The sequence below is a fragment of the Zea mays genome, chromosome 6 (genome assembly GCF_902167145.1).
Source record: "Zea mays cultivar B73 chromosome 6, Zm-B73-REFERENCE-NAM-5.0, whole genome shotgun sequence".
NCBI lineage: Eukaryota > Viridiplantae > Streptophyta > Magnoliopsida > Poales > Poaceae > Zea > Zea mays.
In genome coordinates, this window is record NC_050101.1 from 169896915 (window position 1) to 169964585 (window position 67671).

General features: G+C 47.9%; 9 protein-coding genes and 1 long non-coding RNA gene across 18 annotated transcripts in view; 6 read left to right on the forward strand and 4 right to left on the reverse strand.

The window, feature by feature from the left end:
- The first annotated feature begins 10704 nt into the window (after positions 1-10704).
- LOC100283702 (50S ribosomal protein L33) lies at positions 10705-13703 on the forward strand. Of its 4 annotated transcripts, XM_020538989.3 has the most exons (3): positions 11913-12039; positions 12249-12354; positions 13299-13703. In XM_020538989.3, the coding sequence occupies exon 3, from the start codon at positions 13328-13330 to the stop codon at positions 13499-13501; it is 174 nt and encodes a 57-aa protein (XP_020394578.1). In that variant the 5' UTR covers positions 11913-12039; positions 12249-12354; positions 13299-13327; the 3' UTR covers positions 13502-13703. The 4 variants fall into 4 exon arrangements, with proteins under 4 accessions (NP_001335905.1, NP_001150073.1, XP_020394577.1 ...); NM_001348976.1 differs by lacking the exons at positions 11913-12039; positions 12249-12354 and adding an exon at positions 10705-10854; NM_001156601.1 differs by lacking the exon at positions 12249-12354 and having other exon boundaries at positions 11482-11977; positions 13299-13633.
- Positions 13704-13929: 226 nt separating this feature from the next.
- Positions 13930-17444, reverse strand: LOC103630599 (Beta-arabinofuranosyltransferase RAY1). 2 transcript variants are annotated; one of them, XM_008651647.4, is made up of 5 exons: positions 16162-17444; positions 15799-16054; positions 14976-15704; positions 14643-14889; positions 13930-14469 (listed from the first exon to the last, which is right to left on the reverse strand). In XM_008651647.4, exons 1-5 carry the CDS (start codon positions 16575-16577, stop codon positions 14018-14020), a joined length of 2100 nt encoding a protein of 699 aa, XP_008649869.1. In that variant the 5' UTR covers positions 16578-17444; the 3' UTR covers positions 13930-14017. The 2 variants fall into 2 exon arrangements, with proteins under 2 accessions (XP_008649869.1, XP_008649865.1); XM_008651643.4 differs by having other exon boundaries at positions 14976-15710; positions 16162-17442.
- A 1297-nt stretch (positions 17445-18741) lies between these two features.
- LOC542017 (rop6 protein) lies at positions 18742-20765 on the forward strand. The gene is made up of 8 exons (NM_001111664.1): positions 18742-18876; positions 19135-19222; positions 19319-19428; positions 19515-19578; positions 19712-19776; positions 19870-19935; positions 20068-20180; positions 20462-20765. The coding sequence occupies exons 1-8, from the start codon at positions 18778-18780 to the stop codon at positions 20493-20495; spliced, it is 639 nt and encodes a 212-aa protein (NP_001105134.1). The 5' UTR covers positions 18742-18777; the 3' UTR covers positions 20496-20765.
- Positions 20766-20907: 142 nt separating this feature from the next.
- Positions 20908-26495, reverse strand: LOC100272740 (Proline iminopeptidase). Of its 4 annotated transcripts, XM_035959420.1 has the most exons (12): positions 26266-26463; positions 25936-26135; positions 25648-25746; positions 25285-25395; positions 25147-25209; positions 24945-25038; positions 24572-24669; positions 24351-24452; positions 23288-23401; positions 22918-22992; positions 22107-22156; positions 20946-21303 (listed from the first exon to the last, which is right to left on the reverse strand). In XM_035959420.1, the coding sequence occupies exons 2-12, from the start codon at positions 26050-26052 to the stop codon at positions 21297-21299; spliced, it is 930 nt and encodes a 309-aa protein (XP_035815313.1). In that variant the 5' UTR covers positions 26053-26135; positions 26266-26463; the 3' UTR covers positions 20946-21296. The 4 variants fall into 4 exon arrangements, with proteins under 4 accessions (NP_001140665.2, XP_035815313.1, XP_035815312.1 ...); NM_001147193.2 differs by lacking the exon at positions 22107-22156 and having other exon boundaries at positions 20908-21303; positions 26266-26335; XM_035959419.1 differs by lacking the exon at positions 26266-26463 and having other exon boundaries at positions 25936-26248.
- A 3252-nt stretch (positions 26496-29747) lies between these two features.
- LOC103630600 (glutathione S-transferase T3-like) lies at positions 29748-31809 on the forward strand. Its single transcript, XM_020539613.3, has 2 exons — positions 29748-30177; positions 30268-31809. The coding sequence occupies exons 1-2, from the start codon at positions 29767-29769 to the stop codon at positions 30859-30861; spliced, it is 1005 nt and encodes a 334-aa protein (XP_020395202.1). The 5' UTR covers positions 29748-29766; the 3' UTR covers positions 30862-31809.
- A 2244-nt stretch (positions 31810-34053) lies between these two features.
- On the forward strand, positions 34054-36041 carry LOC100280653 (CBL-interacting serine/threonine-protein kinase 11). The gene has a single exon (NM_001153571.1). The coding sequence runs from the start codon at positions 34213-34215 to the stop codon at positions 35722-35724; it is 1512 nt and encodes a 503-aa protein (NP_001147043.1). The 5' UTR covers positions 34054-34212; the 3' UTR covers positions 35725-36041.
- A 3804-nt stretch (positions 36042-39845) lies between these two features.
- Positions 39846-44177, forward strand: LOC100273081 (Tubby-like F-box protein 7). Its single transcript, NM_001147530.1, has 4 exons — positions 39846-40251; positions 41075-41162; positions 42505-42634; positions 43428-44177. The coding sequence occupies exons 1-4, from the start codon at positions 39922-39924 to the stop codon at positions 43981-43983; spliced, it is 1104 nt and encodes a 367-aa protein (NP_001141002.1). The 5' UTR covers positions 39846-39921; the 3' UTR covers positions 43984-44177.
- Positions 44178-44373: 196 nt separating this feature from the next.
- LOC103630602 (uncharacterized) lies at positions 44374-46494 on the reverse strand. Of its 2 annotated transcripts, none has more exons than XM_008651650.4 (2): positions 45409-46494; positions 44374-45270 (listed from the first exon to the last, which is right to left on the reverse strand). In XM_008651650.4, the coding sequence occupies exons 1-2, from the start codon at positions 46279-46281 to the stop codon at positions 44596-44598; spliced, it is 1548 nt and encodes a 515-aa protein (XP_008649872.1). In that variant the 5' UTR covers positions 46282-46494; the 3' UTR covers positions 44374-44595. The 2 variants fall into 2 exon arrangements, with proteins under 2 accessions (XP_008649872.1, XP_008649873.1); XM_008651651.4 differs by having other exon boundaries at positions 45415-46476.
- Positions 46495-48739: 2245 nt separating this feature from the next.
- LOC100275252 (uncharacterized) lies at positions 48740-49869 on the forward strand. Its single transcript, NM_001149386.1, is given in 1 exon segment — positions 48740-49869. A coding segment is annotated over 1 exon segment (696 nt). The 5' UTR covers positions 48740-48819; the 3' UTR covers positions 49516-49869.
- A 13081-nt stretch (positions 49870-62950) lies between these two features.
- The window catches only part of LOC103630604 (uncharacterized), a 5231-nt gene continuing 510 nt past the window's right edge, over positions 62951-67671 (reverse strand). Inside the window, exons 3-7 of the long non-coding RNA XR_002748558.1 lie at positions 67551-67648; positions 67355-67464; positions 65018-65107; positions 63695-63825; positions 62951-63586 (exon numbers count right to left, since the gene is read on the reverse strand). This is a non-coding gene — a long non-coding RNA (uncharacterized lncRNA). The remainder of the gene's footprint in view (positions 63587-63694; positions 63826-65017; positions 65108-67354; positions 67465-67550; positions 67649-67671) is intronic.

Sequence of the window (67671 nt, forward strand, 5' to 3'; positions counted from 1 at the left end):
AGCTGGTCCAGCGATTCCTCTCGGCTAGCCTGGTTGCTTTGTTCGGTGTAGGCCCTCGCCCTCGGGGAGCCGTATTCCAGGTCAGTGGGCAAGATAGCTTCAGCCCCGTAGACCAGGAAAAACGGCGTGAAGCCCGTGGCACGACTCGGCGTCGTCCTTAGGCTCCAGACTACCGAGGGGAGTTCCCTCATCCATCGCTTGCCGAACTTGTTGAGGTCGTTGTAGATCCGAGGCTTGAGCCCTTATAGAATCATGCCATTGGCACGCTCTACTTGCCCATTCGACATGGGATGAGCCACGGCGGCCCAGTCCACCCGGATATGGTGATCCTCGCAAAAATCCAAGAATTTTTTGCCGGTGAACTGGGTGCCGTTGTCGGTGATGATGGAGTTCGGGACCCCGAAGCGATGGATGATGTTGGTGAAGAATGCCACCGCCTGCTCGGACCTGATGCTGTTCAGAGGTCGGACCTCGATCCACTTGGAGAATTTGTCGATGGCGACCAGCAGGTGCGTGTAGCCCCCGGGCGCCTTCTGCAAGGGACCGACGAGGTCCAGACCCCATACAGCGAAGGGCCAGGTGATGGGTATTGTCTGCAGAGCCTGAGCGGGCAGGTGTGTCCACTTCGCATAGAATTGGCACCCTTCGCAGGTGCGGACAATTCTAGTGGCGTCAGCCACCGCCGTTGGCCAGTAGAAGCCTTGCCGGAAAGCATTTCCGACAAGGGCTCGGGGCGCTGCGTGGTGGCCGCAAGCCCCCGAGTGTACTTCTTGCAGCAGTTCCCGACCTTCGGCGATGGAGATGCATCGCTGGAGGATGCCCGAGGGGCTGCGATGGTAGAGCTCCTCTTCGTCGCCCAGCAAGACGAATGACTTGGCGCGTCGTGCTACCCGCCGAGCCTCGACTTGGTCGAGGGGTAGCTCTCCTCGACGGAGATATTGCAGGTACGGGGCCTGCCAATCTTGGTCTGGCGTGGCCCCGCTCTGCCCTTCCTCGACGTTCAGTGCCCCGCCCTCGGGGGCCGAGGGTACCTCGGGCTCGGGCGCGTCGTCGAGCTTGACGGAGGGTTGATGCAGATCCCGGGAGAAGACGTCCGGGGGGACTGTCGTTCGCCCCGAGGCTATCTTAGCTAGCTCGTCTGCGGTTTCGTTGTAGCGCCGAGCGATGTGGTTGAGCTCGAGCCCGAAGAACTTGTCTTCCAGGCGCCGAACCTCGTCGCAGTAGGCCTCCATCTTCGGGTCGCGGCAGTGGGAGTTCTTCATGACTTGGTCGATGACGAGCTGCGAATCACCGCGAGCGTCGAGGCGTCTGACCCCTAGCTCGATGGCGATCCGCAATCCGTTGACCAGAGCTTCGTACTCGGCCACATTGTTGGACGCCGGGAAGTGGAGGCGCAGCACGTAGCGCAAGTGCTTTCCGAGGGGCGAGATGAAGAGCAGGCCCGCGCCGGCCCCCGTCTTCATCAGCGACCCGTCGAAAAACATGGTCCAGAGCTCCGGTTGGATCGGAGTCGTTGGCAGTTGGGTGTCGACCCATTCGGCCACGAAATCCGCCAACACTTGGGACTTGATGGCCTTCCGAGGGGCGAACGAGATCGTTTCGCCCATGATCTCCACCGCCCACTTTGCGATCCTGCCCGAGGCCTCTCGGCACTGGATGATCTCCCCCAGGGGGAAGGATGACACCACAGTTACCGGATGGGATTCGAAGTAGAGTCGCAGCTTCCGCCTTGTCAGGATCACAACATACAGCAGCTTTTGAACTTGTGGGTAGCGGATCTTAGTCTCGGACAACACTTCGCTGATGAAGTAGACCGGCCTCTGAACGGGCAATGTATGCCCTTCCTCCTGCCTTTCGACCACAATCGCGGCGCTGACCACCTGAGTGGTCGCGGCGACGTAGACCAAGAGGGCTTCTCCGTCCGCCGGCGGCACCAAGACAGGCGCCTTTGCAAGGAGCGCCTTCAGGTTGCCGAGGGCTTCCTCGGCCTCAGGGGTCCAAGCAAAACATTCGGCCTTCCTTAAGAGGCGGTACAGAGGCAGACCTCTTTCGCCGAGGCGTGAGATGAAGCGGCTCAGGGCCGCGAGGCATCCCATGACCCTCTGTACCCCCTTTAAGTCCTTGATGGGTCCCATGCTGGTGATGGCCGCAATCTTCTCCGGGTTGGCTTCGATGCCTCGCTCGGAGACGATGAACCCTAGGAGCATGCCTCGGGGCACCCCGAAGACACACTTCTCAGGATTAAGCTTGACTCCTTTCGCCTTGAGACACCGGAATGTCACTTCAAGGTCGGAGAGGAGGTCGGAAGCCTTCCGTGTCTTGACTACGATGTCATCGACGTAGGCCTCGACTGTGCGACCGATGTGTTCGCCGAACACATGGTTCATGCACCGCTGGTACGTCGCGCCTGCATTCCTCAAGCCGAACGGCATGGTGACATAGCAGTACATGCCGAACGGCGTGATGAAAGAAGTCGCGAGCTGGTCGGACTCTTTCATCCGGATCTGGTGATACCCCGAGTAGGCATCGAGGAAGGACAGGGTTTCGCACCCAGCAGTGGAATCCACGATTTGGTCGATGCGAGGCAGAGGGTAGGGAACCTTCGGACATGCTTTGTTGAGACCAGTGTAGTCTACACACATCCGCCATTTCCCCCCTTTCTTCCTCACAAGCACAGGGTTGGCAAGCCATTCGGGATGGAATACCTCTTTAATGAATCCTGCTGCCATTAGCTTGTGGATCTCTTCGCCAATCGCTCTGCGCTTCTCCTCGTCGAATCGGCGCAGAGGCTGCCTGACGGGTCGGGCTCCGGCCCGAATATCCAGCGAGTGCTCGGCGACATCCCTCGGTATGCCGGGCATGTCCGAGGGACTCCACGCAAAGACGTCGGCGTTGGCGCGGAGAAAGTCGACGAGCACTGCTTCCTATTTGGGGTCGAGCCCGGAACCGATCCGGATCTGCTTGGTGGTGTCGCCACTGGGGTCGAGGGGGACGGCCTTGACCGTCTCCGCTGGCTCGAAGTTGCCGGCATGGCGCTTCACGTCTGGAACCTCCTTGGAGAGGTTCTCCAGGTCGGCGATGAGGGCCTCGGACTCGGCGAGGGCCTCGGCGTACTCCACGCACTCCACGTCGCATTCGAACGCGTGTTTGTACGTGGGGCCGACGGTGATGACCCCGTTGGGGCCCGGCATCTTGAGCTTCAGGTAGGTGTAGTTGGGGACGGCCATGAACTTCGTGTAGCATGGCCTCCCTAGCACGGCGTGGTAGGTTCCTCGGAACCCGACCACTTCGAACGTCAGGGTCTCCCTTCGGAAGTTGGAGGGTGTCCCGAAGCAGACTGGGAGGTCGAGTCGCCCGAGGGGCTGGACGCGCTTCCCAGGGATGATCCCGTGGAAGGGCGCAGCGCCTGCTCGGACGGAGGACGGATCGACGCGCAGGAGCTTGAGGGTCTCGGCGTAGATGATGTTGAGGCAGCTGCCCCCGTCCATCAGGACCTTGGTGAGCCTGACATCGCCGACAACGGGGTCGACGACGAGCGGGTATTTCCCCGGGCTCGGCACATGGTCGGGGTGGTCGGCCCGGTCGAAAGTGATGGGCTTGTCGGACCAGTCTAGGTAGACTGGCGCCGCCACCTTCACCGAGCAGACCTCCCGGCGCTCTTGCTTGCGGTGCCGAGCCGAGGTATTCGCCGCATGCCCTCCATAGATCATGAAGCAGTCGCGGACCTCGGGGAACTCCCCTGCTGGGTGATCTTCGTTCTTGTCGTCGTTGTGGGCCCTGCCACCCTCGGCGGGTGGCCCGGCCCTGTGGAAATGACGCCGAAGCATAACGCACTCCTCGAGGGTGTGCTTGACGGGCCCCTGATGGTAGGGGCACGGCTCCTTGAGCATCTTGTCGAAGAGGTTTGCACCTCCGGGGGGCTTCCGAGGGTTCTTATACTCGGCGGCGGCGACAAGATTCGCGTCGGCGGCGTCGCGTTTCGATTGCGACTTCTTCTTGCCTTTCTTCTTAGCGCCGCGCGGAGCTGACGCCTCGGGAGCTTCTTCCGATGGGCGGCCCTGGGGCTGCTTGTCCTTTCGGAAGATAGCCTCGACCGCCTCCTGGCCAGAGGCGAACTTGGTGGCGATGTCCATCAGCTCGCTCGCCCTGGTGGGGGTTTTGCGACCCAGCTTGCTCACCAGGTCGCGGCAAGTGGTGCCGGCGAGGAACGCGCCGATGACATCCGAGTCGGTGATGTTGGGCAGCTCGGTGCGCTGCTTCGAGAATCGCCGGATGTAGTCCCGGAGCGACTCCCCCGGCTGTTGCCGGCAGCTTCGAAGGTCCCAGGAATTCCCGGGGCGCACGTATGTGCCCTGGAAATTGCCAGCGAAGGCTTGGACAAGTCGTCCCAGTTGGAAATCTGCCCCGGAGGCAGGTGCTCCAACCAGGCGCGAGCAGTGTCGGAGAGGAACAAGGGGAGGTTGCGGATGATGAGGTTGTCGTCGTCCGTTCCACCCAGTTGGCAGGCAAGGCGGTAGTCCGCGAGCCACAGTTCCGGTCTCGTTTCCCCCGAGTACTTTGTGATAGTAGTCGGGGGTCGGAACCGGGTCGGGAATGGCGCCCGTCGGATGGCCCGACTGAAGGCCTGCGGACCGGGTGGTTCGGGCGAGGGACTCTGATCCTCCCCGCTGTCGTAGCGCCCCCCACGCCTGGGGTGGTAGCCTCGGCGCACCCTTTCGTCGAGGTGAGCCCGACGGTCGCGTCGATGGTGCTCGTTGTCGAGGTGGCCCGGGGCCGCAGGCGCGGTGTTGCGCGTGCGCCCGATGTAGACCGAGGCTTCCCGCATGAATCGGGAAGTCGCGGCATGAGGTTCCGAGGGATATCCTTGCCTCCGGGATGCAGTGCTCTCGGCCCGCCGGGCCGCAGCGCCTTCCAGGAGATTCTTGAGTTCTCCCTGGATTCGCCGACCCTCGGTGGTTGACGGCTCCGGCATCGCGCGGATGAGCATTGCTGCGGTTGCCAGGTTCTGACCGACCCCGCTGGATGCGGGCGGCGGCCTGATCCTGACATCGTTGGCGACGCGGTGCTGGAGACCTTGGGGCAGATGACGTATTTCTCCGGCCAGGGGTTGGCCCACCCATGCCTGTCCGACGTCCCGACGGACCGGCTCAAGCGCTCCTGTTCCCTCGTTGAGCCTGACCTGCGCCTCGCGGACTTGCTCGAGTTGTGGGTCGTAACCCCCCGCCGGAGCGGGGACCACAGCTAGCTCCCGTGGGATGTCGGCGCGAGGCACCGGCCTAGGGAGATCACCATCCTCCGGCATGCCAAGATGGTTGCCTTCGGTGGGATCCCCTAGCTCGATGTGGAAACATTCGCGGCTTGGGCCGCAGCTCTCGTCGCCAAGGCTGCGACTTCCGTCGGAACAGTCGGATAGGCAGTAGTCACATGCGGTCATGAAGTCCCGCACGGCACTGGGGTTGCCAAGTCCGGAGAAATCCCAACCGATGCTGGGATCGTCATCTTCCTCGGACCCAGAGGGCCCGTAGGTCGAGACGTCCGTCAGTCGGTCCCAAGGTGACCGCATACGGAACCTCAGTGGGGTTGCACTCGCCTCAATGAGAGCGCCCGCCAAAACGAGGTCGTTTGGCGGGTTGAGGCCGAGTCGAAATGACGCAAGATGGGAGTTAGTCGTTACCTTTTGGTCGACGAGGAGCGACGTAGTCACATCGGGGACTGGTTGCGCCGTCATCTCTGGTTCGAGGGCGACGTCCTGCAGGCTTTCCGCGAGCGCGCCGGCATCGTCTTCTTGCTCGGGGTCAGCGTGCCGCGGGGGGACGGCGCTTGCCTCCGTCTCGAACGCGAGGTCAACGTCCGGCGTGCCTTCCGTCGGGGCATCGGGGTCGTCGATTCGCTCGACGGCCGACGAAGCGCGGCCTCCCGTCTGGCCTTGACGGCCCCGCCTCCTCCTCCGTTGGCGGGGGAGAGAACGGAGCGAGCCCGAATGTTGCTCTTCCACCACGCGGGGTAGACGTCGTCGATTCCGCCGCCGGCGGGCGGGTTGTCGGCCGCCATTGTCGTAGTCGCGCGGCGGTGGAAGAAGTGTCACGTCGTAGCTGCCGTCGAAGGACATGAACTCAAGAGTCCCGAAACGAAGCACCGTCCCGGGCCGGAGAGGTTGCTGGAGACTGCCCATCTGGAGCTTGACGGGGAGCTGTTCGTCAGCACGCAGCAGGCCCCTACCTGGCGTGCCAACTGTCGGCGTTTCGAGACAGGGGGGTCCCTAAGCCGACGAGTGAGTGTGCTGCGTGCCCCAGCCCAGATGGGTCGAGCGCGTGGGCGAGCGCGAAGGGGGGAGAGGCGAGGTGGCCGGAGTCGAGCGTGAGAGAGGTGGAAGTCCCGCGGCCTTCGTGTTCGTCCCGCGCCCAGGTCAGGTGCGCTTGCAGTAGGGGGGTTACAAGCGTCCACGCGGGTGAGGGAAGCGAGCGGCCCCAAGAGAGCGCCTGTCCCGTCCTCGGTCCCGCGCGGCCAACCTCCTCTGAGAAGGCCCTGGTCCTCCCTTTTATAGTCGTAAGGAGAGGATCCAGGTGTACAATGGGGATGTAGCAGAGTGCTACGTGTCTAGCGGAGGGAGAGCTAGCGCCCTAGGTACATGCCAATGTGGCGGCCGGAGAGATCTGGGCACCCTGCTGGCGTGATGTCGTGGCTGTCGGAGGTGCGGCGGAGCCTGATGGAGGGACAGCTGTTGGAGCGGTCGAGTCCCTGCTGACGTTGTCCTGCTTCCGTAAGAGAGCTGGGGGCCGCCGTCGTCATAGAGCTTGTGGAGCGCCATCATTGCCCCTCTGGCGGAGCTGGCCGGATGAGACGCCGGTCCTGTTCTCCGTGACCCGAGTCGATTCGGGGTGGGATGATGATGGCGCCTCCTGTTGACGTGGCGGTCTGTGCCCTAGGCAGGGCGACGTGGGGGTTCCTCCGAAGCCGAGGTTGAGTCTGCCTTCTGTTGCCGTGGCCGAGCCCGAGCCAAGGGGTCGGGCGAGGCGGAAGTCGTTCGGCCGAGGCCAGGGCGGAGTCCGAGCCCTGGGGTCGGGCGAGGCGGAGTTTTGTCGTCTTCCGGGTCTTAGCCCGAGTCCGAGCCCTGGGGTCGGGCGGAGCGGAGTTCGCCGTCTTCCGGGTCTTAGCCCGAGTCCGAGCCCTGGGGTCGGGCGGAGCGGAGTTCGCCGTCTTCCGGGTCTTAGCCCGAGTCCGAGCCCTGGGGTCGGGCGGAGCGGAGTTCGCCGTCTTCCGGGTCTTAGCCCGAGTCCGAGCCCTGGGGTCGGGCGGAGCGGAGTTCGCCGTCTTCCGGGTCTTAGCCCGAGTCCGAGCCCTGGGGTCGGGCGGAGCGGAGTTCGCCGTCTTCCGGGTCTTAGCCCGAGTCCGAGCCCTGGGGTCGGGCGGAGCGGAGTTCGCCGTCTTCCGGGTCTTAGCCCGAGTCCGAGCCCTGGGGTCGGGCGGAGCGGAGTTCGCCGTCTTCCGGGTCTTAGCCCGAGTCCGAGCCCTGGGGTCGGGCGGAGCGGAGTTCGTCGTGGCGCTTTTGGCAAGGCCTGACTGCCTGTCAGACTCACTCTGTCGAGTGGCACTGCAGTCGGAGTGGCGCAGGCGGCGCTGTCCTTCTGTCAGACTGGCCAGTGGAGCGGTGGAGTGACGGCGGTCACTTCGGCTCTGCCGGGGGCGCGTGTCAGGATAGAGGTGTCAGGCCACCTTTGCGTTAAATGCCCCTGCAATTTGGTCAGTCGGTGTGGTGATTTAGTCAAGGTTGCTTCTGAGCGAAGCCAAGGCCTTGGGCGAGCCGGTGATGTGTCCGCCATAAAAAGGGGGCCTCGGGCGAGACGGAAGTCTCTCGAGGTCGGCTGCCTTTGGCCGAGGCTAGGCTCGGGTGAAGCGTGATCGAGTCACTCGTGTGGACTGATCCCTGACTTAATCGTACCCATCAGGCCTTTGCAGCTTTATGCTGATGGGGGTTACCAGCTGAGAATTAGGCGTCTTGAGGGTACCCCTAATTATGGTCCCCGACAACTACAATCCACCTTAGGTTGTCTCTAGCAACGTCCTCTAAATTTCATTCTATAAAAGAATATTCTCTGTCTTTTACACCACTCTCTAAAAGATTATGTACTCTATATCTTTTTCATTTCCAGCAATATCCTCTAAATTTCATCATCTATATCAACAGTGTTACCAGATTTGGCATTCTATATTATTTCTTACCGCTCGTCAGCACGTGAACTCACAAACACAGGAATCAGCACAGTGTATAGAGGACCACCGTACACCCTCTATATATAGCGCACACATGCCATCCTCTAAATTTTAGAGGACCTTTTAGAGTCTCTTGTTGGAGGGATAAAGGATCTGACAAACCTCTATATTTAGATGACATGAGCTTTTACATGTTACTACTGGAGCTAGTTGATAGTCGCCTAGATGGGGTGAATAGGCAAAACCTAAAATTTATAAACTTAAACTTGCACTAAGGCCGGAGTTAACGTTAGAATTAAATTGGAGTATGGAAGATAGTTCTCCTTGCTTAGAGTTGCTCGATCAATGTGGATGACCTTTGTGAGCAAATTCAAATCAATATGATCAAAGGAACTTTTAGAGAGGGAAAAACAAATCAAGTGAAGATCTACAATTGAACACGGTGATTTATTTTACCGAGGTTCAGTTTCAAAGAACCTAGTCCCCGTTGAGGAGGCCACAAAGGCCGGGTCTATTTCAACCCTTTCCCTCTCTCAAACGGTCACTTATACCGGATGAGCTTTCTCCTTAATCACATGGGTCACTAAGACCCTGCAAGGATCACCACGCACTTAGGTGTCTCTTGCTAGCTTTACAAAGCACTTATGAGAATAAGAATAAAGGAGGAGAAAGCAATCTAAGCAACAAGAGCAACAAAAGAACACAAATAATCCTCTCATAAGTCTCTAAGCACTAGAGTTGATTTTGGGAGCTTGGAGTAAATTTAATGCTTTGAATGTGTCTTGAAGTGTTTGGTTTTTCTCTTGCAATGAATGTGGAGTTCAGAAAACTTAGATGCCATTGACGGAGGTGGTTGGGGGTATTTATAGCCTCCAACCACATCCTAGTTGTTGGCTGTTTTTGCTGGCAATGGGCACACCGGATAGTCCGGTGGCGCACCGACATGTGCTGTTCACTGTCCGGTGCGCGCCACGTCAGCACGCCCGTTGGGGTTTGGAGCAGTCGTCCATTGAAGTTGTTTGTCATGTAGTTGTACCGGACAGTCCGGTGAATTATAGCGGAACATCCCTTGGAAATTCTCGAGAGTGAGCTGTTCGAGTGGAGCTCGGTCTGGTGCACCGGACACTGTCCGGTACGCCACTTGTCAGCACACTCTCAAGTCTTGCTCCAAATATTGTTGAGTCCCCAACTTAATTTCTTTCTTGGTTTGTGTTGAACCTTATGCACCTGACATAAATGATGGCTAGACAAACTAGTTAGTCCACGTGGTTTGTGATGGATATCAAACACCAAAATTGTTTATATAAAATGATTAAGCCCATTTCCCTTTCACCAGTCTTAATACATATGGATTGAGCTTAATACTAGAGTACTAAACTAGACCTGATGAGGATAGGATGGCACATGGGCGGTTGGGCCTACGACGGTCAGAGTTGATAGTGATTGACTTAGGACAAATCTAAAATGTCTAAATTATGTGGACTGAGGGAGTAATTAGTTTTGATAACCGCTGGCCAACTTCTTCATGAAATCTTTACATTAGAGCATCTCCAACAACGTGACTTATAAAAATGCCATATAATTTAAAAATGAGTATATTTTATATGAATTTATGGCACCGACAAAACATTTCACTCCAACAATAAAGCCTTAAATCTAGATTATAGCACAATAGTGTAGTATATTTGATGCACTTAGGAGAGCGTGTTATAATTTTTTGACCAATTTTATGAAATAAGGCATTATCGAAATAGTTTTTCCTGCATAGAGCCCTATGTTTTAATTTAAGGCACTAGTTTGAGGTATTATTGGATATGCTCTTAACATGTACTTTATCTACCAACTATCCTCAACCTAAACACAATTAGGCTCTCTTAGAGACTATCTATCCTCCCATCATTTATTTCTTTCTCCATCTCAAATTCAATTCTGTAAGTAGCGTTTTGCATACCCATTTGCACTATCAGTTGGAGTTAGCCTTATATAATTAGTGTGTCAACTACTGAACAACTTTTTTGCTAGACCTTCACCTGCATATAAAGTAACTTAACAACTATTGTGTGCATATTTTTGCTTCGTTTCCTTTTCAACATTTAGATACTGATATAGCTCACTTCTATAATAAGTACATTTATTATCACACAAAAAATCTCTATAATGTTTACATAATATTACAAACTAGCTCAAATACATAACAATACTTATCAAGGACGCTCGCCAGCTACTACTAGTGCTCGGTGTTACGGTTTGTAAATTTTAGTCCAAAGTGTCGAATTCGGTTTTTATCCTTTAGCAAAGGGAAGCACCAAATAACCTAAACAGGTTTTGGGCTCAACAAAGCAGCCCATCAGTCCACAGCCCATCGTCACAGGCCACAGCACTTCTGTACTGGGCTGCTGGAACCATGACGCGAGCCAACAGCCAACAGGTCGCAGGTCACAGCCGGCCAGCCGCACAGGCACAAACCCAATCCCCACCTGACCCCGCAGCCTCATTCCACCTAGGCGCATCGGCGACGACGGCGTTGCGCCCTGGTCCATCTACCGAACTCGCCTACCCGCGGTCCTCGTCGTTCACAGGCGGCGCGCCCTCGTCCAGGTCCAGTCGTCCTCGTTCACGAAGGCGGCCTCGTCCAGCCTACTGGTTTGTGTTCCAATCAAGTTTGTAATTTATTATGATTGATGATTTCGTTTTTTTAAGAAAAATATTGGGGTTTATGTGTACACCCGTGTATTTTACCGGGTTTGCTCTTATGTGTTAAGGCGGAGGAAATAATGTGAGGTCAATGGATAATATTGTGTTAGACTCATTTTTCTTTAGGCCTTGTTCGTTTGTGTCGGATTGGTGGCTTGGAACGATTCCAAGCCGGATTGCTTCTCTAATTTATATAAACTTTGATTAGCTGGAACGATTCCGGGTGTAATCCGATGTAAACGAACAAGGCCTTAGTGAGATTGAATATTTATATGCAAAAAGAAGTGCTTTAAAAAACACCTCTTTTCCCGTATTTCCAAATTCACTGTAGCACTTTGTAATCACCGGACTAGGGATGCCAGTGGGTCCCATTCTTCGGGCAGGTAATTCATCCATTGCCAGGTGATAATACTCCCGCGGAAAAAGATATGGGCAAAAACCAATCCCCCCATCAGGATGGCGGGGCTGGGTACGGTTTATCGCCGCCCATACCCGCTACCCGTCGAGGCCCGATATGACAGATGGGACCGTTACCTCAGTGTCTCAAATGTCTCAGCGTGGAATACCCTGATCCTCATTTCCTCATCCATTCCAATCAATCGGACCGACACCGGCTAACCCTAGCTTCTGTTTGGCTGTTGCCTTGCGGGTGGCGGCTGCTTTGGTGCGCTGCGCAGTGCGCTCCGTCCGTCCGTCGACCGGAAGGCCGTCCCCTGGCCCCTGCTCGTCGTCTTCCTCGGGCGCTCGTCTTCCTCCGAACGCGCGCGGGCCGCCGACCTGCTTGTTCTCCTGGAGGAGCGCGCCCGGCGGGCAGGCGACGCAGTCCAGCGGCGGGTTGAGGAAGAAGGCGAGCGACCGGTGGATCCCCGTCCAGCCGTCCCCTGCTCCTCTTCCTCGGGTCGGGCGCTCGTCATCCACTCTTCCTCCAGCCCTCCATCTGATCCCCGTACGACCGTCCCCTGCTCGTCTTCCTGGTGCTCGGCTGCTCCAGTGCTCGGCCCCTGCTGCAGTGCTGCTCGGTCGCGTCGGCACCTGCTGCAGATCTGCTCGACCTCGGCTGCTCGGCTTCCTGGTAACCTGGTTCCTGCTGAAGTGCTGATTCTAGAGTCTGCTGCGTACGTTTAGTAGTATCAGGTGAGCAACTTAAGTAGCAACTAGCAAATAAGTTTAGTAGTATCACGCACATATATTTATTTGTAGTTGTTCTTGAGATAATGTCATCGAGCAACCACAATCATGACCATAATGTCAATGAATCGCAGTCACTGTTGAATGTTTACGTTGTATGTTCACTGTTGTATGTTCACTATTGTAATATGCTGTTGATTTATTGTGCTGGGCAGGATTTTTAAGTGGGTTACTGGCAGAACCAATATTGTTTCTAAATTCTAAGTGGGCTGTTGGCGGGGATTTTTCCCCATCGGATCCCCGTATACCCGACAGGGACAGGTACAGGGAAAATTTCTCTCCGCGGGCGTGGACGGGGAACGGGGAATATTTAGTTTGGCGGGTACGGGTACGGGGAGCAGCCCCGTTGACATCCCTACAATCACTCTTGCCTCCATTATTGTTTAATAGACAATGCTCACACTGCACTACATTATGGCAAGAAAGAAGTGACTGGATCATTTCTACTCAAATTGCTAACCCTTGTCTTGTATTGTCCTCCCCGTATTATTCGTTACATACTTCCTAATAATTAGTTCATGTTTTGATAGTTCTCTAATGAAAAGATGTGCTATGTGAGAATAGAAACGACTCACTCCAGTTTTATCAGAATAGGCAGACCGCAATCTGCAGTCTATATATGAAGTGTTCCTCAGATGCATATATTTATGAGTTAGTTATTCTGAAGTTTCTTATTAGAGATATGTATGTACTATACTTGTACTCCAAGTTGTACCTTGACTATATATATGAAAGTCACCCCTCCATTAATGGATGTGAGGTGCATCCCTAATTCTCTACACTTCTCCTTTGCAATAATTTCTCGCCATTCTGATTACACTGTTCGTTGTCAGTTTCATAGTTATTAAGGCGATGTAAGGCGACCGACCCCTTTTTTCCTTTGAGGCGGTAGAGCCTAAGGCGAGGCGGCGCCTTAATTATATAGTAATATAACACATTAATTATATAGTAATATAAAAGATTACGCTAAATATTATTTATATAAATAGTAATATAAAAGATTAGGCTAAATATTATTTATTGTTGTGTATGTAGGTTTTTAAAAACCCACATAATCCTATTGGGTTTATTGCTATTTATTAACTTATGTAGAAATTTGGCTTGTTTGCCTGGTGCATTGTATTGTCTGTCTGTCTTGAATATGTCAACCTTGAATTTTACCTCTATAAATCTTGATCCTATGCTTATGGTTTGCCCTCTTTCAGTTCCTTCTGCTACAAATTCATAGTCACTGATGGGGAAGGCAAAGCGTGCCTCGATCTTCATCAGGCTGGTTTCTGCAGCCGGCACTGGATTCTTCTACGTGAAGCGCAAGAATCCTCGTCGCATCACCGAGAAGCTTGAGTTTAGAAAGTATGATCCCCGTGTGAACAAGCATGTTCTGTTTACCGAAGCGAAGATGAAGTGAGATCTTGTTTCTCCACAATGCAGAACTGTAATAAGTTGTCAACCTTTTGCGACCAGAAACCTTTATGCCGTTATTAGACAGATGATTAACGATCCTATGTGTTTTTCCTGCTCCAATGAGCTGCAAGCAGCAGATGGCTAGTGTTTTGTCATTTTGTGTGGGAAACTACAAATGAAATCTGGACTCCCATCTTTTTCTTTCACACCGCCATGTTTTGTGAAACGATGCCATGTTTTCCTCTGAGCCGGCGGCGAACCGTCGAGATGCTCAACTAAAAACCAAACGAAGCTGTTGGCTCTGAACTGAGTGCTGGATTACTTATTCTGTTCTGGAAATTACAGAAACCTGGTTTTATTGGAGTCGCACAACGGTTGTGGCAAACACAATGTCCAATTAGCAATTTTAGATTGTGATTGCAAGAAGTCGAATGAAAGTATTGATCAATCCCTCACATAATATTCGAATTTAATAACAGGGGATGAGGTAAGTTAACCAGTCTACTAACTGTCAGTGTCCTCAAACAAATGGAATTGCCCCATCATTCTGAGCACTCCATTCCTGCAAGCACTGCCTAGAGGTAGGATCGTAGTCCCACAGCCCAGATACCATTTGCCGGTGGACCTTTTTTCTCCTCTTGTTTATCCAGTTGTTGTGAATGATGAAACAGCCAAGCTCTTTGCAGGTTGCTCGTACATCACGCTTCTCCCATAGACCCTTGTAGGCACCATTGGGGAACAAGTCCCGATCCAAGAACACAACGGTCAGGTTCGTGTTGGGCTCCAAGCATCTGTCTTCACCGATCCGGTTTGTTCCGTTCTCCCCACACAAGACATCGTAGAAACTCGGCTGCTCAGATAGGCCTGAACTGGCTGCGTGTTTTACTATCATCTCCATTGCAATGATGGTGGCGTTGTCTGAGCGAGCAAAGTAGAATCCTGAGTTCAGTCGGCGTGGCAAGTTTATTGGTCCTGTAAACAGACAGCAATAAATGTATTTGCAGGTTGAAGTTTGTGTCACATGGACATTTGCTAGGAACTTCTTGTCATGTACATTGAAATTTACTCTGGGTTCAGATGTTGGTGTGAGTTGTGAAGAGAAGAAAATAGGAAGAAACATAAGAAAATGGGATCCAAACTTTTACCTGTCTCATTGTATTCATCAGATTGTGCTCCGAATGTAGCAAGACCAAGAGAGTACAGGAGTGGCATCGGATTGCCAAACCAATAAACATCAACGTCACTCAGCAGCACATTGTATCCCAGTCTTAGTATCTCAAGGACAATCCGCGACTTCACTTTTGTCACTTGTTGAAAACACTTCGTTCCAAAGTGGCAGTCGTCAAAGCTGACATTTGTTGGTGACAATGGGTCTCTGAAAACTGGCAACCCCTAGAATTCGAATTAAAAAGCTTTTGAGGTGGTCTGTCTGTGGTTTGAAAAGCATAAAAGAAGCCCAAATAACAGAAAATGACTACCTGTAAGATTGAGAACTCATATGTCTCATGGTCTAAGGCACATACTAAGAAATTGGTAACTCTAAGACGACGCAGGCGGCATGCCCAACTCATGAGCATGTCCCTGTAGCTTTTTCCAGCCACGCCAAGGACAACGGAACCATTCTCATCAGCGACAAGATCGAGTAGCATGCTCAAAGAATATGGAAGGTCAGGCGCTGAGGTCTCGGAAGAACAACCGTGTAGATATCCAGATAGAGAAACGTTTTGTTTCTTCCGTAGGCTATCTACTCCATGGGCATTTCCTTGTTTACTGATGAAGAAATCTGATGATACGAGTGTGTCAACTTTGCTGAGCATATAATCTTCAGATTGCTTTACCACTCTATGCAGCATAGGAAAGCGTCTCGCTGGTGATCGACAGCAATACGAGCCATAAACCGCAGCAAGATGGTGATTGACGCCGTACTCCCAGGATACAGAAGGTAACCTGCCATTCTTACTCGAGGCCATGACATGCTGCATGGCGCTAATGCTCTCAGGATACAGTCCAAGAACCAGACTGCTTGCATCAAAGAAAAGCCTCATCTCAGAGGACAGAACCTCGTGAGCCAGCCACCAATTCTGTGCTCCTCTTCCATACAGAAAAGAAGGCAGAACTCCTGCGTGTAAAGCACTGCTTGGATTGTTCCACGCCATAATCAGCCCTCTGTCAGAGCCCTCCGATGATGACCACTCAGCTGGAATCTCCTGCAGCTAATGCAGACAGATATTAATTGGTCAACAGTTACAGAGAATGCTTGTCAGCTTGTGTAGCATTGGTTTTAGATAGACGAAAAGGTACCTCCGTAAAGCTCACTTCTTTGCCGTCTGCTTGTACCCAATGGCTTCCACTGTCAGCGAGCTGGTAACGGGGATCGGTGACGTTACGTGACAGAGAAACGAGGAACCAGTCGCCATCAACCTTGCTGAAACGATCCAACGCGTTGACAATTTCGGGAAGAAGGACGATCTCGGCGTCGACGAGGACGCAAACGTCGGTGTCGGCGGCAGCCTGTGCTCTCGCGACCATTGAGTGGAAGAACGGTGTCCCCGTGAACCTAAACCAATCAACGATGACGATTGACAGACGGGATAGATCGGCGAGCTGATCATCTTGCGTACGTAAAAGACGATAAGAAGGTAAAATGTTCTTGTGAATTCGTACGCAAAATCGATGGCGGCATCGGCGGTGACGCGGTGCCCGAGCCGCGCGGCGAGCGCGACGGACTCGGGGCCGGCGCCTAGGAGCACGACGCTGACGTTCCACGGGAGCGCCAGCCAGGAGCGCGCCGCCAGCTCCTGCCGCGCGGGCGAGCCCTCCGGCGGCGGCCGCGGCGCGGAGAAGATCGTGACCCTCGGTGTCGCTCCACTGCCGCCGGCGGGCACGATCCCGCGGCTGCCACCATGCTGGCGCGCGCGGGAGGGCGGGGAGGAGAGGCAGAGCATCGCCGCGGTCGCGACGAGACCGAGGAGTAGGCACCCCGCGAGAGACGAGGCAAGGCCGGCGACGCCGCCACGGAGCGGCCGGCGCCCTCCGCGGCGCGGGGGCTCCCGGTGGTGGTGGTGCTGAGGGAGCAGCATGTGGTGGCGCGCCACGGCGGGCGAGCTGAGGAAGCATTGGAGTAGTTTTGTTTTGCTGGTTGGTGGGGCCTACCCGTCATTGAAATGAGGTCCTGAGTGGGGAGTAAAACGCAAACAAAACCGCAAACGTTAATCGAAAGCAAAGCGGTGTGATAAAGAGGCACTGACGCCGCGGCCCGCCTGAATGCACGGCGGCACGAGCGCCGACGATGAAGCCCACGTGACGCCTCCCTCCTGGCCGTCCGCTCGTCCAGGAGGTCACGACGGCCTCCAGTTCCAGGCTCCAGCCCTTCCCGGCGGTTAAGGTTGTATATCCTACTATATGCTAAATGTAGTGATAAAAAAATTTCCGCTATATTCTCCAGCAATGAACTGTAAAGAATACGCTAAAATTACGGACGATGCTCACGCACTCTGTTGCTTGTGTTGCACAGTGCGTTCGCTATCCAATTGCTTCGCGCCAAATCGAGCTAGTGGAAGACGTGGTTCGTGGATTCGCGGGACGACAGCGGGGACGGTGAGGCAAGCTCGGGTAGCCACTGGTGACGGCATTGACGGAGGGGCCAGGGCTAGGGAAGAGAGGAGATGGAGCGCAGTCCAGCGAGGCAAGCTCGATTCGGCGGCGCCAGCGACGGCATCGACGGAGGGGCCGGGGCTGGGGAAAAGAGGAGATGGAGATGGAGCGCAGTCCGACGTGGTGAGGCAAGCTCGGTTTGGCGTCGACAACGGCATCGATGGAGGGGGCAGAGCTGGGGAAGAGAGGAGATGGAGCGCAGTCGAGACTTGGAGACGACGAACAATCGGTACCTCACCGACATACGCTTCTTCGTCTCCACGAGTGATATCTGGGATCGGTGGTAGCCATGCGCGGAGCGAGGAGGCAATGCGCTGCGGTGTGTGCGCAGGAGAAAGTGGGTAAAGGAGAAACAAACGAAAAAGTAACCACAGGAAACATACTGCCCATTTAAGGCCGAAATCAAGGATCGGATGACAAAAAATGATCCTGGTTAACTGTTTTCTTAATTAACATATATGATGACAAAATTGTTATTTTTTTTTAAAAAAATATTGAGTAGATTTTTACATTATGTATGAACATTAAAATTGACAACATATGCAAAACGGAGAAAAAAAGATGTAGTCTGTGAATTCTATTATGTTGGAAGCCAGAGCACAAAAAAATATAGCTTCTATTGGCTCCTCCTACATTTCTTTAATATATCATTCAAAATTAAAAAAAACTGTTTTGACAAAGAATTGTAAAACGGTTCCACATGCCAATGGCTACTGCAACTATTATAATGACTTAGGTGACTAAAGTAACTTGAGGCGAGCGACGCCGACGAGGAGACCAGGATCCCCGTCCTGCTCCGCGTGCCGGGGGGCAGGGGGAAACTCCTCGTCGGTCGGGCCGGCGACCGGTGTAGCCTAGGGGCCCGCCGCCCCTCCCTCTCGCTAGAGCTGGGGTTTGATTCGAATGCGTGGACGACCGTGGAGGCAAAGGCAAGGCAAAGGGGGGCGTCGGCCCCTTTCCTTTTTTTTATTTGGGATGGGACTCTTTTCGCTTTCTTTCGGGGCGCGGGGGGAATAAAACGCTCCCCCGGATTTGAACGTTGAAGCTCTCGAGCGCAGCAAATTTTTGAACGCTTTTCTCAAGTGTACACGAGCCGAGTACGGGGCGGGCGTACCGTGTCCTCTCGATCCGTGATCACGGCATGGAACAGTGGACGGGTGGCAGCGGAGCCGGAGCGGATGCAGAGCTGTCAGCTCGTCTGGCCTGGCCTCAGCCCTCAGGAGAAGGGCACTTGCGGCAAGTGTCATTCTTGACCAGCCGGCCCGCCGCCCTCCCTGTCCTGCGGCCTCGCATTTACACCGCGCCTCCCTAGGCCAGCTGCGAGCGGCGAGTTCTTTAAGGAGGCGGGCGACAGGCCGGTACCGGCGCGGTGCCTTTGCCTTGCCTGTCTTGGCGTGGAGTGGCCTGCATTCTCTTCTCGGAGAAGACAAGCAAAGCTAAGCAAAGCAAGGCAACCCATTCCCGTTCTTGTCCCGTTGTCTTTGTCTCTCTTGTCCCTTGCTGCTCGCTCGCCGCCGTTTCTCGGAGCGCTAGCTGCTGCTGCTGCTGCTGGGAGTGTGAGAGTGAGGCGAAGGGCCGACCTGAGCCGGGGAGAAGAAGGGGGCCTGCCGGCCGGGGCTGGGAGACATGAGCGTGACCAAGTTCATCAAGTGCGTCACGGTGGGCGACGGCGCGGTGGGCAAGACCTGCATGCTCATCTGCTACACCAGCAACAAGTTCCCCACGGTACGCCTCCTTCGCCGGCCGAGATTCCGTTCCATTTAATTCTGTTTCCCATCTCTCTCTCTCGCCCGTTTCGGTACAGAAATGGCCGTCCAGTGGCATTAGCAGGAGTAGGCCATTTACTACTTATTACTCATTCACGGATTCACCGGCCGGCTGTCCCTTTCTTCCCCGCGGGTGCACAACAAGGGAACGGGAACCGTCAGCTCGCGATGCGCGTTCCGTTGTGCCTGGCTGAAACTGACGTGTGGTTCCTGGCAGGACTACATCCCCACGGTGTTCGACAACTTCAGCGCCAACGTCTCCGTGGACGGCAGCATCGTCAACCTGGGCCTCTGGGACACCGCGGGTGCTGCTTCTTCTTCTTCCTCCTCCTCCCGCTCCCACGGCTAAAATGGTTTGCACGCGCGCAGGGATCTGATGCTGTTCCCTGTTTTGTGTTCAGGGCAAGAGGACTACAGCAGGCTGCGGCCGCTGAGCTACAGGGGCGCGGACGTGTTCGTGCTGGCCTTCTCCCTGATCAGCAGGGCGAGCTACGAGAACGTTCTTAAGAAGGTATATATGGACGTGCTTTTTCTGGTGGTTTATGGGAGCGTTTATGAGCTGACCGTTCTACTGTTTTTTTTTCCCTGAACGAACAGTGGGTGCCAGAGCTTCGCAGATTCGCGCCCAACGTCCCGGTCGTTCTTGTTGGGACCAAGTTAGGTGAGGAACTGCTGGATTAAAAATCGTGGGATTCAATGCCCACACACACTACACACATTTCGTCTGTGTGCTTCTTCTTCTTGTTCCTCCAAGTTCTGGTAGCTAATTAAAGGAGTTGGGTTGGGCTGTGCAGATCTCCGCGACCACAGAGCCTACCTCGCCGACCATCCTGGAGCTTCAGCAGTCACCACGGCGCAGGTCTGCTCTCTTCCACCCAGTACTTCCAACGCTGGTGGTCATCAGAAGTGTGATGCAACTTGTCTTGATTCCTCTTAGCCTTTGTTCTTGCAGGGTGAGGAACTGAGGAAGCAGATCGGCGCTGCGGCCTACATCGAGTGCAGTTCCAAAACCCAGCAGGTAGTCATGCCATGGCCCATGTGGAATGGTTTGCCGTTTGATTAGTTGAAGTTAGACACGTATGGATTGTTCGTACTAATAGATACATTTACTGAGGGTTTTTTTTTTTGGTAATTATGTTGGCCACACTAGAACGTCAAGTCTGTCTTCGATACGGCCATCAAAGTGGTCCTTCAGCCCCCACGGAGGAGGGAGGCAGTGCCTGCCAGGAAGAAGAACAGGCGTGGCTCCGGATGCTCTATAATGTAAGCTCCATCTCTCCGCCGTTAATAGCGATTTCAATCCAGTGAAACCCTAAAATCCATCTGTGAAGGCTTGAGAATGAGCAGCCTATTGGTCAGACAACCCAGCACATACTTGTACCATTATTATGTCAAGACGACGTCTGGTTCATCTACTTCTGTTCAAACTCCAGACAAAAACCTTTGGAACGATTTTTCGTTAAAAGAATTGATTTACTGATGTGATTTCTTCTTCTTCTTCTTCTTCTTCTTCTTTTGCAATGACTCTGTTGTCTTGCCTGCAGGAACCTTGTGTGTGGCAGCACATGTGCTGCTTAGGGAGTCTACTAGAACACTGAACCGGAAGGGAGGTGAAGGCGTGATTCATGGTGTGTAATGTGCTGTGGCAACTGGCAAGTTAGTTTGCTATAGATGAGGATGACTGCTGCTTTTGTTTTCCTTGGCCCATCTGCTGTAGTTCGTCAGGCTCTTCAAGGGCTGACTTTTTACCAGACTGCAGTGTTGTGTAAGAAGTTTGCTAGACGCTGTAACTGTAATGTTCTCCGCTGATGTGGTATAACTAAGATACGAGTAAGCTTGAGCGTGTTCTGGGCCCTGAATGTTCGTTGTCGTCGATCTGCTATGATTCTGGGAGTGATTTGCTATGTTCGTTGTCGTTGGTCGGGTGGTCAAATGCCCCTCAACTCAAGTCGAGGCTGCAGTGACCACGGCAGAGGTGCCTCAATGAGTTAGGACTGTATTCGAGCAAACAAGCAACCAAACAGGATCTAGGTGAGAGCCAGGGTGTGTTGCCCTGGCATAGCTGGCTAGACAGACCAGGTCTAAAAACGCAAACCAAACACGCCCCACCCATTCTGGTCCCGTCTTGAAACTTCAATTCCTCATACACTCCAGCGAGCAAACAAACAACATATCGATGGTGACAATGACATTGTTTAACGGCACAGTGCTAACCGTTACACAGCTATGTAATTATTATGGGCCTCTGAGTTCCATGATCAGATAGAGGTGCAGGTTGCCTTTCGCCGGCTCATTTGCGCAGCAAGTCTCTCAGTTTATCGGTGGCTGACCTCAGTTCGGCAGCGATGCCAACTTCATTGGCCGAGTGCCCTGCATCTGCTACCACCTGCATCCAGTGGAGTCATAGGCGGTCAAGTTATCGATGCTCAGTCACAATTCTAAAAAATCAGGTGAATTTACCAAGATCCCTTTCCGAATATTCAATTCTAAAAAATCATAAGTTGAACCATGAGTTTCATAGAAGAAAGATACCAGCTACTCAGTCTACCAAAAGGTTGATTGTTTGCAACCATCTAAGCAAAATATCGTGTGGCCTATATCCGAGTTCAACGGCCAACCACCTGCATTCCTAATAGCATGCTGTCTCTTGTCAAAGGCAGCCAAGCATGTATTGTCATTGTTTGATGAAAGGAAAACAATTGATGACAGTACGACACCGATTTCCGACACTGAAAAAAACTATTTTGGTGCTTCAATATAACAATCCTATTAAATCGCAGTTCCAGCATGAATATCATATATAGTAGTTGGAGAAATGACTGGAGCTATGTTTTCTGGTCGCTCGACCAGCTAGTCGAACTGGGGGATCGACCAGTCGACTAATCTCGATTAGTCGTCGACTAGGTCGACTAATCGATCTCTGGTCGACCTGGTCGTTTACTAGTCGTCCTGTTCATCCAGGAGACCAGGACCTATGTATATAGTATATAGTATATAATATATACTATTATACTATATAGTATATAATTATATAACTATATAATATATATGAACTTCGTATACTATATTATGAAGGATAGGGTAAACATGACATGAATTCAGCAATACTGAAAACAGCAGAGAAACACTTACTAGTTACTAATGCTACAAGTCCCAGATACCACACAACACACATTACCACCTAGTTACCTAAAGAAGATCTTCATCCAACTGAAATTCATCACCTGCAGCTCCAAACTCTGTATGTAATGTATAAAATGAATAAGGAATAGGATAAATGATGGATTACAAGTCTACACTCTACAGGAATAGCCGAATAGGATAGACTGATGGAGTACAAGAACAAAAATTTAGAAGTCCAGTCCAGAATGACACAACACATACAAGGATGAAGGATGAAGATTGAAGAACAGAACTACACAAAAGAATACCTCCAAAAGGTGAACTCATGCCGACGAAAAATTCTGGATTTCTGGATCTGCGTGTGTCTGGATTGGAACCACGAGTGTCTGGACTCTGGACGAGAAATCTGGGTCGGTGAAGTCCGGAGCTTGGAACTGGATTTGCGCGTGTCTAGATTGGAACCGCGAGTGTACTGGTGAGGTGAAGTCTAGATTCTAGAACAAGAAGTCTAGGAGCCGGTAGGGAAATAGAGAAGAGAAGAAAAGGAAAGAGATTGAGAAGCCAGGAAAATAGAGATGTGAACTATCGGTTTAGTAGAGAGTAGAGACGGCTGGCGTTCCATCTCCCTGTAGCTGGGCCGCCCGCCAAAAAAGCCCACGAAATCAAAAAATCTGGATCCTAAACCTAGTCGCGCAGAACCAGCTAATCGAGCGACTAATCGACCCTAATCGTCGACTAGTCGGACGACCAGGGCGATTAGGTGCTCTAATCGAGTCAGTTGTGCTAATCGAGCTCTGCTAACCGACTAGCCCGACTAATCGCGACTAATCGCGATTAGTCGGACGACTTGAAAACACAGGACTGGAGGACCATTTACCTTGAATTCTGCTTCAGGCCAAGCCTTATGAAGATCCCAAGCAGACATCATAGGGCAACAAACATCATAACGTCCCTGCACCACAAAGTGTTCAGGCACAAGCACACTTATATTTATCGATTTGATATCTGCCACTGATTTGAGTTCCAGATTATCCAAGCAATCATGCAAGACAATAACAAAGAAAACATGCTTGACCAGAAGTTCAATGACAACTAAAGGTAGACAGGCATGAAGAGCTAAAGGCAATGCACAACTTGACTTGTCAAATATAATATCTACTCCATCCGTTCCAAATTATAAGCCGTTTTGCCTTCTAGCAGACACACATGGACATTGTGAAAACAGCAAAACTCATTGACAAGCATACCTGTACAATAAAACCTTTAATATGTCGGATCTTATCAACATTGTCCAATAGGAATGAGTCCGAGGGTAAAAATCCCTTATTCACAAAGTAGTGGTTTTCAATCCTTGCAAATGCCTGAAAAATCATAGAACCTTGCATCAGAAAATATAAGAGAAAATGTAATTTGACCACATAAATCATAAAACTGTCGACTAAAAAAATGTCTTATCAAAATTATGTTGCTCTTTGTAGCTTTAGGCATGTTATCTGTGGGAAGTGATTCAATAAGAGAAGTAATTTGATGGTTGAAAGCGTTTCAATAGGATAAATTATATGTAGAAAGTGATTATGTGACGGAAGTGAAAGAGAAGCTACTTTTTTTTCAACTCCTAGCCTTCTAGTTCATTTCAGAAATCCCTTCACGAAATAAGCAAGCAATCACTTCTCTGCAAAACAAACTGTTTGGTGGATTCAGCCTGGAAACTGCTCTAGGACTCGATGCAGATTTCTACAGCCATTGGTGGCAACAGTTTACTAACACTAAAAACTCCACCTGCGAGGGGTAAGACAGCCCCCGGCATTACAATAAGAAGACCTTCTCATCCAAGTCGAGAAAACCCCCAAACCTCTGCCCCAACCATATACAGCGGCACCGTAGTCTATGTGATAACACGACCGCGACCGGGTCTTAGACCTGTGCTTTGGCGTGGGACAGACGAGGGGATTTTTTAACCATAGCTCCCACGGAGAGTCGAACTCAGGATCTGAGGAGTGCTATTCAGACCACCTAACCAACTCGGCTAGAGGCCCTTTTGCAACAGTTTACTAACACTAAGATGTATTTTTTCCAAATTGTGCTTACAATGATTGCTTATTGTTTCTATTTCAAGTCCAGAGTAATATTGAGGATATAATGATTTAAAGAAAAAACATTGCATGTCCCTTGCAAGGCATTCTTCTTTCAATTCTGTATAGAGATAACCAGAATGAAAAGAAAAAAAAAGTGGCTAAGCAGGAGGGGGAGAAACTGAAATGGTGTTAGTGTTACAAAGAAAAGTAGAGATGCTTGTGTGAGAGGACTTGCCAGTGAAAATTCATCATCTTCTCCTCGTTTAATGTTATCATTGTTTTGGATAAGTTGCGCAGTCATCATCTCCCACATCGTCCAGCGCTTAGCAGCTTCAACCTAATTTGAAAAGGAAAATGTCTGTTTATTAAAAAAATAAACATAAAACAAAGGCTATGACAAGGCACCAGATATATAACATAATGTATTTACTTCCAAAAGGAAATATGTGGGGCTACCTGAACAATAGGATCAGAGGAAGTTAACCTTTTGTTATAAGCATCTACGAAACAATTCCTTTCATCCTCAGGAATAAAATCTCTAAATGGTTCCCATGCTGCAGATTTAAAACTAAAGTTATCAATGTACTCCAAACAAAAAAGGCGCATATGTGGGTTTTCTTTCATAAAACCAGAAAATAAAATGTTTTTTATTAGAGAAAAAATATAACAAAATGCATTAACAAACATCATTTAAATACAACTATAATTGCTGAAACAGATTTAACATAGTTAATATAAGTTGCCAGTACCATTATGGAACATTGAAGATTGGAAATGTGTTTAAGAAAAGTTTTTTCGGTTTATAGAACGTAAAATCAAAAATACAAACCATCTGGGAAAATGGCTGCTGCACCACCCTCATAGAACCAATCAAACTCCTTTTTCCTAAGCAAGAAAATTCCTCTCAGAACAAGGCCAGTGACCTAGTGAGCATACAGGGAGTGTTAGTGAGGTCTACAACATGGTTATTTATTTGCTTAAGAGCTTCATGCTCAAATACAGAATACATCAGACAAAAAAAAATCCATCACCTTATCAGGGTGCTCCTGGCTGTAGGCAAGTGCCAAGGTGCTTCCCCATGAACCACCAAACACCTACATTGTCTGGCAGCATTGAGTTCCAGCACTGAAGAGTGAGTAATCAGTGTTGTTGAAAAAGAAGATAATTGCCTGCCATTCAGGGATGCCAAGATGCTCCCTGAGCTTCTCAATGTCAGCTACCAAGTCCCAAGTAGTGTTCTGCTCTAAACAAGCATGGGGAGTGCTTCTGCCTGCACCCCTCTGCAATCGAACCATAACACATATCAGGAACAACACACAGCCCCCAAGGCCCCAAGCAGTGTTTTTAAGGCGTTGCCTAGGCGTCGCCTAGGCGTCGAGGCGCTCGGAGAATTCTTGGCGCCTTGCCCGCCTAGGTGCTAAGGCAGTGATCATGTTTACTTGCTCGCTTTAACGCCTTAAGAACACTGCCCCAAGGCCCTTTGGTTGCGTTTAATAAGAAAAGAAAAGAAAGAGACGAGTCGCCGAAATAACCTGGTCAAACAGAACGATCCTGTAGAACTGCGGGTCAAAGAACCTCCTGTTGCCGGGCGACGTGCCGGCTCCGGGACCGCCGTGGAGAAACACCGCCGCCTGCAAAATTGACAGGACGATAAGCTTATCTCATAAGGGCAGAACAACCATGCAGTTCTAGCAAGTTATTCGCTGCGTGTACGAGGCTCAGCGAGCTGGGTTATCAAAATCCCACGATCTACCAAATTCAACAGAGAGACAGGATTGTATGAAATTCAACAGAAAGAGATAGAGGAATTAGACCCTCACATGGCCCTGCGGGTTCCCGGACTGCTCGTAGTAGATGGTGTGGACATCGGAGACCTTGAGGAACCCGGAGTCGTACGGCTCGACCTGCGCGTACAGGGGCTCCGACGACGGATCCATCTGCGCGGCGATGGGGACGGAGAGGCTCGCGCGGCAGCGGCGGCGCGTGCCTTTCGCCTGTACGCAACCCAGACCCCCTTCCCCTGCAAAAGGCGGCACAGAGAAAACCACTGTCACAAACTCACGAGTCAGGAACCCCATGTGCCGCTGGTCCATGGGGACGGGTAAATAATGCCGAGATCGCGGAGGCCGATGACGATGTCAGGCGGTTACCTGAGCGTGGGTGGGGGTTGGGGTGGTGGAGCGGCGGGCGCGAGAGGCGTGAGGGAGTGGGGCAATGAACACGGAGCGGGCGGGCGAGGAGGAGGGGACTCAGGGCCCGTTTGGTTTGTGGCTAAATGTGTCACATTTTGCCTAAGGTTAGTCGTTCAAATTGAACAACTAACCTTAGGCAGAAAAGTTAGGCAAAGTGTGGCAACTGGGGTAGTGAACCAAACAGGCCTTCACTCTGATCATTTCAGTGCGGCCGATCGGGAGGGTTTGCTGGCAGGCAGGCAGGCAGGCAGGCAGGCCTACTGTATACGGCCGGTGGTTTTGCAGTTCTCACGAGGGCCGCGCCGCGCCGCGGGTGAGTCGGCCGCATCACCTATTCACCTGGACCCCTTGGTGCAGGCCCGGCCGGCCGCGGCGCGACGGCGGGGGTGATGCCAAGTGAAGTGCCAGACGGGTGAATCTGGATCTGGACGGATCTGGATGTTCGTTCCAGATGGGTGGAGGTGCTGACGATTCCTCTCAACCTGGCCTGGATGGCTGCGTCCGCTCCAACGGCCGTCGTGTACTCGTTTCGTTATTCCGTGAGTTTTTGACATGCCTCCTACTATTATTCTTCGATTGTAATTCAATTTTCCTATTTTGCTGTGAGTTTTGTGAGACCCAGTATAGGCGCATACGTTCGTAAATACATATCTTTGTAAACATGTTCAAAGGACTCGTGAATTTTGACATTCACTAATAGTGTGTTTGGTCTGGCGGTTTGGCTCGTCCATCATAGTCTCGCTCTAGCTAGAGCTTTCCAACGGTTTCTCCCGGAATAGTCATCTTGCATGCTAACCTATTATTAGAATAACACAACAACATACGATATCATTCTACGATTTAAATCATAAATTGGTATAGGCTCGGACGTAGGTTTAGATGACTCCAAAAGTAGCCTGACCTGCAAACGAAATACATCGTAAGTCATCAAAAACATTTTATTACCGACGAGCACCAAAAAACGAGTACGTCAAGTTGAGGGTTTGAACTCAGTTAGATAGGTCAAGTGGCAGACCGGGTTATTTTGGTGAAGCTCTACTAGGAGCTTCCAATAAGAGCAACTCCAACGACTTATATAAAATCCTATGTAAATACAAGTTTTGCAATTGAGTTTTTAAAGTACAAAATTTTCTTTGGCTGAGGTTAACCAACGAATTATCTAAAAGTTAGTTTTTTCTAGACCACAGATACAATCTGCTACCGCCAGGATCTTTGTACGGGCATGTGCGCGGCTAATGGCGAGTGAGCGCACCTCGGCAAAACTGGCTAGTGAGGGAGACGGTATGCCGAGCGAGATGGAGTAGCAATGTTGAAGGAGCATGTTGGAGCTGCTCTAACACCTTTGGAGTGGAGTTTATGAAGCACTGTCAAGTAGATACAAAAATAACTATATTTCTGTAGGGAGCTTACCATAATTTAGGACATGTTTGGTTGGCTTTTGACTTTGACTTTTACTCCCTAAAAATTCAAAGCCAAATTAAAGGGCTAGATCCAAAAGATAGTTTTTTTTTAAAAAAAAAGACAACTTTTTAGCAATACAAAACTTAAAGCACCTCTAGATAACTCTTCCAATCTAGATCCAAGGGAATTTCATAGAATTTTATAGTAATTTCACTAGAATGAAGTCGCTTTAACATAAAGACACGGGAAACTGAAAAATGAGGGCTAAGCGACTAGACTAGTGACGATGTAACAAACTCATGATGCCAAATTTCTATATCTTCTACTACAAAGAGAAGTTGTAAGGCTAGCTCCAACAACGCACTGTAAAGCGTTCTGTACTCTAAATTTAGAGTTCAGAAGCCTCCTCTAGGCGCCCAGCAAGGTCCTCTAAATGACACTCTAAATTTTAGAGGACGCCGCACGCACCCTAGATGTGGAGACTTGGAGACGTGCGCTATCCGGGCGAGTCGTCGGGCTCGCGCGGGGGTGAAAAATCCGAGCGCGCTGTAGTCCCGTCGCTGGCGACTTCGATTCATCTCGGCGAGGGGGCCTCGCGGCGCGGCTCGTCGGCGGAGCCGGGCAAGCTGGGCTCAAAGCGGCCGTGCTCGAGCGGGTCCGGCGGCGGACCGCTCTCGGTGGTTGGAGGCAAGGAGGTGGCCCGCGAGGAGACCGAGATCCAAGGGTCCGGTGCAACCGTCGGTGTTCGTCGCCGTCGAACCGCCATCGCGAAGAAGCTGAGAAGATCCACGACGCCGACGAAGGAAGGTGCGCAGAAACGCAAGCGCATCTCGTCGCCGCCATCTTCATCGGCTTCCACTAGCTCCGGTGCTCCACATCCGAAGAGAAAAAGGTATCCATTGCAGATCCATTGTCGTTTGTATGATCCAAGTAGTTGATTTTGTAGAACTCGTCCAGATCTAGGGTTTATGATTACGCCAACACACATTCCATGCTTGTAGGGTTCATTGACCAGTTGGTATAGTTTTGATTATTGCTATTGACAGTGACAAAAATTGAATGTGCTACAAATACTTGTTGTTGTGCGAATCGCTGTGTATTCACAAATACTTGGCGACAGGTTTTGACACACTAAATCATCATCACTAGGTTTAGGGTTTCGACACACAGAATGATCAGCACTAGGTTGTGTCTTCATTATTGATTTTGACAGTCACAACATTTGAATGCGGTGTGTATTGACAAAAACATATGGACTGGTATTGACAATCCATTTGTATACACTCTCTACCATTATAAATTATGAACTAGGCCACGGTTTACATAAAATTTTGACCTACAGATATTAACAGAACCATATCTTTTATGTAGACCATGGATTCGGAGAACGCAAAGCTCCGAAGAGCACTCGCTCATTTAATCAGAGTAGTGGAGGAGCGTTGTGCCGACATCGTCGATGTCGTCCACGGTGCCTTCCAACCAGTTAGCGGACCAGTCTTGAATGAAATGAATCGTGCATTAGTTCAGATCGAGGACCTCGCCAACGACCTTGATCAGCTTGCACTGGAAAAAGACTGGGAGATGGAGCACATGACCCCTACACCAATTGCTGAATCATCACAAACAGAGGATGAGCTTCTGATTGATTATGATTCAGAGTTAAACAATGACGAAATCGTCGGCTACGACGACGGCCGTGACTACTCCACCGACGACACCTATCCCTACTAGATTAGGTGTATGTGCTAGGTTTATGTATGTCGTACTAGTCTTTTGTATGTGAACACAACTGATGTGTGCCACAACAACCTGCTTTAGTTCATATGCTGGTTATGTTTGTCCATACCTATCTTTGGTAATGCTTAATGTTATGAACTTTGCAATATATGTAGTCCTCGCCACTACTGACTTTGTTGTGCATGAGACTGATAACAGTGTCATGGTTTCTATTCATTTCATATGGTTGCCTGAAATGTAGTACACTTATTTAGTTAAATATGTTCTATTTTTGTGCGAGTACCTTCATTGTACAGCATGGGTACCGACTGGAACCAAGTTATGGCACAATATGGAAGTTATCTCTCCGAGGATGATGCCACTCAGTTTCAGAACACTGCATTTGCTCCTACGCCTGAGATACCAGCCCAGGGATCACCAGCACCACCTCCTGTGAAGAAGGCTCCTCAACGCACAAAGCTAGCAAATTTCACGTCTGAAGAGGATATGAGGGTTTGTCAAGCTTGGTTGGCTGTGAGTTGTGATCCCATTGTCAACACTGGTCAGAAGCGTCAAGGATTTTGGAATCGGATTACAGAGGCATACAACTCTCGCAGAGGATCAATGCCAGAGAGGTCTACAAAATCTCTCATGAGCAGGTGGGACAGTATCAAAACTCAATGTTCTACATTTGCTGGATACATGATGGCTGTGCTTCGACAAAACCCAAGTGGCATGACTGATGCAGATAAGGTAAGTGTATGTTGTATTATGCATATGTTCTTCATCAGTGTACTTTACTACATCCCAGCGGTTTGAGTAAATGCATTATATGTTTTGCAGACATCTCTTGCGGCTACTCGGTTTGCTGCTGTTGAAAAGAAGCCCTTCCATTTCTTACATTGTTGGTCCATATTGAAGGATCAACCAAAATGGATGGACCAGCACATGGGTAACCAGATTCCTCCACCGAACCCTATTGGAACCCAATCCAATACTATTGACTTAGATGGTGGTGAAGACTCAGCTCCATCAAGTTTTACTTCGAAGAGACCGCTTGGTCGTGATTCAGCCAAGGAAAAGGCAAAGAAGCAAAGATCAGAGAACACATCATCCACTGATTCGGAGTACCTAACACGGATGGGTGAGCTTTCTTTGGAACGGTTATCTGTGTACAAATCAGTAGCTTCAACTGAGGAGAAGAAGTTGGAGTTCATGAAGAAACAGGAGAGGCAGAAACTCATATTGGAGAGGAAGAAGCTTAATCTAGAGAAGATGAAGATGGAACGACAAAAGGTGAAGGAGGAGACGGAACAGGAGGTACTGATATTGAGCATGGATTTGACAAAATGTAACCCCCTCCTTCGACAGTACTATGAGGCGAAACAACAGGAGATTCTGGCAAGGGTGACTGGAAGCTCGTCGTCAAGCAAGTGAATGTTCATGAAGACATTGTAGTGTTTGAGGAAGTAATGTTAGTTGTTTTCGAAAACAAGTTTATTTACAGCACTTGTGCACTTGACATTTTCCTGTTGTGTCATGGTTTGGAGAACAAGTTTATGTTTCTGCACTTGTAATTTTTTTGAGAATGAAGAACAAGTTTATGTTTCTGCACTTGTGCATTGTAGGGGTTGTACAATAATGTTGTTGCATACAAATAGTAGACTTGCTTCATCATATTGCAGTAGTTGCATTCCACCATTACACATAATAGCTTGGGACAAACATAACCTAGGACATTACTGCATACTACCTTCAGACAAACAGAACATACGACATTACACATGACACTACGACATTTTATTGATGGTACTAACATAAACTACATACTTAAGTAGCTCCCGATCCAAGCCGCGCCCAGTGGTGGTGGATTAGATCAACCTGCAACTGATTATATTTAACTGCATCATGTAGTTGGTCGTACCTATTGTTTATGAACTCATTGCGCTCGGACATGGAACCATGAGAGGTGTCGGCCAAAACTCCGATGTTGTCGAAGCTTGTGTTCAAAGACGAAGGACCTTCATCTTCTACGATCATGTTGTGCAAGATGATGCAAGTTTTCATGATGTCTCCAATGTGTTGTGGAGACCAACCATATGCAGGACCACGAACTATGGCCCATCGCTTCTGTAGTACTCCAAATTGTGCATCCGTGTACACCGGTTGCGCGCAAAAGTAGTCGGCTCGGATTCTTGCATCACCGCTGATATGGTCACGATGGATGCGAACACGCCCGGGAATGGAACCAGCATACCGACGCTCGTTAAGTGCACGACGCCTACGATGTTGGTACGTCGCAACCTCGAGGTCATGGTCTTCATCTTCCATGTCTTGCGCCATGCGAACAAAAATATTGGAATCTATGAACGGGTTCATTGTTGTGGAGCAGTGTATGCGAAGTGTGAGTCATGTGTTGAGGTTGTGAGTATTTATAGAAGGGATATGCTTCGGAGAGAAGCCATACTCTTGTCGTGCAGCCGAAGCTAGTCGATGGCTTCTTGAATAAGTGTCGTGGCTTACGGTGGAAGCATGACATTTTATAAACAAATTTGCCGTACAATTTAAAGAATATGACACGTTTTTGAACAACAATTACAAAAACGAAAAAATGGAATGTTATTTTTTGTTACAATTCGAAAGTATGAATGAACCATTTTTTATATTATTATATGTAAAAATATTGAATACATTTTTTTAATCTTCCTTACAATTTCATGAAATGGGTACAAATCAAAGAAAACAAAAAAAGAAATGGAAAAAAGGAATTCTGTTAACACTGTAGCTTTAGGGGACGTTGCTGGAGACACAGAATATATAGGGGACAGAATCTTTTAGAGTGTTCTGTAAAGTACAGGGAATATTCCTTTAGGGGACGAAATTTAGGGGACGTTGCTGGAGACAGCCTAAGGTGACACATTTCACGGGTTGGGAAGCACGTGGAGCATCATGATTGTTCGTCAGATATCGACGCGCGTGTGGGCCTCGGACACTCAAAACATACGAGGGACACGGTCAAAACATCCCAGCTCGGTCGTTTGACACCCCGCTCCCCCCCCCCCCCCCCCCCCCCCCCCCATACGTTCAACAATATGGTGATCTTCGTGTTAGGAATGTCCAAACCATGGGGTCTCTTACAAAAGAGTAATCGAGAGAGTTTAGTAGAAGATTGCGTGGCTGTGATTTTTTTGGCTATCATGTCTGATTGAGTGATCAAATATCCTATTTCCTCATAGGAGTTGGCGCCTCCTTATAGTCAGCTTCTCCACTAGATCTAGATGTTTCTGGGTCCTTTGTCTTGGCGCCACTAGATTCACGAGATGTTGTCGATGAGGGGCTATTTGTTTCCGGGGGTCTTGCTGGTCACCATTCCTAGTCCTAGGGATGTGGTGGTTGCTTCTCTGGGTCGAGACCGGGTCAGACCCCGATAAGCCCATTGCCATTGGAGGAGGACCGGTGGTTCTGAGCTTGTGTGAGGCCCTAAAATAAGCCTGGGTCAATCTAGCTCTCGCTGCCTTGCTCCTGCGCAGAACCACCAACCTCGACACCTCCCCATCGGTCGCCGGTCGGTGCCAGCTCGCGACTACCGACCGTGCAGAAATCTTCCGCGGATGCAGACGTGCACCGCCCTAGCACCCGGCTACGCTGCCTAGAATGCTCCACGTATGTCGGAGCCACCGCCGGACGCCATCTGTGTCCGCGAGTCGCCTATCAAGTTACGGTCGTTGCCCGCAACAGCGTCCGTCCTAAAATTTAATAAACACTAAAATTTAATAAACTAGCCTTGGTCTGTTTTTTTTCTTATAACGCATAGAGGGCATTTGGGTTTCTTAAGACTCACTTTCATAGTCTCGTCATCACAGTTAGTTTTTTCCCGACCAAGTACTCGACATGATCATACATGTATATGTTATTATGCACAATATACTCATTAAAGATGTATGTAGACAAGCATACAATGTGAACAAATATGAGATAGTCGAGTCCCTTCGTTGCAGCACTAATCATCATTTCGGAAGCAGCCAAAACCTTTGCAATCATGTTTCAACATGTCGTAATCCATTTTCATGATGAGCTCCGAAATGATTTAGTGGAGCATACACATCATGGTAATTAGATTCTATTTATAAATTATATAAATTCTTAGCTTCGTGGATTATGTAATTTTTAGTTATGTTTCATGAATTATATTTTTTTTGCTTAATTACGCAATGTGATGTGTTTTTATTTTAATAAAACGACAAGTTTCGTCGTAACTAAAAGTTTGTAAATGAAAATTTGATATGGCGTTGAGTTATATATTTTTATTTGTAAATGATTTATAATGTTTTTATTTGTAAATAAAAAAGCTTGCAAAAAATGAATCATATATTTTTATTTGTTTAATTAGGTAATCAATGTATTTGCAACTACTATAAAGTTTGTAAACGGAAAACTAACGAGTTATGGGTCTGAAGAGGATTAGTAATAAATTGATAGCTAATATGATAGGATGTAGCGATGAATACAACCGCTCATTGGAATCAGCCTCATCGTACAAGTTGCATGTATCAAATTGTGGGGAGTTCGACTCCAGCACGGCAGGGCGGCAGGTAATAGCCAGCGCAGCAGAGCAAATAAACAGCCACTATCCGGGAGCGGCTAGCTGTTCGTTCCCCCTCCAATGCCGGCCACCCATCACCTTCCCCTCCGCGCGCGCCCGTGCCCTCACCACCACATCTAATCGGCTAATCAGCCTTCGGTCTTCCCCTTGCGTTTCTCCGCGCGCCCGACCTCCTTCGCTGCCCCATGGACGCTACCCCGCCGTCGTCGCGGGACCTGTCGCCGCAGCCCCGGCGGCCGGCCTCCTCCGCGGGGCCCGCCAAGCGCGTGGGCCTTCTGCTCGGCCGCTACGAGCTGGGCCGCCTGCTCGGCCACGGCACCTTCGCCAAGGTCTACCACGCCCGCCAAGCCGACACCGGCGAGACCGTCGCCATCAAGGTGCTCGATAAGGAGAAGGCCCTCCGCAACGGCCTCGTCCCGCACATCAAGCGCGAGATCGCCATCCTCCGCCGCGTGCGCCACCCCAATATCGTCCGCCTCTTCGAGGTCATGGCCACCAAGTCCAAGATCTACTTCGTCATGGAGTTCGTCCGCGGCGGGGAGCTCTTCGCGCGCGTCGCCAAGGGCCGCCTCAAGGAGGATACCGCGCGAAGGTACTTCCAGCAGCTTATCTCCGCCGTCGGGTTCTGCCACGCCAGGGGCGTCTTCCACCGCGACCTCAAGCCCGAGAATCTGCTCGTCGACGAGCGCGGCGACCTCAAGGTCTCCGATTTTGGCCTCTCGGCGGTGGCCGATCAGTTCCACCCCGACGGCCTCCTCCACACCTTCTGTGGCACGCCCTCCTACGTCGCCCCGGAGGTGCTCGCGCGCCGCGGTTATGACGGCGCCAAGGCGGACATATGGTCGTGTGGTGTCATCCTGTTCGTGCTGATGGCTGGCTACCTTCCTTTTCATGACCAGAACCTCATGGCGATGTACCGTAAGATCTACAGGGGCGAATTCCGGTGTCCGAGGTGGTTTTCCAAGGATCTTAGCAGTCTATTGATTCGACTTCTTGACACGAACCCAGAGACCAGGATCACCGTGGCTCAGATAATGGAGAGCAGGTGGTTTAAGAAAGGGTTCCGACCGGTCAGATTCTACGTCGAGGATGACCAAGTGCACAGCTTAGCAGACGGTGAGGATGAGGTGCCGGAACTGGGGCCTAGTGAGCCTCCAACTCCACCTCCCCCGCCACCACCACAGAAAGAGGACGACGGTGATGATTCTGGTTGGGAATCAGACTCGTCTGTAGCATCCTGCCCAGCCACATTGTCATCAGAGGAGAGGAGACGGCCTGCTGGATCGCTCCCACGGCCAGTAAGTCTAAATGCATTTGATATCATATCATTCTCAAGGGGATTCAATCTGTCGGGGTTGTTTGAGGAGCGAGGCAATGAAGTGAGATTTGTCTCAGCACATCCCATGCAAACGATTATAACAAAATTGGAGGAGATCGCGAAGGTGAAGAGCTTTGCAGTTCGGCGGAAGGACTGGCGGGTTAGCTTGGAAGGCACGAGAGAAAGTGAAAAGGGTCCATTGACAATCGGGGCTGAAGTATTTGAGCTCACACCAAGCCTTGTGGTCGTGGAGGTGAGGATGAAGGCAGGGGACAGGCAAGAATATGAGGATTTTTGTGAGAGGGAGTTGAAACCTGGGATGCAGCACCTGGTGCACCATACAGCCTCGGTTCCAGATATACCTTCTGATACTGATTAGCTTAAAAGGTAGTGTGCTCTTGATTGGAATGATTGTGGTGAAGAAATTTGGATTGAAAGGATGCACCTTTCTGTTTCAGCGTAATCATCTGTGCAGGAAAATGTTATTCATAGATTTCCTTAGTTTTTTTTGTTAATATTCTTTCTGCAATCCAAAATGTTTTGCGATAGTAGTTTTGTGCTAATACCAATTTATCAAATTTTTAGTTGTTAAAGTTTAAAATTATCGCCATTTTACTATAGCAGTATGAAATCTATAACTCTGATGTTATTGGCCATGTAACTGTGCTACAATTATGTACATTCAGCTTGTCCAAATGTCATCTGTAATTTTTTTTGAAGAAGGAACATTGGCCTTGGTGTGTACAAAAGACTAAAGAGTGTAACTTTAAGCTATAACTCAAATGTTATGACGCATGTAACTGTGCTACAATTATGTACTTCATCTTGTACAAAAATGTCATCTGAGAAGAAGGAATATTGGTCTTGGTGTGTACAAATGTACTTCATCTTGTACAATTATGTACTTCATCTTGTAATTTTTTTTTCATATATTCAGTCTTTTTTTTTGGGTGGGTTCATGAACTCTGGAATCACAGTATTAGAACTAAAATGGTCATTGGTTCCCTGCTGTTCAGCTTCACTACTTTATTAATTGAAAAACATTCTATTAGATCCAACTGAAATAAAACGGCAGGCGGTTAAAAGTGTTAATTATCAAATTCAGTGTGTTGCTTCCTTACTCATACTTATACTATGGTGTGTAACTCTGTACAAGATTAAATTGTGTAGCTGGTATATCCGGTGGTCTTTTCAGGCTTGTGGAACAAGAGTACCAGTAGAATTAGATTAGCCATTGTTGAGCTTAACCAGTTCAGATGCTGATGAGAACATTCTGTTTGATCCAAATTTAATATGAGATGGCTAATTGTAGAAATAACTCAAACATGTAGCCTGTAGGACAAGTAATTGATGGTCGAAAAGCGGCGGGGGGTGCCCAGACACAATCGTGTACCATATTTCTAATCAAACATTGTTTACTGATTCTGATTGAATGCAAAATTGTGCTGTTTTTTCTTCTCATATAAGCTTATGTTGTTCTAATTTCTAAGCGAAGTTCAAATAGAAAACAATGTTTCCAGATGGTTGAGTTTCTTTTCTTGCATGGGCTCCCTTGCATTTGTGATTTGATTCGCAGAGGAAAGAAGAATCATGGCAAGTGGTCTAGCAAAACCTTTTTTTCCACTTTTGGTGGAAGATTGGTTGTGCTAAATTAAGTACTCCCTCCATTCCTTCATTTGAAATTGTATAATTGTTTTCTAGATACATAGCTATTATGTATCTAGATATATAGTATATCTAGATACACCTCAAAAAACTATAATAACCTATGATTTAGAATGAAGTAGCTAGTTTTAGTTTTAGTGTTGTCATGCACCCATTTGCACTGTACACCCTATTGTACACTTTGGGAATCCTGCATTCTTACTGTTTGTAGATAGAATTAGGGGCTGACATGTTTTGCTAATCTTAACTAAACAAAATGGGATGACCAAATGGGTGCCCCAGATTCTTTTTTGGTGACGAGGCGAAATCGATAAACAGTAGCTGATATTTTGCAGTGCTCTTCTTCAGAATTGTTCTTTGCAACTCAAACTACATATGCCAGTCACCAGAGTAATTGTGGAGGATAAATATTGTGGCCACTCATGTCATGTAGTGAAAAAAATAGGTGGTATACTTTATTTGTAGCTGTCAGGCTATGGATTTGATTTCACCTCATTTGAAGAGTCATCCATGACTTGATGTATGCTCACGGAGTTTCTTCTATTTACAGTATGACAGTGTATGTAAAGGGCAAATTAGTAAAGCGACTTCACTCGGGCAAAATATTTGGGTATCGCTTTTGTAGGATAGTCTTCCTCTCATTGATTCATGGCATTGCTATGTAATGCACAACAAGAAGTGAAGCTATCGGTTGGTTTTAGGCACTTGCAAAGGACTTGATACTGCTGTCTGGAACTACATGCACGAGCAAATGAATAAACCATGAGCATGTGCAAAGCATAAACTATGATATAAAATATCATAAACTAATTTAAGTAACATGTTTGCAATTAGAAAATAAAAATAAAAATAACTTCATAGAGTAATCTCTAAAATAAATAGACTAATCATTTATCTGGCACTAATACTTGATGCTAATTGGTGGGCCTTGTGCTATGGCCAACATTGGGTCCGCCCACGCCCCACGCTGGATAGCCCAGCCCACACGTAGGCTGAAGCGTCAAGAAGCAGTTGATTTGGTCTTGTCACAGCAGCTTGATTGGTTGCAGGTTTTGAACAGTTGGAAGGTTCACTAGTCAGTTTTCTTGATCACTGAAGCTGTTGCTGGAGCAGTATCCCTTTTATTTGTTTCCCTCTCCGTAAAATTGTAGATGTCAGTCTGTCACACACACATACACCCCTTATCGGCCCTCCTGCTTTTCAAAGTTTCCAGTCCCTGACAACGATTTTACTCACCTGTTCGTGCATTCAGCAGGAACAGCTCGTGGATTGCAGTTGCAGGGAGGGGGGCTGATCGTGGGGACGAGGAAGTCGGCACCTTCACACTACAGTCCGTGCAAGCTGGTGCGAGCTGGTGCGAGCGGGCCGTGGCACAGCACAGCACAGTTGAGGTCGTCGTCAGCTGGGCGTCAAGAAAAATCTGGCTTCCTCAGAGAGGAGAATCACAATCGCATCAACAGACGACGTGGGGCCCCACTATCGACAAGGCATATACCACACGCATCTCTAATGGCGATCTCATCTCGAAGCTGTTTACAAAAAAAAAAAAAAAAAAGAATCAGCTAGTGGCGTACAGGCGTGGCGATCAATCATGCACGCACGCCGCGCAGCTGATGAAGATACGGGCGGGGTGAGTAGTCGTCAGGTCAGGACGTTTTCCGAGCGTGCGTGCGGGTGCGGCGTCCACCGCCACCCTTCCAAGACCAGACCCACCACGAGGACAAATCAGTCAAACAGCGGCTGGCGCGCGTGCCGCATGCCGGGTCCCGCTCCCGCCCCAGCGCCACGGAAATGGCCGGCCCGAGTCACAAGTCACGGCGGACGGCACCACGCGCCAGGAGCACCAGACACCCCCGCACGGTGACCACCACGCGCGCACGTCCAAAGCGGACGCAGCAACCCCGCTCCCTTGTCCCTCCCTCCCGCTACGTGCTGTCGGGGTCGGGGGATGGCGGAAGGGTCGGGTCGGGCCGGGGGGCGGTGGTTGGTTTCGCGGGCCCGGCGACTTTTCTCACCCCTACTTGCGCTAGTATCCTTCGGCTCTCACTGCTCGGTACTAGGGGGCTTGACGCTGAACCTGAGCCTGAGGCTGAGCTAATCGCGTCGTCGCGGATGGTCGTCACTACTCACTTGTCGGGTGGTTGGATGGTAACGTTGACGCCACCGCTACCACGAGATTACACACACGGAGTGTTTCTACACACGGTTCACCTAATCGCGGTTTAATTAATGACCCTACCATCTCCTTTCAGTGCTAGGTCCATTTCAGAGCAGAGAAAACCGGATCCACCGCGAACTCGTCAAAGATGTCGGACTTCAATGCAGGTTGACAAAACCCGGAAAACCGCAAGGTTTTCTCTACAAAAAATAACTGGCGGTAAGTTGTTGTACACGGTGCTAGAGGGCCGTGCGACTACTATTTTTCTGTTATTTTTTTTAAAGTAAAGGAGTACAGGTTCGAAAGGACGAGGAGAAAAAAAAAAAGAAAATAGAGACACCCGAGTTTTTTTTTCTTCTCTTGGCGCTAAAAGCAGCACGACGACTACGAGCAATGCAGCGGCAGCTCCGAGGCCTGCGATCCCGCCTCAGTACGCGTGGGACCCGCCCGCTTAATGGCCCCCACGTGTCGTGTCACGGCGGATGGGCCGCATAATTAGGCGCAGCAGATCCGGAATTATTAAATTAGGCGAGCCGAGGTGCCGCTTTTTCAATTTTCGGGGGCCGTTTCTTGGTTTTTCCTCTTTCTCCTCCCTCCTCCTCCTCCTCCTTCCTCCTTCCTCTCGCTCGCTCGCTCCCCTCCCTTCCCCCGCTCCCTCTCCTCCTCCTCCCTTCATTCCTACCTCCGCTCGCGCCACTCTCCTCCGACCGAGGGGCAGGGAACGGTGCCCACCCGCCCGCCCGTCCGACCGCCATGGTCTCCTGGCGGCGCAGCGCGTCCTGGCTGTCGTCGGCGTCGCGCTCCTCGCTCGGCACCGCCGTCGGCGGGGAGGCCAAGGTCACGCCGGAGGCGGATCCGGCGGCGCAGCACGACGAGGCCGACGAGGAGCGCTGGTCGCGCCTGCTGCCGGAGCTGCTCACGGAGATCATGCGCCGCGTCGACGCCGGCGCCGAGCGCTGGCCGCCGCGCCGGGACGTCGTGGTCTGCGCCTGCGTGTGCCGCCGGTGGCGCGACGCCGCGGTCTCGGTCGTCCGCCCGCCGCTCGAGTGCGGCAGGATCACCTTCCCGTCGTCGCTCAAGCAGGTCAGTGAGACAGAAATCACCTTCCCGTCGTCGTCGCTCATGGTAAAAAAATAAAATAAAAAATACCGGCTCTTTCGATCTGTTTCGTCTAAATCGCCTGAAATCTACGTGGCTCCAAATTGCTGAGGTTTTTGGGGGCACATGGTTACTATGTGGCTGTGCGTTTTCTTATTATCCATTTCTATGCTTGATTGCTTCTGACAAACAAAACCAGTAGCTACACATCCTATCGGTATCTTTGATTTGAAGCTCTAGGAATGCAAGAGATGTCTTGTGCGCCCTTTTCTTATGCGGTTTGACTCCATCTCAGGTGATCTCTCGATCAATTGCTGGATTTCATCTTCTTCGAATTCATTTTCCGTTTCTGAATAGGCTTCTACGCCTATTCAATTTTATTTGCACGCAGAAATGCGAAAAAAATGTATATCTAATTCTTATGTCTTATCCTTATAACGATCAGCAGATCCATGTATGTACTCTAACCATTTGTATATTTAAATTCTGATTATTGTTCGTCTGGCGCTGCTGTAATGTTCCTTGTGCGTTAGGATTTAGAACGAAGCCGCATATATTCAACTTAATCTCTATCCTCTCTCTTTTTGGCTACATAGCACTATATTTTTGGTGGCTAGTGCTAATAAAGTATGACAGTAGTGGAGAAGTTGGCACCACACGGACTTTCTTTATTTATGTTTACATGTGATAGCTTGATTTTGTTTGGTATGTCAATAGCGATATGATAAATACCTATAAAAGCCTGCTTCTCCGTTTGGGTTTATTAAATATTGATTTAATGGACTCTTATATTGTTTCTTTTGCACAGCCTGGACCAAGGGATGCGCCGATGCACTGTTTTATCCGGAGGGACAAAAAAAATTCAACCTTTTCTCTCTATCTCAGCTTAACGCAGGGTGAGTAGGCATGGATATCTTCTTATTCTGCCGTGCTTTTGATCTGTGGTTCACTTGGTCAGATCTCTTTTAATTCGAATAAGTAGTACCAAGTAAGCAACTAAAATGCCAACTTACTTTTTTGAGGTTCCTGATCCACCTACGATATTTGAAATGGAATCCTATAATTCTGTCAAATCATGTTTTTTTATAAAATTGAAAGCGTAGCCATTGCCTATTGGGGCCAAATAAACAGCAAATACAGCTGGCACCTCTGCTGAGGTTACTTTGCATATGACTTGTGATGTTGCAATCTGTACCTAGTCTTGTTTAGAAAATAGGAAAGCAAATATATAGTTTGTTTATTCATATAATCATTTACGGCTTTCTTATACCATTTGACAAGGACTCGTACACCTACGTTGCTGTCTCACCTACAACATTTAGGGGGTTCTTCTGCCTAAATGTAATCCTATTCATTCGGTAGGAAGATTTGACTTGTGTTATTGATTGTTGAAAAATTATTCAATTGAATACGTTTGCATCGATTCTTACTTGACATCTATTTGATTTGATCTTAATGGCCAATATAAATCTTGGAAATCTACCTTGCTGGCATAATAGTATACAGTAGAACTTGTGAAGTACTCCCTCTACTCCAAATTATAAGACACGTTTTTTCGAGATACATTACTTTTACTATGTATCCAGAGTCTAGACATATTGTATATCTAAGTACATAGCAAAAGCTACATATATAAAAAAAGTCAAAATGTCTTATAATTTGGAACAGGTGGAGTACATGATTTTGCAAACTTAATGGAATTCTGGAAACTCTGTGTGATCCATTTCCACTCACATAATCGGTTCAACTTATAATCTGTGAAAGCAAGAAAATGTTGAAAGATCGGGTCCTGTCAAGTGTATGATTCACTATTTCGCTGCATAAATAATGTTACAGTTTCTCACAAGTTTGGTATTAGAGGCATTACGACTTGGGAGCTTGAAACAACGAAGCAGTGCAGAGTATTGGTCCAGTTGCTCTCTTAAAAACTCGAGCGGCATCGTAGGCCATGTGAGAACGACCTTTGGCGTGGGACAAATGAGATGAGTTTTTTAACCACAACCTAAAATTCGCTCACATGGGGAGTCGAACTCAGGACCTAAGGAGTGGTACTCAGACCATCTAACCAACTCAGCTAGATGCCTTCCGCTGTCCAGTTGCTCTCTTATTCCCTGCTTTCGATCTGAATAAGCTTGTTCTAGAGATTATAGCAATAAAGTTGCACTTTGCCTGGAATTCTTTTATAAATATCAGACTGCAAGTGCATGTGATATTTAATTTATTGTGCTCTCATGGCAGCCCTAACGGATAAAGGGAAGTTTCTTTTGGCTGCTCGAAGGTTCAGACAAGGAGCACATACAGAATATATCATCTCTTATGACTATGATGATCTGCACCCAAGAAGCAGTTCATATGTTGGAAAGTTGAGGTATGGTCCAATCATTCCAGAACCTTATTTTCAAATGTGATTACCTGGTTTGGTTGTTGTGCATGCCCACAAGGCTAAACATTCATGTTTTGACTATGTGTAAGTTGAGCTCTATGTTATGGGCATAAACCCATATAATTTGTGTCACATGCCTTATTTCCATTGTTGGTACTTTTATCATTATTCAAACCCCTTCAGTAAATTAACCCATAATCTCTTTATTTCTGGTACTTATATTGTCAATATACATCGTCCATGTTCATATGCATAGCACTGGCTGAAATTGTGTTTATTCAAAGGTTGAGGGTTATGGCTCAGTTGCACTGATGAATTTTGGCAGCTTTTCCTTGTTTTTCAATCAGCCAGTCACCTGTTACATGAAGCTATTTGTATGAAAACAAAGAACTTAGTTGATCTATTAGATAATCTACTCCAAATGTTGTCTTGTTTATTGCCAAGTTCACTATAGGTGCATAGTAAACACTGTTGCGTTACCTCTGAACTTCATTAATGGAGATTGCATGGACATTGATGTTTTCTTTGTTCGTGCTGCCCATACCCGGCTTTCTTCGCTAAAAATTGGCTAAAGCCTACAGCACTTCCATAACTCAATGCGCCTGAATATTGATGACCCAGCACACAGCCTCAAACATGATAATACCCTGTAACACACTCTTCTCTTAGATATTAAGCTGCCATGATGGAACAATTGATTCAGTTTTCTAAGAAAAATGCTTTCTTTTTATAATGTTTGCCAATAATACTAATTTGATCATGTGAAATCTGCTTGTAGATCTGACTTCTTGGGGACAAAGTTCATCATCTATGATAGCCAGGCGCCATATGACGGTGCCAAACCTTCGAGGACCCGATCCACTCGCCGCTTTGCAAGCAAGCAGATAAGCCCACAGGTTTCAGGCGGCAATTTCGAAGTTGGACAAGTGACCTACAGGTTCAACTTCATGAAATCAAGAGGGCCGAGACGGATGCAGTGCAATATCCAGTGCCCTGTAGGCCAGGGCAGCGCTTCGGATCCGTCCAAGGAGAAAACACCCTCGCCGAGTTCCTTGGACCTGAAGAACAAGGCTCCAAGATGGCACGACCATCTTCAGTGTTGGTGCTTAAATTTCCACGGTCGGGTGACCGTCGCCTCCGTGAAGAACTTCCAGCTCGTCGCCACAGCTGGCTCCGGCGGTCCATGGGGCGTCGGAGACGAGGAGACGGTGATCCTGCAGTTCGGGAAGATCGAGGACGATGCGTTTACGATGGACTACCGGCAGCCTCTGTCCGCCTTCCAGGCGTTCGCCATCTGCCTGACCAGCTTTGGCACGAAGCTGGCCTGTGAATAAATGGTTGCCGGTTTACCAACTATGTTGGGGATCAGATTGTAGGGGGTAGTCTGAACTAGTTGCCCTGAGCACCTCAGATGGGAGAAAACTGGCGATAAGAAACAGGGCGGACGTTGTCCCTATAAGCTTTGACTCCTTGTAATCGCCTAAATGATTGATTTATATATATATGATGTGCGCCTATGTTGTTGAAGAGATGACGATGACTTATAGTTGTAAATGGCACTCCCTTTCGTTTGGTGACATTCACTCATCACTCATAATGCCTCATTCCGTTGTAATGTGCTGTTGAACTTCCCCTTCTCTGCATTTTGTCAATCATGATCGACCATGTCTGAGCATATCTAGTTGTGGTTGCTGCTGATCTGGACCAAGGTTAGGAAGCAAGCATGGGTAAATTACGCTGTCATTTACTTACCCCGGGCTCCAGTATATAGCTATACAGCTCTATTAGTAGTAATACGAATACAATCATGCTACATGCTAACATATGCCCTTGGAGATTACTAACCCATCAATACAGCATATCCATTCCTACATATACCCATCACTAGAACAAAACAACCAGGAGCCGCTCGCTAGCACTTAACACGATCAGGATAGCTTCGTCCATCATTTGTGTAGATCGTGCACGCGAATTTGCCGTTGCCTGTCATGATGGACGTCCCTGCTGGAATCAATGGAGCAGCACGGCAACGGAGCATGCTTCCTGGGCTGCACATGGAGGCCCAGAAAAGACGTGGTCGGGGGTCGAGTGGACACGGACGGCAGCGCGCGCGCGAGCCACGACTCCGTAGGCGACTTGGGCAACGGCAACGGGAGCAGCGGCTGCGGCGATGACAGCGCCATCTCTCGTCCGGCACTACCGCCCTCCTTGTCGTCCAGAAGCAGCGGGAAACCGTACCCCCCGCCGCCGGCGGCAGCATCGGCGGCGGCCGCGTCGTCGTCACGTCCCAGCCGCTTCTCGCCGCCGTTGGGCAAGCGCAAGCTGCCCTTGGTAGCAGCGCCGCCCCTCAGAAGCAACGCGGTGTCGCCGCCGCCGGTTATAGAGAACTTCCGCGCCGGCGGTGAGGCGGCGTGGCCGCAAGCCTCGTTTGACCTGTCGAGGACCAGGAGCAGACCCAGATGGCTCGCCTTGGGGCGGACGGCGGCCTGCCCGTGTCGGCGTCTGCTGTACAGTTCGCACACGGTTCTGTCCAGCTCCGAGGCCACGGCGGCCGCCGGTCCCATCAGGCTGCCGCGGCCTGACCGGAGCAGCGACTTGATGTACACTTCCTCCCAGCATTGCTGCGAGAGATTTATGCGCGAGAGAAGACGTGAGTTGTTTGTTCCGCATGAGGCAGTATTGATTTCGTTAATTTAGCATGCGAGTGAAGTTCATGCATGCACATGCACGAGGATATATATATGTACAACAGGGAGTACCAGTACCATGCCGTGATCGTCTCCGGTATGCGGCAGCAGTGGCTTCTTTTCTCTTCGGCTTCTGGCGCCGCCGTTGGACCGGAACGGTCTGCCCGCACGTCGCCGCAAGGCGCTCCTGACGCACCGGACGGAGAGCAGGCCGCACCTCCTAGTCCTGGACACGAAGCCCGGCGTGCTGCGCGCGTCAGAACTGGCGCCGTCGTAGTCGTCGTTCTTGCCACGGGGGCTGCTCATGGGAGCGGGAGGGACGGGCGGCGGCAGGTGGCACGCCGCAATGTGGTGGAGGGGCACCCGCCTCTGCGGCTGCGCTGGCAACAAGTACAACCTCCTGTCGGCGGCGGCCGGCGCCGTCCGGGCGGCCTTGCGGCGGAAGGCGTTCTGCGGGGACCCGGCGGCGGCCACGGCGTGCGCGGCCGGCAGGAACCGGTCCATCATGGCGCCGCCGCGGGCGCGGGCGCGCGGCTCCGACGACCCCGTCCCGGCCCCCGCGGACGCGGCGTCGCTGAGGCCCGTGGTGGCGCTGCAGTTGGCGGTGACGCAGCTGGCAGCGTCGTCGCGGGAGAGCGTGTCGTCCGAGGGGCGCGTCGCGGGAGAGGGGTCGTCGACGATCGTCGTGAGGGGCGGCGGCGGCGGCTGGCGGCGGGTGCGGACGCTCTTGGGGTGACCGGGGCGGCGCTCCCACCCGAATGGCACGGCCACGGCCACGGCGCTGGTAGTGGTGCGGCCCGGGGGCTCCGACGACGTGGCGGCTCCCGCCTGCTTGTAGGCTGGCAACCGCGTCCCCGTGGGCGCTGTCTCGGCACCACCGTGGCGCCGGACGGAGAGGAGCGGCGCGGCGAGATTGATGCGCCTGTTGGCGTCGGGCATGCCCATGACTGGCAACCACTTAGCTTGCGTCTCGTGAGTGCACTCACTGAGCTAATCCGCGGGGTTAAATAATGGGAGACGCTTGGATCGTTCTGTTGTGGCTAATGATTCCTTGTACAGTAGCGTTGGCGCATGGCGCCGGTAGAGCCGTACACGACGTGGCGGGAAGCGACCAAAGTCAGCTGACAAGTTGCTACCGCTGCAGTGCAGTCTGTGCATGCACGAGCTCTGATTCCTGTAGAGAAGCTCGTAAAAACGGGATACTGTGGCAGGTGCCTGTCGGCTGCCTGCAGCTGTTGGTTAAAGGATCTTTTACTACATATACATGCTCGGTACGACTAGGACATCTTTGTCCTCTCATTGGTTGTATTATTATTGGAACGTACTAGCAGTAGCAGGTGACAAAACGGCTGTGTGGCCCCTCGCGGGAGATTAGCATGTAACAAACTAACAACCGGTTGGTGAACCATGTCTCTGATCGGATCGGATGGACGGCATTGTCAGCAGCGGATGGGGAGTCGCCGTACGTCCTGTTCAATTCAATTCGTAACCGACATGCAGACTGCAGCAGCGGAGGCAGACAGGTCGTTTTCTCGTCGCTCCAGAGGTGGGAAGAAGATCGAGCAGCACCGAGCCACCGACAGAACCATGCTAATCGTTTTGGTTGGTTCAGCAAGCGTAATTCGCTTCAGTAATCCAAGTACTACGTACGTGTGCTAAGTGCATGCAGCAAGCAGCATCTATCTCCGATAGTGCGTTTGGTGCCCCCCACCCCAACTCTGCATGCATCATATATATCTGGGGTGGTTAAGCTAGCTGTATGCGTCCTAAAAAGTACCTAACAACTCTACCATCGTCGGGCATGGCGTGTCTGTTTGTTGTTTTGCATTCAAGAGCCGCTCTACAAAGTCTCTCGCTGAAACGCCCCTTTCTACCTTTTTTTTTTTTGCCCTACGAAGGGACTGTCCATTCCATTGTCACCTAGAGAGCGTGTCCAGCGACCAGCATCAGCTGGTCTTTCTCCAGGCGGATGTCGCAGGATCTATCGACGAATCCAAGGGTCCAACGCTTTTTTCACGCACATCAGTGTGTCATCAGTGTGGCAGGTTCTCTGCCCTTTCATTTCATTTAGTTATTATTACTGATATTCATGTTGGAAGTCCGTCACGACCTTTTCCTTGAGATCAAAATCTTTATTCGGGTTTTATTGGCTGCCAAACTATATATCTAATTGTTTTTTCCCCGTATTTTTGTAGAGTTTCCATAGTCTTTTTGGGGGATCAAAACCCCCCATTTTTTGAATTATTAGATCAAGTTTTTTTTCTTCACGAAAATGTTATTGCTCCAAGATTTTTAACGACTCGTTTCGGGCTAAATACCGGTGCGTTCAAGGAGGGAAAAAAACGCGGAGTGTTTTTTTAGCAGCAGAGACGACGAGCTAAAAGCAATGCCCGTTTGTAGCAAGTAGCAACTGGCGAGCAAGGTCGCGTACGGGCCACCTAATTAGGCCTCAAGGCCCAAGATATGGCCCATCTACTATAGATCATCAGCCTTTTTTTGCCAGCCCAATAGCAACTAAAAGCTCCCTCGGACGATACATGCAGCATGCCTGACCGTGGACATCGATGACGTCGAGAGACTCCCGCCGATGCATGGCACGACGACGACGAAGTGTGCTTCTGCTTTTTCTTCAGAAAACAGCTCGTATGTAGCTCATGAGGTTAAAATCAAGGGCCTGCAGGTTCCTGGGCAAATTTGGCTTTGCGACCAAAGCGCAAAGCTTAGAGAGGCGCTTTCGTTTGGACTGGCAGGAAAAGGAGGACATGCATGGGCCGGTCTTTCCAACCGAAAAGACTCGCGCTTTTGATTCCGCGCGCGCGCATCAAAAGCTACAGATTAGGGCTTCTGCCGTATGGTATGGACGATAAAGACCGTGCATGAACACCCAAAGCACGCGCTTTACCGAGATAAAGCAAAGCAAAGGCGAGAATCTTGTTTCGGGTAGTTTTTTTTTTGGTGAACTTTTATGTCACAGAGACGCATGTGGCGACGATGGGAAAAAGATTAGGAAGGTGCAGCTGGTGCTGCTTTGTTCAGATTCTTAGTAACCAAGTCATATGCCTGCCTCTTGCTCTTATAGGTTGACTCCGATCCTGGAGCTTTTACCTCTTACCGTTCTGCTAGTGCTAGCTAAAACATACTGAACTGTCTGCACTGCAGGTTGCAGGAGAAATATTTGATGAAGCTCTGTTCTTGCATTCACTTGGAAAGTTTCTTTCTTTAATTTGTAAAACCTGTCTACTAGCATGACTTTGCAGACAACCAACGAAGGCACGGCGCATGACGGAAAATCATGGTGTCTGTCCACCGCGCACGCACCCAAGCACTGAGACTGAGCTACTGACTCCCACAGTCTCCCCCACATGTGCTATATATATACGAGGGCCAGGTCTACTGGATGCCTGATACCGATAGCTAGTACGTGATAGCTCCTTCAGTAACCACCGAACCATCCACGAGCCACCGCCGCTGGCCTCGCGCAACATGCTGCCGCCTCACGTCGAGATGCCGACCACCAGGGCGGCGGGCATCAAGCTGTTCGGCAAGGTCATCACCACGCATTATCAGCAGCAGCAGCAGCCGCCGCAGCCCGTGCGCCACGCGGGCGCCGCGCCGGCGTCGTCGGGGCGCGGGAGCGGCGGCGGCCCCGGCCCCGACTTGCTGGAGGAGGTGGCGCGGGCGCGCGCGGCGGCGGCCGAGGCGCGGCTGCCGTGCCCGCGCTGCTTGAGCCGGGACACCAAGTTCTGCTACTTCAACAACTACAACGTGAACCAGCCGCGCCACTTCTGCCGGGCCTGCCACCGCTACTGGACGGCCGGCGGCGCCATCCGCAACGTGCCGGTCGGCTCCGGCCGCCGCAAGAACCGCCCGGTGCTGCTCCCGCCGCCGCCGCCGCCGCCGCACGCTGCCACCGCCACTACTACCGGCAGTAGTGCTACTATCAGCGCCGACGATAGTAACGACCGCCGCCGCTCGGCCTCGGGGTCTCCTCCTCCGGTGTTTACCTCTGCGTTCACCGCGCCCTACTACCTCGGCTCGCCCGCCCAGTTCGCCACGTCGTCGCCGGCTTACGCCGCTGGCGCTGCCGGCCCGCCGGGGACGGCGGGGCAGTGCTTGTGGCTGGTGGCGGCGACCACGACCACGGATCGTTCTGCTGCAACGGAGACCGCGCTTTTCTGATATGACGTGAATGAAAAAAAATAAGAAAATGAAATGATGTGATTTCGCTTGGTTGCTTGCTCCTCGCGCTCCGAGCATTTTCACGGATCCGGCCAGCCGGCGGTTTGGGTTTGACCTGCTGGTAACAATTTCGAGTGTGCATGTTCGGGCTTTTTATTTATTTTTAGGTGTAGTTGTGTAATCGTCCAGGTGTCTGTTTCTAACCTTTTTCTTTTGACTTAGCATCGAACTTTTGTAAGCATCAAACTTTTGCAACCTTTTCTTTTGACTTGGCAGCAAACTTTTTGTGAAGGTTGTGTAAGTCCTTTTGGGGAGCTTTTGTAAGCTTGGGATGTAATTTAACTTGACTAGAAACATGTCTCTATGCGTTTCAGTGGGAGTGAGGGGGTGCTGCTGTGCTGGGAGCTATTAAATTTTGACGTCGTTGATGATGAAGAACGCGGCGAGCCAGCGAGAGTGTCTTTCAGACACCGACAAGCGTGCGTTGCTTTTGTTAAGGTTGTTCAATTATAAACTCCCTTTTTTGCACCAAACTTTTCCGGATAGTTTTTCAATAATGGCCGCACTGGTGCATCTTATTATTGGCTTTCCCCTCCCAATGATAGGGTAATAATAATTTATATGAAACCAATTACACTGCCCCGTCATCAAGGGAGCTAGGCGGCGACCAACGGAATGAGGCTGGCCGATACGGAGGCGCGAGATTCCTTGAACGGAATGAAACATGCGTTTTGAGGTTTGGCTTCACAGTAACGACTGTGAGTGATTGACATGTGGACCAGGATGTTATTAAATCTCTAAAGACATGCGAATTTAGTTGCCTGGCCAGGATTTTGAACGGGCTGCCGAGGGGAAAACTACACAGGGCACTCCCATGTTATTGGGCTGCAGCCCTCCCAGCCCGGTGCCAGATCCGCTCCTGGATCCTACCATAGTCAGACCATCAACAATACTAATCTTCATTCAGTTTTGTGAAAAAACATCGGTCATAATCGTACGTTTGGGCCTGCTAGTGGCTTCTCTCATGTAGTTAAACTACACAGGATTTTTTTCCAGGCCTATATTGTTTTATATATGGGCTGAAACAGATTGGAAACAAACCAATTGCGAGCCCACTCCAAACCACTTCGAACCAATCCTTTTTCATTTCTACATTGAAAAATATTCAAAAGTCTAAAACAATACATCAAACCCAAAATACTATAAAAAAAATAATGTATGTCATCCCTGTTAAGTAACCCTAGTTAGGGTTATGTGGGCAAATACCTGCTTTGCCCCTGAGGGGTCTCACATCTTATATAAGGAACCTGTACACCCCCTCATAAGACAGAGAAGAGAAAGAGGCCAATGGCCCAACCCTATATCATGTGTCTTGTGTGTTCCTTTGTCGTGCTTCTGGGAAGGGAGACGGGTCCTCTACAACTTCTCGTGCCCCTACTGCTGACGGGAGGGAAGGGAGCGGATCTGGTGATCCGTGGTGACGTAGTTCTCAACACGTTATCAGCACGCTCTACCTCGATCTTGCCGCGGGATCAGATCTACATCAACTCTTCGTCAAGCCGGCAGGTCCTCCGGCCTAGCCGAACTGTCCTACGCGACAGACTTCGATTCCCCTCTACGCAATCGAGCGGTATGTTTCTAAGTAGATTGGATATTATCCTCGATCTCGACCAGCGCGGCGTTCAACGTCTTGACGTCTTGAACGTTGTCTACGTCCGTGCGTCGGAGGTCCACTAGGGGTCGTCGCGCTGATCGTGTATTCTTGCGCTTCCACAAGAATGATGTTCTACTGGGTTCCAACTATACACGCAGGACGGTAGGACCAAATTAAATTAACAAACCAAACGAGCCCATCATATGCCCACGTCAAGCTAGCTGTAGCTAGCGGGTGGCGCAAGAAAGGTGAGAAAGGACTGGGTCACACCTTTTTTTTCGCGTCCCTGGAGCGGTTGCATGCACGGCCGAGCCAATTGCATGCATGCGTGCGAGGTGGAGTTTTTTTTAAGAAAAAAAAGTCTCATGTGTTGCATGCATGCGTGGGAGGTGTAGGTAGTTAAAAAAAAACTCCCATATGCTCTCTGGTCTCTGCCGAACTCTTTCTTTTGTTGTTAAGAATTTGTGGCTAAACATTGGCACAATTGTCTTGTTAAAGTTTTATGAGTTTCTTACAATATAAAGTATTGTACTACCTATATATAAATTCCTATTGAATTAATCAACTTTAACAAAATTTTAATTTATATACATGCTCCATATTATTTATTCTATTTATTTCATGTTGCAAATAACAAGTAGAATAAAGCATGTTTTATGTTACAATTTTATTTTAATTAATTATTTCCTGCAGCAAATAATTAGTAAAAAATACATGTTTAAATATGGAAAATGCTTTTTACACCTGATGTGTTATGCTCATGCAATAATTTTGGTGTCTATTTTTCTGCTTTTATTTCTCGTAGCAGATATTTAGCAGGAAATTATTAAAAAAGCATGTAAAGTCTATATTGTTCATACTTAAATTACTCTAAATATTTGCGTCGCGTTGAGTTTCAAACTCACGTCGAGCGATTAAATTATATAGTGGGTACTTGAACGCACCAATGAGGCTGTGTTGTTAATCGGCCGAGTTATGACATTGTCTGAGCATTGGCTGCGCCCTGGCAACACGACACATTATTTGGTCGTACGAACTTGGCTGTGTCATGTGATTGCTTTGTCGAACTCTCGCTTAGTCGGACCGCTCCCGTTGAGTCGTGTATTTTTCGCATGCCCTGCAGGCATTGTTTGTCTGTCGTGATCAGCGAGCCACAATTGCGCCTGTTGCGCACGTTACGTGGACTTATCATGTACCCCGACTACCGAGCCATAATTGTGCCTATTGCACTTATTACGGAGGCTTACTATACTATCGTAGCCCTGATGGCCGCACACGCGTTGACGCCAGATACGTTAGAGCTTGTACTCGCGTGGATTGTGGTGGGTTGTTCAAGGTCCTGAAGTCACATTATGTGCAACCTTCGTAAACAATTTTGTTTTCACTCTATATTTTGTTTGATTGTGTTGTGTGGCATCGTATATTTATATATATCGCCAAGTGGCCATAACAACTATATTAAATCTGGGAAATTAAATTGAAATACAATGAAACACAGATAAGTTAAATCTCTGCTCTCTCCTCGTGCATAAAGTTTTACCCGAAGTAACCTGAAGAAATTCAATATTAATGCATGAAAGCCTTTTTGGCACAGAAAACATCACAAATTGGGATTTTATTAGTAAGCAATAAGACCTTGTCAGATGAATAAATGCTAGAATCTCAGTCATACATTACTCAACCAGATGTTGGCACATTGCTATTTGTCGTTGAACGGCATGAAGCGAACTTTGAGATAAATGACTAGTACCTTAGCAACACGAAGTTGCGAGTACATCGAAAGGTAATTCTGAGATTTTTTCACAATGTTTGTGTGAAAAACCATTGTGTGTTCCCGTCGAACCACTTTACTCGTCCCATCTAGGACCTCTATACTTGTGTTGCATACATCTCTCAGAATTGTAAATACTTATAGTCATTGAATTGACTTGGGATAGTCCTTTGACTGGTATGGTATACACTATAAGCTAAATGGTAAAGGTCGGTCCTGAATGGACACATACCTGGGGTTTATGTAGCCGAACTACACTGAATTCCACCCTTTGGTATGCTTACCATTATTTACCTCTGATCTACCAGAAGTGAGAAGAGTAGACAAATAACTATGAAATCCCACATCACCACAGAGCTTGAAGCTAAATTAGACATTAACATGTCCTTGGTCCTCGGAGCCAGAAGAGCCATATGTCTTGACCACTAGACTACTAGTGATGATAATTTGTGATAGAAATATGAAGATCTTGTAGAGACATGTTGTATCCTCTCTACTCCTGATGATTTCTTCGTATGAGAGCAGAACTATCTGTTGTTGAAGATGGATCCTAGGCGGATACCAGTCTTGTTTCATTCTTGCCAAGCAGTTATCATCATTTGCTTCATCAAAAGCTAGTTATATGGTGATTTTCCCAGATAGAATGAATTCTTGGCCTTGTCTGTTCTATTCCAAAGCTTCTCTTTTTGCTGAACAATGAAGAGATCGAAATAATGTTTTATAGAACAAATTGGTGTATAATATGAGGAGAAAAGTTTGCCCTATTGGTAGCCTACACAACAAATAATTAACTGTTGTTATAAGTTCTCTCTCAAAATTATAATACCTAAAAATGTTGCATAACTTGAAACCCAATTTCAGACCGGTATGAGTAATTGGGTAAACCATGGGCAATGGTAAAACGAGTTGGACTATACATCTCTGCATATAAACATTTGTGCTTGGCAGCATTGGCCTGATGCCATGCACTTTACTACCATTATATGTGCACACATTTTCTTATGTGCTCAAAGCACAATGCAACCAGTGAATGTCTTTGTGAGCGTTAGACCCTGATGGTCATTTTACTTGTTGATCTGAAGTCAACTAATGGCTCCAAATGACGAATGGTATTCATGAGCCCCTGAAGAAGCCTTATGGATAAAATAGTGTTGTGCATCTCAGTCTAAATCTTAATGATTGACTGTGCACCTGGTAATATTAACAATAAGTTTGTAGAATTGTAATCATGAAGCAACTTGTTATTGCGTGTCTCGTTGGATGTTGAGACTAACCCTTCATGTTGAAGGACAAATATGTAGTACTCATGCCACTATATTAATCTAAGTCCAAAGCTCACTACATAAAACCCCTATCTGTAATGTGCGTAAGATTTCCCAAATAAATCACCACAATAGCATACATTGCCCACAACTGGATGATTGTGGTTGGGGATTTTATCTGTATGCTTTTAGAACATCTCGGCATTAGGGGGAGGAATGCCCATATAGTGTAATGCCTCAATATTCTATTAAACGCACAAAAGCCAAACTGAACCCGTCGTTCGGAGTGTACTCCTGTGTATATGGAGTTTGCCAGAAATCGTTGAGGAGTAACCATATTGGTTTGAATGCTTCTATCTGATGTAGATGTGGATATACCCGGGATTAATATCATATCCACATTTGACTTATTGGAATTTGATCTATTCTCGGGGACGCCTGCGAATATGATCCATTGGCCTTAGTCAAAGCATATGCTCTGATTGCAGATTCACGTGGTCTGTGATAACTCTCCTCCGATTAATTCACCCTGATGGTGATTTGCCTCACGAAGAGGTTCATCTTGATGATGAAATTCCTAGCAAAGCGCGCAATATCATTGTGCTAGGAATACAGAACAATGAATCTTTCGTTTTGGGAAATGACGGAGATCATTATTAAATGTGGGAGACAAATATGTCGACACCTATCTTGCCTCTCTAGATTGCAAAAGGATCCAAAACAAAGTCCTAGGCATGAGTGCTTTAAGCTCTCTTATCGGGTCATTGATAAAAGCAATCGAGGCTGAACCAATAATCGCAAAATGAAAGTCGCGAGCTTGAAGTTCGGACATTTATGGGCACTATTGAAATAATGTGTGGTGAATGTGATGGTTCAAGTGGTCTTGTGAGAGACCCATCCCACATATGTGTTGAATAAACAATGTTCCGCTATGTAATATATCTGGCAAATGGCATGAACTAAAATATGCAGTTAATAAGATTCTGAAGATCCATCATGAGATCCTAGGAGGACTCATATTTTTGAATTATAAATATGCAACATATAAATCTCATACCGAATAATACATTCCTGATGAATGATCACTCTCCTATGTAGGGAGAATATCTCGTAGTTGAGACTACGTTCCCAGATGGAACCTATCCAGAAGAAACAAAGTCTGTGTTGAACACCAAAGTTTGATAATCCCTATAAAGGGATAAAGACCCGTACAGACCCGAAAAGGAATAAGATGAGGTACCAAAGGACTTGAAGTTCACCGAATAAGCACATGTGCATTCCATGAGTTTTACTCATGGTAATTTCCACTAGATGTGGAATTACGGTATCCTCTAAAGCCACGATGGCAGAAACCTATAAGGTTTAGGTGTTACTGGCAAAATATCCCCATTATGCCAGAATGACAGACTATAACGATGTATCTGATCGATGAAAAAAAATCCCTAATGGATTACGATCTTCGATGGACTTTTGTTACACCATCATAGATGTTGCAATGGATGAACGCCTGGAGCGATGTGTCATATTTAGAATGTGTACTATTGCAACTACATTATCCCCTAAGTCCTATTGAAGGACATGTTATTTGCTTTGCACAACTATGTATAAAATTATGGTGTAAGATAGAAAATGATAGCACCCTAACCTCATACATTCTCGTTATTCCAGATGAACAATGAGACATATATCTTGAAGAATATGCTTGAGTTATGAGGGATAACGACTTTGATAGATGTCATCGTCAGGGGGAGTGAATGCTTATATTGATCACAATTGTGAGACAATAAATGTCATATTCTATGCCCTAAAGGCGTGAGTTTGATGATCAATATGTGAACCTTTATGGAACTTTCTATCAAATATATAGATCCAGTCGATCGAACACCATCAGTCAAAGTGGCTTATTTATATTGATACATGCACTTACCTCGTATATCCTAGAAGTGAGTTGAGGTAAAGTTCCTGAAATAGTCCTTGCAAGGATATGCAATCTGTTTGCTAAATCTTTATGTGCATATACTTCCAGAAGAAGATGTTTTGCCTTATTGATACGATTTTGCAAGGATCAGGGGGAGCACATTTCTAAAGTTAGCCCTTGTAGAAGATTCGATAGAATCTAGATCCCAGAGGATCAAAATTTGTCACGATGACAACTGTTGTACTCTTTTTCCCTTGGCGAGTTTTCTTGATGTTTCTCACATGAGGTTTTTAACGAGGCAACAAAGTGCAAATGCAATTTATATCACCATGCACTCTTTCTCCACATTTTTCCCACTGGGTTTTTCGGAGTTTTAACGAGGCATGTGTTGGTCGCGGTATTCGCCCAAGGGGGAGTGTTAAGTAACCCTAGTTAGGGTTATGTGGGCAAATACCTGCTTTGCCCCTGAGGGATCTCACATCTTATATAAGGAACCTGTACACCCCCTCATAAGACAGAGAAGAGAAAGAGGCCAATGGCCCAACCCTATATCATGTGTCTTGTGTGTTCCTTTGTCGTGCTTCTCGGAAGGGAGACGGGTCCTCTACAACTTCTCGCGCCCCTACTGCTGACGGGAGGGAAGGGAGCGGATCTGGTGATCCGTGGTGACGTAGTTCTCAACAATCCCTTCACATCCACTAGATGACATGGATCCAGTAATAAATTTTTTTTGAAGTTTTTAATATAAAAATCCCTAAAGAGACTCCATCGCCCCCTGCACTCAACTACTTCTCAAGTTAATCTCTGCCTCTCCGGCCATTTATCGTGCACGGCTGATTCTTTATTTGAAGTAGGATTTATTATACTCGTTAAATTTTAATTAAAATACAATTAAATCGACACGATAATTTTCCCCTGTCGTTTCTTTTTTTATGTTCACTGTATACTTTGTCTACTTTAAATTATAAGATGTATTAACATTTGTGGATATACTATTTTTACTATACATCAGAATATAGTTTACATTTAAGCGAAGAGTAAAAGATACTCCCTCCATTTCGTTTTAGTTGTCGCTGGATAGTGCAAAATTGAACTATCCAGCGACAACTAAAATGAAACGGAGGGAGTACATATTTTTTTAAAAAAATAAAAAGTGTATTATATAATATGACTCGGACAGACAAATTAAACTGAACTAAACCGATTTACATTACTGATAGACTTAGAAAGCCGATCTAGCTATACCAATAAAAGTATAAGCTTTCCGGCTATAACAATAAAGATCTATTTGGTTGTATTGTGACTGTGAAAAAAAGTTGTTGCGGGTTATGAAAAATGTTGTTGTAGTATATGAACCGCTAAAAGCAAAAAATCGTTTGATGGAAACCATTAAAAACCGCTAAATTTTTTCTTATATATATAATAGAGTTGCTTTCAGTTTTACACTGTAAGAAAGTCGGAATTTAGAGAAAGCTACGATCTAGATCTCGTCCTTTGATTTAGCTTTTAATTAGGAGACAAAAAAAAAAGCTAAAAGCCAAATCAAACACACCCTAAGCCACTGCTGCTACAGCCAACCGATGTTGTCTATAGTTATTGAGAGAGACAGAGAGAAATGAGCTAGCTGTAGCTTTAGCAGCAACATCTTATTTTCAGCCATAAAATAGTAAAATCGGCCTGAGCCGGTTATCTAAGGTCTAAGAATTGTTGTGTTTATTTTATTTCTTCTCCTTTTGAATTGCAGTTAATTTCTGAAGTCGAAAGTATTAACTCCTCTAGGCCTTGTTCGGTTACATCAGATTGTACCCGGAATCGTTCCGGCTAATCAAAGTTTATATAAATTAGAGAAGCAATCCGGCTCGGAATCGTTCCGACCCACCAATCCGATACAAACGAACAAGGCCCTAATCTATTTCTGGTGTCAACAGGTTGCCTCTCACGTTCTAAAAAAAAGAAAAAAAAAATGCAGAAACGACGTGCCGGGTGGAATAGTCGGAGTGAGAGCACCCGGCAGGAAAGTACTCTCCTACCGACTTGGAGCCTGTCCCTTCCCTTCTTCACAATACCCTGCATATATAAAAACAATCCCGGCCGGGAGGGCAGGCAAGCAAGGCAAGGCAAGGGGCAAGGGCATCGATCCTCTGCTGTTCAGGAACCCCTTTTGCTCACAGTCCCGATACCGTTTGTGCAACTGATCCCGCGGCCACGTCGCCAGTCGGTCGGTCGGTCGCACAGTAGCTGGCTTGCTAGCTACCGAGATAGATCCCGTCGCGTGACAGCGGCGGCCGATTCCGGATGCCCGATAGATGCCTCCTCCTCCTCCGGCCGCCCCCACACGAAAGGAAAGCAGCCGCTGACGCTGATCCAATCCATCGAGCTGCCGCTGCCGACCACCGGCACCGGGGCTGCCTGCCTAGTCGGCAAGGCAAGGACGGCGGGAGAGCGCGCGCGCGCGCTGTGAAGTCGCGACCTCGGGCCTAGCCGGGATGGACCTGGTCCTGGACCACCGCGCAACGCGCGGTGCAGCGCACACGCACGCAGGCACACCCCTGTGCAGGCAGGCCCCCAGCTCGGATGAAAGCCACGCATCGCCTCCTATAGGCGACGAGGACGTGGCTCCAGCCTCTACTAGCTAGGCTCGCGCGGCATGGCCATGAGTCAATGACGCGGGTCTCGTGATCGTGAGCTAGCGCCGCCAACAACGCAGTGCATCACGTACCGGCCGGATTCCCAGATGGGGGGTTGCCGGGCACATCAAGTATACGTGCAGAACACCTATAAAACAAGAGTTATAGGTGTTGTATAATGTAAGTGAATTACCCGATTCCTTACTTAAGTTTTTGGATTGAATTGGTTGGTGTATACAACTTAATATAATATAAAAGCCAGATGTTACAAGTTCGAATCCTGGCTAGAACAATTAAATAAAATAATTGTTGATCACTCATATTCCACGTCTAAGACCCAAGAGAGGCTATACATCTAATTTGGTTCAAAGGTAACCGGTCTTACTCGATTGGTCGTGTAGTTGTTTGGTAAAAAAAATAACGTCGTCTTAGAAGACGTAGGGCTCACAATAACCTCTAAATTTTACACTGTATAATTTAAGTATCGAATCGGTTTAAGATTGAGCTCTATCTCTATTTATCTTCAAACTAAAATTAATTTAGGTCTCTAACAAACCGTGAAGAAATATTTGCATCGCAAGCCGTTACCACCCCTACTCAAACGTTACTGTCATATATATGATTTTGCCTTCACGCCGATCGATAACTCTAGCATTGGCCATTTTCTCAAGCTCTACTCGCCTTCTTCCAAACCTCTAAACATATTTGTTAGTCAGCTAATACGTTGTTAACTAGGTTGGAGCAGCTAACAACTAATGACTATTTGAGAGGTATAACTAAGAATTAACTGACCTGTTCTAAACCTCTCAGCTAACTTTAGCTGCTAACTACGAGTTTTAGAATTTTGTAACATGACCTTAGTAGCACTACGAGTTTTAGAATTTTGTAACATGACCTTAGTAGCACGACTTGACAATAATCTTTATCCTTGTGGTGTGTAGCCACTCTAGTATCTCCCGCCACCTACAACTATTGGTTCACATTAGACTTCACCACTTAGCGAAATCCAAATTTGAGAAGAAATAGAGGGGGGTTAACAAGCTTTCAAATCGATGACACAATGTCCAAACTAGGAATATTATGGCTTCTAAATAGTACCTTGAGCAACCCGCTTTCAACTTGAACCAAGCTTTCCTATATGTTCTAGGAGGGAAATGGCTCCTAGCTAGGGCCATATGTGTTTTTGACTACCGACTTTGGTAATTGAGTGACAATGTGATCATTTCGACCAATGATTTCTACTAGTGTATGGGGTATTTAGTTGAAGTCATACGACAATAGATTTAGACGAAGGCAATATGAAGATGAAGTGACCAACACCTCAAGTAAGGATGTTAAGCTATTATGAAGACCTTGGAAGACTTGCGTGTAGTTCAATACATCAAGTATGGAGCCCAAGACTTGCATCCAATTCAATACATCAAGTAGATGAAGCCTAAACAAAGAAACTAATGCAATCGAAGCTAGGACAAAGAGATGAATGAACTAGTCTTATCTCATTATTTTGGATCTACCAAATTTATTTGGAATTAGCCCAAAGTTGTAGAGCCCTTCATTAGTTTTTCAAGAAGTCCAAGACCATCAAACTTCGAATTTAGATCAACAAGTTACATGCAATACATGGAAACTACGTCGTGTTGAAAAAAGAGCAACGGAAAACTTTGATGCTAAACTCTACTGACTTTTTTGGTCTAACCAAAACTCGAATTGGCATGGAATTAGTTCGAAGTTGTGGAGTTCTTCAATAGTTTTTTTTCTTAAAATCTAAGATACAAAAAAAAGTTGTTTAGAGCAAAAGGTTACGCCCACATAGGGAATTGTATCATACTAAAAACTGAGCAACACGAATAGCTTCACTACCCACAACAAAACTCGGGTGATTAAACTCAGATGAGCATTGGAGGTTAAAGTGACATGCACTCATCCAATGGCTAGTTTTCACCATTCCAAAGCTATGGTGCTACTATTCCAAAGCTCCAATGCTCACAACAAGTGTGTAACATCTACTTCAAACGGATAGTGTATGCGACATCATCTGAAAGCCATGATGATACAATTTCCAAATCTTTGGTGTGGTGCATTATGCAGAAATGTAGTTTGTGCACAACAACTAGTTTTGGATTTCGTGGATATATGTACACCATTGCTTGTCAACTTGGCGAGTGCTAGATCTAAGGAATGTGTATGGAGAGTGTAGGCTCTTCTCTTTGTGCTTTAGACACCAAAAGTTCTTTTGCAAAGTGTTTAGGCTAGTTAGACCATAAAATTGGTGCTTTGCTATAGGCTAAGTCTTAGTGTTTAATGAGTTTGGTATAGCTCTATCCACTCATTGTCTGTGAGCACTATCATTGTAAACTAGGGAGCTCACATTCTTACAAGATCACACCAACCATGTTTCTAGTTTGGGCTTCTAGCTTGTACTGAAGGGAATGAGGCCCGTGATGCTTGAGCCAGAAGCTCGGTAGTGAAGATATATGGTAGGGATCTATCTATAAGTAGGCCCTTCCTTTTTTGGAGAAGTTTTATAGCCAATGACACCAAGATTACTAGAAGAGGCGGGTGGTGGTGGTGAGCATTTGTGTCTTCACTTCTTTTGCATGGGAAGCCTTTGTGGCGAGTTTAACACCATGATTGGAGGAAGGCTTGGTGATCGCGAATATAACTCAGTCAAGCTCTTATGTTGACAAGGGGATGCACCTTTAGCAATTGATACCATAAGATACATCCTGAACTCTAGGAGTTTGCCATCTCTTAGCTTGTCCTTAACTTACTCCACTATCCTTATTTGCTTGTATGGCTTTATCTTTCCTAGATACCCTTAGGCTAGTTGATATGTTTGGCTCTTTATTGTACATAAAAATGTTTATGGGTTGGGTAGGTAGATCACATTAGAAAACCTAAGGTGCACATTTAGGCTAGAAAGTGATAATTTATCCGGTTATGTGTTCATGTTGATTTTGTACTGTTTTTACCCAAGCAATTATCATAAAAAATGATTGAAAAGCTAGATATTTAGCAGTCGATGGTAGCTTTTGGCATCTACAAACTAGAAAAAAGCCGAATCAAAGTAGCGTGCGGGAGTTCATTAGAGTGCCCTAAAGCACTGCTCGCCTATTCATTAACTAGGTGAGTGCCCGTGCGTTGCAACGGCACACAATCACGGAAACGAGAAGGTAGATTTTTTCGAAAACTACAAAAAGCATATGATCTTTCGACATAACATACAAAATTCAGATGGAAATCAGAAAATAATGTAAGCCTCAACTACAAAAGAAGCATCAGAGAATAAAGGACAATAATTAGTAACACTATATAAAGCAGTTAACAACACATGATTGTCAAGCAAGCGTATGAGCAGAGCTAGCACTCTGAGCATAGGTTCTCCTAGCTGTGGATAAAAAGGATGATGATCAACGAAAGAACAACCTTAACCAATTGAAGGATTTAGTAGAGAGAAGTAGGTCAATATATCGACCTAAAGTAGAACTCTATCTGCTTGAATAGCTTGACATGTTCCTCTTCTACGTCAGATTCAGGTGCTTGAAAGTAAGGATAAGCGATCAACGAACCTGAGCAAGTCTGCCAGAAGCTACAAAATTGAAGTTCATATAAACTTCCCACTCGGCAAGGTGATAAATGATAAGCCAATAACCAAACACTATACTCTACCGCTAGAGGACGAGAAAGCACACATAGAAATAACTTGACACTTCAATGTTTCTATAAATTTCAGTAATCTAAAAATGCAAACACCATAGAAATAATCATGTCTTCCAAACTCAGATTTTTTCCCTATAATACACATGTTTCAAATCATGATTAAGAATCAAAAGCTATGCTTATATTTAGTAAATAACACAAAATAGGTTGCTTATGAAACACTAAAATTAAAAGAAGACAATGCATATTAGTGGAATGTGATATTTAGAACTGACACACAATAATTGATGTAACATAGGTTGCTCATTTATATACAAAATACAAGAAGTTGAGTGTTGTGACAACTATATATTCTTCACATGCATCTTTCAGTTATTTGCTAATGTTCAAATCAACAACAATATGTTTTTGTCAAAAATGTACAAAAGAACCTAAATATAGGTGTTGCTACTTTGACAAACAATAAGGCAAATTGTGCACATATACAACAGGCAGGATGTATCCAGAAACACGTGAAATGCTTAGGGCTAGAAGAAGATTACCGTGTGACGTTTTACTACATAGGAGCAGCTGGCTCAGGCATGTTGAGCTAGCTTCTTCACTGTTGAGGCCATGTTCTTGCCCTAGTGCTCGGCAAGGGCAAGTTTGGTCTCACTGGATTGTTTGATGCCATCGTCAACAAAGACGCCACCGCCACCAGAATATGCATTCGGTCCTGCATCAAGAGGATCCAGAGGAAACTGTAGCAGCAAGGAAAAAATTTACCGATCTTTCATTGGAATTATTTCCTAGTTTTACAAATTCTTGGGCTTACAAACAAAGAATATTAAACAAATAAATTTTAGACAAGCAGCCATCAAGCATGTATTTTATTAATGAAAAATCCATAGTAGTTGAAGGAAATATGTGTTGTCATCTTGACATATCTAATTATATTGATTCTATAACATTTTGGTATACCCAAAAGTTGAATTTCATTCTCATAGCCATGGTGGGAGGCTGAGTGCATGCAAAATAATGTCACAATGGTTGTGCTTGCTAACAGAAAATATGAAAACAAATGTGAATTTCCATCCCAATCTAATTCGAAAACATATATAGGAAAGATGAGGTCAAGAAGTCTTGCGTGGAAGCAACCAATATCTCACCATTCTTAGGAGTACATAAATTATTCTGAACCTGTAAAAGCAATAAAAATAAAAAATATCAGCTATCAAAGTTGTGCTAAGGTGCTAGTACATAAAAGTAAATTTGCTCAACTTAAAAAAGAAGGAAAGCAAATGCTACCCCAATGAGCATAAGCGCTTCAGTGCGAGTTTCCTCCGTCCGAGGGACATGCAAATTCATTTCATCTCCATCAAAATTAGCATTGTAAGGGTTTAGGGTTTATTGTAAAAGCTCTTCTTCTACCGCTTCACCTGGGACCAAAGCACAATCGAGTAACAAAACCATATCAGTTGGAATGGGGTTTTGAGCAGAGAAGGCGACAGCAGCACAAAGTTGCACAGCTGCATGGTGGTGCACTGCATGCACTGGAGGGCGATAAAGTTCAGAACCTAGGCTAACTGTTTGTGCTTGTTGGCATTAAGAAATAGCAAGATTACTCTACAGGTTTTGTAGCATGATAAAGAGTTCCCATCTGACTACACATAGGCCAGTGGAAACAGGGCCGCACATAGTCACACACACATAAACAATCAGCAACATTGTATCTCCTACCAGGCTACCACATACCAGGTTCCCAGATGTGACTTAGAATTGAGTTGTTACTATGGGAATTGAGTTGCTTTTATTACAACAAATAAAATCCATGTGCCACAAAAAGCTCTAAATATTACCGTTTTCTACACAGACAACAATCCAAACTCAATTCATTGGTGCCCATAAGGCGCTGCTTCCTGATGATGCTAGGAAGGGGCAACACCTTAAATCTTACAAGTACATGATATGGCTGAAAGTATTTGTTTAATTCAGATTTTATCCCAAAATACAAAATGGAAGGACAGATGCACATCGTTGCTAGAACGCTAAAAATATCAGTTTAAAGGATCTGTAGAAGATATTTTTTTAATTTTCTCCCAGTTTGGTCTAAGTTCTGGTCATGAACACCATCTACGACATGTTTGCATGTACCAATAAAACATATCATCATTCATGATATCCAAAACAAAGTATTGAGACCTAAGTATTTCAATTTCTCCAAGTGTATAAAATCTCCTACAGAGATCAATTGAACACAACCCAGTCCAACAATTAGCATAATAAATATAAAAAGACAGCCCACCAGGACAAATTCCTAAATGAGCTCATTGTGCAGTATGAATTTGGCAACAAAGATAGCAGATGATCTAGAGAAATATCCTACTGCATAGATGAAAGAAGATATAAATGTAAACACATTGTACAAGACATTATAAATTTGTGTCCCGTACAAGAAACCAAGGCAAGACCAACACAAACAACAAAACACCTGATTAATTATCCAACATCCTAAACAATGAAGATCAGTCAATCCATGTGTGTACCTCATGACTTCAAATACTACCAGTACCACGAAAAGAGTAGTCTGAATAACAACATAAAGGTGATTCATGTCCTGCTGAAGGATACCTTTCCAAATTGGCCAATTGGCGCTCCATTCTGCATCTTTGAAAATGATCTTTCTGCATTTTATTCTGGGTAGTATCTGCAAGCCTGCAACTGCAATATATGCAATGAAGCATTTAATATTCAGATTGGTTCAAACTCAGGTATTCAATATATCATTCCTGTAAACTGGAAAGCTACAACATGTGACAGATACAATGAACTGTACTATGAAACAGTGCTGATCATTCCGAAGTCAAGAGTCAGGAGATCACTTTTGCAGCTCTAACTCAACCAGAGGTTAAAAAACACTGAAAGTCTGAAACCTAGTGCATTGTAGACAGAGGCATCATTGAGTTTTGCCGAAACAAATGCTACACAAAAAGAAGGAACATGACTTAATTTACTAAACATGAGAATGGCAAATAAAGGCTACATGAGCGTATGAGCATTTACTTATTCAAGCCCAAAGCTGGTAGACAGAGAGGAAAAATAAAATGGACACCCTACTAACATAAATCCAACGGCATCATTGAGTTTTGCACGCACACACCAAAATCGGTACCTATACTCTACAACAAACTACAGAGGGAAACAGAAACTCAGGTATTCAGGACCAAACACAACTAATTGGTATGTGTATTTTTTAGCAGCCATAACCTTCCAATCCATCTATATGACACTTATGTTAAATGTAACTTACTAATAAGAACGGAATGAACGGTGGCAGTTCTATGATGGCTGGCTGAATCGAGAAGAACATGGAACAAAAAGGAAAGGAAGATGAATGGTGAATCCCACCTCCTGCTAGCTCTAGCTCCTAAAGCTCGTCAGTCGACGCACGGACACGGAGGCAGACTCTAGCTTGTCTTCAGTCAAAGATCATCGCCTCGCTTCCTGCTGCCACCACGACGCAGTAGGTCTTGTGGTGCCCTACGTGCCCTCCGAGCACCACCACCGCCACAGCAATTCCCTAGCCGTGGCGCAACAGCTCGCCGCCGCTGGCGGTCGAAAAAAAGGAGATTACAAAAAGCTACAACCTGGAGGCGATGATCATCTGCTATCTTTCAGCTTGAGAAGATTACACATCTTGGGGACATAGTCGGTGCAGCGCTACAGGGTGGCAGAAAAGGTCAGGGCGCCGCGGAAAAGAGTGCCATCGCCCCCGCCAGGAAGCCCATGGACGTGGACACGGACTGGGAGCGGGACCTCAGCCCAACGGCGGTACACGCGGCGCCCACTACTCCCCACTCTGCTGAGCGCCCGCAGCCGGCGCCCTCACGCTCACGCGGCTGGGCTTGGCGCCCGTGCCCGTGGCCGTGGCCGCCACTTCCAAGCTCACAGCTTGGCTCGAGCAAAGAGGTGAGTGATACGCCCTGCGCGCGACCTGTTCAACACGAGAAAGGAGCAGATCTGATTCAACAACCTTTTCATTTTCTCGTGTATTCAGACGAACAAGAACAGAACGGAACTACAAGCGTGTATCCATCGGGGGGAGAGAAACTTCGTGGAGTCCTCCGTGTCAACGTAGTGGCTCTCGTCGATGTGGTCGAACTCGTTGTCCAAGTCCTCCGTCGCCGCGTCCGCCGCAGACTTGAGGTCAGCGATGTTGCTCAGCGACGCGAACGCCCGATCCCTGGGGTTTAGGTTCCCCATCCGCGCGGACCGCGAGAAGCCGGTCGTCAGCTTGCCCGGCTCGCCGATCGAGTACGTCCTCCGGCTGCTCGGCGTCCGTGGCTTGTCCGGCATCCACCGCTGCGACGCCGACCGCGGCGTTCCCTTCTTGCTGCTGCCATTCGGAAGGCGCTGTTCGAGGCCGTAGCCCGGCGCGAGGTTTTCGGCGACCATTGCGGCGGGGGGCGGGCGGAGGGCGAGCGTAGGCGTGCGGCGCGACGCGGTCGCGATGGAAACGGAGGTCGGGCGGGGCCGCGACGGAAACGGAGGTCGGGCGGGACTGTGACGAATACGGTTGCCGGGGGATGGAGGCGGGATGGCGTGCGAGTGTGGTTGTCGGCGAGCTTTGCGGCGGGGGAGGGTGGAGCGTAGAGCTTTGCGACGAAAACGGCTGCCGGAAAGAAGAAACGAAGGTGGCGAGGTTATCGGGGGCGGGTGCGAGGTTATCGGGGGCGGGGGCGGTCTACAGACCGCCCTTAATGTAGTACAGATAAGGCAGTTAGGGCCTATATGCTAACAACCTTCCTCTATTAACTAAATGATACACAACTATGTTGTGTGTTCGAGAAAAATAAAGAGATTGAAAATTTTTAAGGGACTAAATCACATTATATCTCGATTGAGACCTGATGATAATTAGCTAATTACCAATAACTAAGTGTACCTGTTCTAGAAAAAAATGAGTACCTTCATTGAATTAATCTCATATATTTGTCCTTCAGTAGATTCAATGTCTAAAGCTTGGATACAAGCTTCTGCCACCACAAGTCTACTAACTTCCCCCACAAGCTTGTCGCCTAGTAGGTATGAGGTGTTAGAAGAAGCAAAAATCTTATCAAAACAAAAATGTCATCATAAAATGCAGGTGAACAAAAGAAATAACCTTTGCCTATGACTACTGCTCGTCGCTCCCCAGTTGTAGCTTTAAGAAGTGTATTAAGATCATATGAAGTGTAGGGTCCATCTGTTAATCTTCCAGGCCTGCAAACAGCTTGTATCATGTC

Coding starts and splice junctions, on each gene's coding strand:
- LOC103630599 (XM_008651643.4), bottom strand. CDS start 16,577: ATGCTGCTCCCTCAGCACCACCACCACCGGGAGCCCCCGCGCCGCGGA. Junction 16,055..16,161: donor GATGCCGCCATCGATTTTGC/GTACGAATTCAC, acceptor TGATTGGTTTAG/GTTCACGGGGACACCGTTCT. Junction 14,470..14,642: donor TGATGAATACAATGAGACAG/GTAAAAGTTTGG, acceptor GTCTGTTTACAG/GACCAATAAACTTGCCACGC.
- LOC100273081 (NM_001147530.1), top strand. CDS start 39,922: ATGGTCTCCTGGCGGCGCAGCGCGTCCTGGCTGTCGTCGGCGTCGCGC. Junction 40,252..41,074: donor TCCCGTCGTCGCTCAAGCAG/GTCAGTGAGACA, acceptor TCTTTTGCACAG/CCTGGACCAAGGGATGCGCC. Junction 41,163..42,504: donor CTATCTCAGCTTAACGCAGG/GTGAGTAGGCAT, acceptor CTCTCATGGCAG/CCCTAACGGATAAAGGGAAG.
- LOC100283702 (NM_001348976.1), top strand. CDS start 13,328: ATGGGGAAGGCAAAGCGTGCCTCGATCTTCATCAGGCTGGTTTCTGCA.
- LOC100280653 (NM_001153571.1), top strand. CDS start 34,213: ATGGACGCTACCCCGCCGTCGTCGCGGGACCTGTCGCCGCAGCCCCGG.
- LOC103630602 (XM_008651650.4), bottom strand. CDS start 46,281: ATGGGCATGCCCGACGCCAACAGGCGCATCAATCTCGCCGCGCCGCTC. Junction 45,271..45,408: donor ACGATCACGGCATGGTACTG/GTACTCCCTGTT, acceptor AATCTCTCGCAG/CAATGCTGGGAGGAAGTGTA.
- LOC103630600 (XM_020539613.3), top strand. CDS start 29,767: ATGGCACAATATGGAAGTTATCTCTCCGAGGATGATGCCACTCAGTTT. Junction 30,178..30,267: donor GCATGACTGATGCAGATAAG/GTAAGTGTATGT, acceptor TATGTTTTGCAG/ACATCTCTTGCGGCTACTCG.
- LOC100272740 (XM_020538829.3), bottom strand. CDS start 26,208: ATGGACCAGCGGCACATGGGGTTCCTGACTCGTGAGTTTGTGACAGTG. Junction 25,747..25,935: donor CCGGGAACCCGCAGGGCCAT/GTGAGGGTCTAA, acceptor TCAATTTTGCAG/GCGGCGGTGTTTCTCCACGG. Junction 24,670..24,944: donor AGCAGCCATTTTCCCAGATG/GTTTGTATTTTT, acceptor TTAAATCTGCAG/CATGGGAACCATTTAGAGAT.
- LOC542017 (NM_001111664.1), top strand. CDS start 18,778: ATGAGCGTGACCAAGTTCATCAAGTGCGTCACGGTGGGCGACGGCGCG. Junction 18,877..19,134: donor CCAGCAACAAGTTCCCCACG/GTACGCCTCCTT, acceptor GGTTCCTGGCAG/GACTACATCCCCACGGTGTT. Junction 19,429..19,514: donor ACGAGAACGTTCTTAAGAAG/GTATATATGGAC, acceptor CTGAACGAACAG/TGGGTGCCAGAGCTTCGCAG.